Source organism: Vombatus ursinus, unplaced genomic scaffold (genome assembly GCF_900497805.2).
Source record: "Vombatus ursinus unplaced genomic scaffold, bare-nosed wombat genome assembly UNPS02014779.1, whole genome shotgun sequence".
Classification (NCBI taxonomy): domain Eukaryota; kingdom Metazoa; phylum Chordata; class Mammalia; order Diprotodontia; family Vombatidae; genus Vombatus; species Vombatus ursinus.
In genome coordinates, this window is record NW_020954557.1 from 42,588,131 (window position 1) to 42,660,219 (window position 72,089).

The window sequence follows — 72,089 nt, forward strand, 5'->3', positions numbered from 1 at the left end:
CTCAACTAAATTTCATAAAATTTACAAAAAAGGATCATCTTATTCACTTTGAACATATGTAGTATTTTTTATTACTGGACTTTTCAATGCATACATTGTGCATATGTAGACAAATTAATATTGGCATTGTAGCTTAAGCTTTTCTGAATACTGCACTGAATGCGTACATTCTCTGTCCTAGAATAATATTAACATTTTTTTCAGGACCAGGGGTTAACTTTTATGGATTTGAGTCTTATCTGGTCATAGATTCTCCCAGTCTTAATTACTGATTTGTCTCTAACACTTCCCAGGATGTATCTCTGTTTAAGGATTCCTTATAATTCACATAACTCTTTCTTTCTTATCCATGATTACTTTTTACTGTTTCTTGTTCATTCAGATTGGCCTTTTTTCATGCATATACTTTTAGCATATATTAACTTACCTTTAAGGGATTTGCATTTCTCTCCAATTTTTATTGTGGCTTTATGAACTTACCTTCTTATAAAGTAAGGCTTATTAAGCCTTTCTTCACATACTTCCACTTCCTCATTACAATTATTACCCTCATTAAATACTATTTGTTAAACACTATCACATAGGCGACAATACTAACCCCAATCCTGAATTTTTTTTTATTCTTTCTCTTGGTGATTTCTTTTACACTTAAATTGATTTTAGTTATTGTTATTCAAATGTTTTCTTATTTCAAGATTCTTAAGAAATGCTTGAGTCTATTAGGTAAAGCTATAGAAGACCCCAATTGTTTCCTCTCTCTTGCTTATATTGGCTATGTGAAGTAAGGAGTTGAATCATTATATACTTGGAATTTGGAATATGTACATAATCATTATAAAATATTCAGGATAAAATGTTCCCTTTCTCTCAAAAACAAGTTTATTTTTGTCAGAATTTCCCAGGTTATTGTTTAATTGTCTCTTTAACATATGCCTCGGGAGGGGGCAGTAGATAGCACACCGGCCCTGGATTTAGGAGGACCTGAGTTCAAATCCTGTCTCAGACACATAACACTTACTAGTTGTGTGACCTTGGGCAAGTCACTTAATCCCATTGCCTAGCCAAATTAAAAAAAACAAAAAACATATGCCTTGGCAAACAAATATCACAAAAAAGTAGTAATTCATCATGGTCCTATTGGATCTTATAATTTTCTGAGTTTTCCTTACCAAAATGGATTTGTTATTATTATTCCAAACATAGTATTTTTCTAGACTGAAAGGGAAAAAAGGAGAAATATATTTCAATAAAAAACTTCAGTTGATTGTTATTTTGTCTACTGTTTCTTTCATCTATGGAAGAAATGATTCATAATTATTAAGCTTGACTCCCGCTAAAGACAAAGCAAAGGTAGTATTTGTCAAGAATTGGCCATGGGATGAAAGTTGTGGTTTAGCTAAAAGAATTCATAATTGATATTACCTCCCAAGGAAGAAATAGCTTTTTGACCTAATAACAAAGAATGGCTGAGGGAAGACATGGGATAAAGCACCATAAACAGAATGCCACGGGAAGAATTAATTTACGAGTCAGTGAGTAAGATACAGGGATGAACTGCTAAAGTGCATTAAAAATTGACTTTGATATCAAGTAGTGAAACAGTTTGGGACAGGTGGATTAGAAAGCTCCAGGGATCAATATTAGGACCAGTTTTATTCATTTTATATGTCAATGACTTGCGAGGAAAAACGTGCAGTAAGCTTGTAATACAACACTGGAGGGAGGGACAGTCAATACAAAGAAGGAATGAAATGACTTGGATAGTCTAGGAACATGAGCAGGTAAGTGGCTTATACAATTCAATGTAGAGGAAATAAAAAGTAACAAGGCTGGTTAGTGAAAAATAACATGAAATAGAAATATCCTCAACAAAGGCTGAACAGAGGAAATAAAGTATGAGGGATATAAATAGAAGTATTACAGGTAAAAAAAATGTAGATTATTCAGGCACCAAGATTATTTTAAGATACTGACAGTAAAAATATAAAATATTTCTGAGAGAATAGATTATTTTATAATTAATGCAATATCAGGGACATGAGCTATCACATATGTGAGCAACAGATACAACTTTAGATATTGGAGAGTTATACACATGAGAAAACTAGGAAATTATGAATTTTTAAATGGGACTCTGATATATTTTTTAACGGAATCAATTAAAGTCATATATAAGGGCTGTGGGATATAACCACTATAAGAAGATGAAATAACTGGGCTGTTTGGTATTTTCCATCCACAAAGTTGAATAACACCTAGCAAGCTTAATACTAGTAATTAAAGGGTAATTATTTGACACACCCCTTATACAGATTTAAATGGGTTGATCAAATGGTGAATACCATTATTTTAGCTTCTTCACAACCAGAGGTAGTCGGGCCACATTTTTCTTATTAATAGTTTCACCATTTTTAAGGTTTGAAACCTATTTTAGGCCAAATAGGCTCAATATTTATGTCTTATCTAGAACCACTATTTTAGTGAATATTGAAACTGGAAAAAAATAATGCATACTGTACTTTCTATTAGATACCATGAGGAACAAAGAAGCATGTAACATGATCTCTGTTCTCAAAGAATTTACAATATTGTTGGGAAGAAAAAAAAGCACAATATACTATACATGAAATATCAAACAATAATAAAAATGACAGCAAATCATTATTAAATTGTGTAGTACAGATTATAAGCAATGTATGAATTCAGAGCAAGGGAGATCAGTAAAGTCTGTAATAAGTCAGGGAAGCCTTCATAGAGGTAGCAGTATTTGGAAGACTGAGTAGGATTTGAATAGATGGAGGGGGAAAGGGAGAATATATTAGGAGAGAAAAAAGGTACAGAGGCTCAAATTATTATAACATTTTTGTAGGAAAGTGAGGAGACCAGTCTTATAAGATGGGAGGGAGCCTGGTTTTTGGAGGTGGAGTTGAATTATAGAAGGCTGTTAAAGTCAGGTAGGGGCCTAGAGTAAGGTAAAAGAACCATGTTCGAACATGAAAGAACTACTTCTGGGCCCACAGAGGCTAGGGTACTGCTCCCACTCCCGACTCGGTACCTAAGCACATGGTTTGGATCAAGTTCAAGCCACTGAAACCTGGTCTCTAATGGGTGTGGGGTGGAGTTGGTTCCCTATTTTCAAACTGGTTGGCTCATTAAATCATTACTCTAGCGCCAATTTTATTTATAACCTACATTAAGGTTAATGTCTAGGGATTCCCCCAAAGGGGGGAATAAAGAAGTGGTACTCAATGCATATTATGAATTAGGTATGGAACAGATAATTTATTCCTACATACAATGCGAAACATGAAAGACCCACTGTACACATTAATAGAACAACTTAAAATAGTACTCAGTAAATTAACTTATAACTTACCCCTCAAGCTTCTGCGAGGCTTGATACTTAAATCTTATCAGTTTTCAGGACTGCCAATAAGGCATTTTACATTTCACTTTGGTTCTGTAGTACCCAAACAACTCTCAGTTTATGTCTGCTGGTAAAATGGCCAGGCTTGGAATCTCATGAGCTCCCATGGGTTCAATGAGTTTTTAATGCAAATGATTTCCATACCTGTATCTCTATCTTTCTTTTGAGCTTTAGATCACCAATGACTTCTTGGACATCTCAAAGTGAATGTCCTGTGGGCATCTCAAAATTCAACATGCCCTCAAAAGAACTCATTATTATCTGCCCCCCCGCCAAGTCCTTCCCTGTTCCCAATTTTCCCCTTTATCAAAGGCACAACCATTTCCTCTTTATCAAAGGCAGTCACCCAGCCTCAGTAACTCCTTACTCAAACTCACCCTACACATTCAATCTGTTGCCATCTTATCCTTTCAACCTTTATAACCTCTTCGGTACATTTCCTCCGTACTCACACAGTTGCCACCTGGCTTCCAGGTCTTATCACCTCATGCCTAGACATTTGAAAGTGTCCTTGCCTTAAGTTTCTCCCTACTCGAATCTATCCTCCATCTAGCTCCCAAAGAGATTTTTACCTCAGTCAGTAGTCATGAAACATTTATTAAGTGCTGTCTATGAATCAGACACTGGGCTAAACATTAAGGATACAAAAAGAGGCAAAAGACAGTCCCAGCCCTCAAGGAACTCACAATCTAATGAAAGAGACAATAAGCAAACAAATATATACAAACTGCATACAAGATAAACAGGAAATAATTAAAAGAGGGAAGGCACTAGAATTAAGAGGGATTGGGAAAGGCTTCCTGTAGGAGATGGGATTTTTTTTTTTCGTTGTTAGGCAATTGGGGTTAAGTGACTTGCTCAGAGTCACACAGCATATTATCTGTCTGAGATCACATTTGAACTCAGATCTTCCTGACTCCAGGACCAATCCTCTACCCACTGGGCCACCTAGTTGCCCCGAGGAGATGGGATTTTTGTTGGGACTTAAAGCCAATAGGTGGCAATGAAGAGAACATTCCAGCCATAGAGAACAGCCAGAGAAAATGCCTAGAGTGGAGATGGGAGTGTCTGTTCAAGAAACCTCCAGGAGGCCAGTGTTACCCCATTGAAGAATATGTGGCAAGGAGTAAGGTGTAAGAAGACAGGAAAGGTAGGAGAGACGGGCTAGATTATGAAGGGCTTTGAATGTCAAAGAGGATAGGTAGGAGTGGAAAGAAACTTTGGGCAGGCAGACCTACCAGCAAGATATTGTAACAGTCCAGTTGAGAGGTGATGAGGACCTGCACCACAGTAGTGGCAGTATCAAAGGAGAAAAGGGGGTTGTATTTGTTGCAAAGTTGAAATCAACAGGATTTAGCAACAGATATAAGGGTTGGGGGTGGGGTGGGGGCGTTGAGATAGTGAAGAATTAGGGGTGATACCTAGATAGTGAGCCTGAAGAATGGTGGGGAGGATGGTGGTACACTTGATAATAATATGGAAGTTTGGAAGGGTGAGGGGTTTAATGGCAAAGATGAGTTCTATTTTGGACATGTTGAATTAAAGATGTCTATTGGACATCTAGTTCGAGATGTCTGAAAGGCAGTTGGAGTTGTAGGTACTTACTTAATAAATGCTTCTTTATTTCCTCCCCCACTACTCAATAAACTTAAGTGGCTCCCTCTCACTTCCAGGATAGAATATAACGTGCTATTTGGCATATAAACTCTTCACAACCTGGCCCCCTTTCTACTTTTCCACTCATTAGCCTTTACTAACCTCCACATATTCTATGATCCCCCAACACTGGTCTATTTGCAGTTCCTTGTACACAACACCATTGTCTTTTAACAGGCTGTCCCCCCATTTCTGGAATGCTCTCCTGCCTTACATGAGGCTTCCCTGGCCTCCTTTAAGACTTAGTTCAAATCTCATCTTATGCTAGATGCCTTTTCCTGTCTCTTTTCCCCCACCCATTGCTAATGTAGATTCTGACCACCCATTTACACTGAATACATCTTGTATGTGCATAGTTATTTGCATGCTGTCCCTTCATTTGAATATAATCTCTGAAGGCAGGGACATAGCTGCACACGGTTTCTGACACATAGTAAGTGCATAATAACTGTTAACCTATTGATGGGGTGGCTGGTCATTGCGGGAGGTGTAGGGAGACATGGAAGGAGAAAAGGCAAAGGAAGTGCAGCCTTCTTCAGCATGGAAGTAAGATATTTTCGGGTGGTGGCAAGATTAATGGTAGTTGAGGTAGACTGAAGGAGGTCATGGAAGTTGAGTAGACTGAGGAACCTGGAAGTTAGGCTATTTGAGGGAATATGTACATTGATGTCCCCTGGAATAAGAGCTAGAGTTGGTTTGAAGAACACTGTGAGCCAGGCACTGAACTCAATAGGAAAGAAAGGAGAATATATTCTTTTCTTAGAAAACGCTTAGTCTACTCACTTGATGTCAGTAGACACCAGCTAACAGAGTTGAGTCTAGCCTGTGCAAGAAGAGATGAAAGCTTGAATGATACTGATTATGCTGACACCTTACAGAAAGTGTAGATGCAAGAGATGTTGTTGAAATATAATTAACAACCCTTGACAATAAATTAGATGTTTAGGATGGGGGTAGAATAAAGATGACCCCCAAGGGTTAAGAGCTTCTGTGACTGGGAAGATGGTGATGCCATGAAGAAAAATAATTTGGGGAGGAAGCTGATTTTGGGGGAGACAATTTGTTTTGGACAAGTTAGATTTAAGGTACTGGCGGGCCACCCAGGCAGATATCCAAGAAGTAGATGGAAATATGTAATTGAAGCTCTGAGCAGCCTTGGTGGGTAGAGATAGGGACTTCAAAGTCATATGAACTGAGGTGGTAACTGAGGTCATGGGAGTAGATGAGGTAAACGAGTCTAAAAAGACAACCAAGACTTTAAGCTATTAGCACATAGAGAAAAAGGGTTGATCTTGGATAGTTTGTTGAAGGAGCACCATCACTTTGTGACTAATTCTGTTTCAGAAGAGCAAAGGAAGATGAAAATTATGTTAACATTCCAAGTCAGGAGGACTAGAAGAGGGCAAGCATGGCTCTGATCTCTGCAATTCTAACAGTAACTAGCACAGAGCATCCCTTAATGCTAAATAACTGCAATTCTTACTTTTTGTATATTGTAGCAATTGTTATTGAAAAGTTGACACTAAGAAAACAAAGCAGTTTTGTTTTAAACCACTTGCTAAGATTTGACTAGGGTTCTGGAATACTTAAGACCATTTTCCCTCTCTAGATAATAATTATCTTGATTTCCTAGAAAAATAAAGATATTCTATTTCACTGATTTTCAAAACATGCCACAAGACCAGATGACGACATGAAAGTAGAGGGATCAGAGTGTTGCAGTTTCATGATGTGGCAGAAAAATCTCAAAGAATTCAGTCAGACCACCTCTAATCCAAGTATAGGCATTTATTGAGATTGATACCTCTCATGAAGTGGGCTAAGTTCCAAGAGGAACCAACAACTTTAGTGAAAGCAAGACAGATCTTTATGGGGTTAAGATGCAATTACAAAACATAAAATATGAATATTAAAAAGGCAGGAGGGGTTTGTTAAGGGATTAGCTAATAGAGGAGGGGGTCCCAGTCTCAGTGAAACTGTGTATGCAATTTCCCACAATGCATACAGCAAAACCTGTTTGGGGGGGTAATGTATGATGATATAATAAACCTCTCTACATCATAAGTTCACCTAAAGGGCAGCTTTTGCTATTACTGCACAGGTGCCTGCTTAGGTCCCTTCTATTGTTTCGGGGTCCACATCCTGCTTGGACACCCTGGTGGTGCTGCTTTCTGATTGGCTGTGTATTGTGGTCCTGAGACTAGATGGATGTTGCTGTGGTCAAATGCACGGACACACCTGCTATTTCTGTGGGAAATATGAGAAATGGGTCTGGGGGCAGTGGCTGGGTTCCCATCATGTGGACATGCCTGCTGTTTCTGTTAGAAATATGAGTTCATGGACACATCTGTGTGAGCAGTGAGGCATATATGAATAAGTTAGGATATTGTGTAGTGGGAAGGGCAGTGGCTAGGTAGGGGCAGTGGGCCTGCTATTCAGTGAGGCCTACAAGTTAGGATATTGGGGCTGGGGGCAGTTTGTTAGGATTCCATCAACAGACTTAAGAGTTGGAAGAGACCATGGAGACACTCAAATTCAACACCCTCATTTTTAGATTAGGAAACTGAGGCTGGGAGAGGTTAAGTAATTTGCCCCAGACTGTACAGTTAATAAATGTATTTGAGTATTTGAAGGTAGTATTTTAAGTCTGGTCTTCCTGACACCAGGCCCAGGCACTATACTATCTATCTTAGCTAGCCATACCCATTGAGTCAGTACGTCAATGTAAATACCCTGGACACTCAGTGCAGAAGAACACTGAGCTCAGCCTGGAGGTCAGCTGTTTGGGCTGCACTGGAGAAACTGCAAGGATATGTTAAATTCAGTGGAATAAGCATTTGTTGTCAAATGCTAGGCACCTGGGCTACAAAAAAAAAGTCTGTCTTCAAGTTTACATTCTACTTCGTGGGGGAAGAAACGGACAGCTTGTATAAAGATATGTAAATACAAAATAATTTCTGGGGACGGCACCAAATAATTGAAGGAATCAGTCTTTACGTACATATTGTACATTTACTGTACCACTTCTGTTCAAATCATAAATATCTCTAGCTCCCACTACATGAAAATGAAACTAAAGGAGATAACCATTTGTGCAAAGATCAACTCCACCCAGGGAACTCGAATTTCAAGTTATCATTTCTGTATGTTCATTGTTTTTAGGTATGTGAATCAACTTCCTGTCAGTTCCAGGTTTAATGCAACCAAAACCCAAAAAGTTAAAAAGGGCTCCGTTGGTGATTACAAGACAGGTGACTTAGCAGTGAGATGCAAATTCAGGAAGGCCCAGAACCATTAGCACTGGATGCAGTATAGCAAAAATCTCTTCTTTGCCTGATGAAAGAGCCTTCCTGAATTTGCATCTCACTGCTAACTCACCTGCTTAGCTGGAGCAAGAAAGCTTTAGTGCTTTTAAAGAAAAAATACATAGCTGTGGGGTGTTATGGATAGCATTTTCACCTCTTGCTCTTAACTGCCTTTTTGGCAAGCAAATCTGGAAGGCGTAAGCAGAGACATTTCTTCCAATTGGCAAACAAATCCAGTACTTTTTCTTCTCCGGTGATTGAATAAGATACAATGAATCCAAGTACTCTAAAGCTCGCCCAATACATGAAATAAGAATTTAAATTAAGATGTAAAATTTAAAATGCTCCAAGAAAGAAAACCCTCTACTACCACCTTAAAAACTTCTACTGTTGGAAGATCAGCTTATTTTTAAAAAGTATTTGGCTCAGCACCAAGGGGGATTAAGAAGCTTGGAAAAATGCAAGTTCATGGAAAATAATAAAAATATGCTTCGACTCTAGAATTCTACCACAACTTGTGACATTGTATATATGGACAGGCACACGTGGATACAAACATGCATATAGATATTTACATTAAGTAGCCCCTAGGGTTTTTGGTGCCTTAGGCGAGCTGTAACTCTTCGCCCAGTGTTGGGTGGGAAGATGGAGAATTCTTTGTGTTTCCACCCCAGCCTGGCGAGAGGCAGCAAAGCCTGAAAAGGATGAGAAACCCTGGGCTTTCACAGAAAAGGAGAGTACGAGCGAGTGAGGGCGAGGAGAGCAAGGAAATCCTCCTCCAGCCTCGGAGGGGGTGTCTCCCCCAATACCAGCGCCCTCCCCCCGGGCTCGTGGGGCGGGTCTGGTTTGCTCAGCAGCAGCAGCGGCGGCGGCGAAGACGAAGGCGGCGGCGGCAGCAGCAGCCCCGGGGCTCAGCCACGGCCTCTTGGCAGAGGAGCAGCGGAGTCTCGGGCTAAGCGAGGCCCAGGGGAGGTTCGGCAGCCGCCAGGATGGAGGAATCGCCGAGCGGGAGCCCAAGCCACAGGGGACGGATTTCCTCTTCGAGCCCACTCCTCCTTCCTAACGCTGGCGCCTGGCGGGGCCTGCACGGCGGCTCCCGAGCGCCAGAGAGGCGGGAGAGGCCTGGACCTCGGACTGGGGAGCGGCAGCCGGCAAGCGAGGCAGGCACAGCGGGATAACGGGCGAGCAGAAACCGCGCTCGGGAACCTACACCGCCGCGGCCGCTCATTGTCTCTCCCCTTCCACTCGGGGGGGCAAACAGGAAGCAAGGCGCCTGGGCGAGCGAGCGACGGGCTTCCCAACCAATGAGAGCGTCCGGCGGGGAGCGTAACGGCGAATGAACGGGGAGAAGAGGGGCGGAACTTCCGGGCGGGCTGTCACCCTCTTCCCCCCTTTCGGGCTAGAGGCTCCACCTTTTGTGTTTCCCGCACAGTCAATCAAAATAGGAAAAAAAATCCCCCGGACCGCTCCGGCCGTGTCCGCCGCCGCTTCCCGCATCCTCTCCCGCTGCCGCCGCCTCCGCTCCTCACCATGTGTAAGGCGGCGGGGAGTCCCGCCTGAGGTGCCCTAAACACACTATGACCGGTACGTAAAGCAGAGTGAGAGAGCACTCCCCGCAGCCAGTCCCAACCACCCCGGGGACGCCTCCACCGCCGCCGCCGCCGCCGCCTCCGAGTGTGTGTGTGTGAGGCTGGAAGAGTGAGTGTGTGCGGGGCGGGGAAGGGGCACAGCCTCCCTCCCTGCTTTCCCCTTCCCCCGGCCACCGTTCGCTGCTAGGAATCCCGTGCCCCCCCAACCCTCGAAGCGCCGTCCCAAGCCTGGGCCCCGAGTCCCGCTGGGAGCGCATCCCTCCGGTGTGCGTGTGGGTGACCGACCGTGCGAGAGGAGAGAGCGCGAGTGAGAGCGGCGAGGAGGGAAAGGGGAGGAGAGGAGAGGGGGCAGGGGCAGCGCAGGGAGGAGGAGGAAAAGAGGAGGAGGAGGAGGAGGGTTACAGGCAGCCGTGGCGGGCGGGGGAAAGAGGAGGAGGGAGCGAGCGAGCGAGCCACCAGCCGGGGGGGTGGGGGAGAAGGAGAGAGGAGGGGGAGGGGAAAGATTTTCAGCCTGGGCTTTCTATAGTAATTTCTAGCTCTCACGGCCCGGCCCCTCCCTCCTTCCCCTCCCCCTCGGCCCCCCCGCGGCGCCTACAGCTCCCGAAAAGCCTGTGAAACAAGAGGAAATGGCTGCCTTAGACGTGGACAGCGGCGGCGGCGGCCACGGCGAGTATCTGCAGCACGGAAACGGCGCGGCGGCGGCGGCGGCAGCAGCGGCGGCGGCAGCAGCGGCGGCGGCCCAGGTAAGGAAGGAGCTCCTCCGGCCCATACCCAAACTCCCCCTCGCACTCTTTCTCCTCCCCTCGCCTCTCCCCTCCTCTCCCCTCCTCTCCCCTCCTCTCTCCCTCCCTCCTTTCTTCTCCTCCTCCCTCCCTCCCCTCCCCTCCCGTGCCCCCGCCCCCGCCCCTGAGGAGCTGGCCCGCCCGAGGCGTCGACGCGCCCAGGCCCCCTCCCCCCGCGCCCTCGCTCGCGCTCCCCTCCCCCTCTCCCTCCCCGCGGTGCCCTCCCGGGGGGTTCCGGGCGGGCGGAAGGTAGAGGCCGGGGCGCGCAGCTCGCAGCTGGTGGGGTGTGTGCGCGCCGAGAGCGAGAGCGAGAGCGAGAGGGCGGGCGGCCGCTGGAGGGAAGGAGTCGCACTTCCTGTGTGAGCAGCGCTCGGCTGTAACCGCCACCCCCTCCCCTCCTTTCTCCTTTCTGAACCCGCCCATTGGGGGTAGGACACTCAGCCGTCACCGCTCGCTCTGCTGGCCGCTACCTGCAGCAAGATAGGGCCGCCATTGCCCGACGACGAGGAGGAGCCGGCCGCCGCCGGGAATCACCCCGCCGGGGCGGTAAGTCGGGCGCGCTCGGCCCTGCCCCTCCCCCTCCCCAGCCCGCCCCCCCGGGCCTGCCCAGGGACCCCCCCGCCCCCCGCCCGGCCTGCCCGCCGTCCCCGCGTTTTCGTGCAGAAACAGGGAGCTGGGCAAGGCAGGGGAGGGAGCCGTTTTGTTTCCTTTCCTCCCCCTCTCTCTGCTTAAATTAGGAGCCAGCCTAGGCTTCCCCCTCCATTGTCACTGCAGCACCTCGCTGAGAATGCTCCACAAAATGAAGCCGGGAAAGGCGGGTGGGGAAGAGCACTCGCTCCAAAATGGATGTTGGAGCGGTTCCTCGCAGTGCTGCAAACTCCACCGCCGAACGCGTTTTCTGATGCATTTGTCGGCCCGAGCCCAGGCTTTGTTGTGCACTAGTATTTTGCGTTTAGAGCTTTTCCTGCTGGAGGTGGAGGTTTGGTCGATTTCACAGTCTTAATTTAGAAATCATAGAGAAAGTTAAGGCTTCCTCTTTGTGAGCGTTTAGACGTGTTTTGCTCTGTAGACATAATGCAGATTGCTATTTGGTGATCAAGCACATTGTTCAATTCTACCATTTGCATAACTGCCACATAAATGGATATTCACGTGTGAAGGAATGATGAAATTTAAACATCAACTTACTAAGAGGATTTGTCTTTAGAGATTTAATGTAAATACCAACAATAAAAGCCAAGTATTATATTTGAGAATTTTTACTTCTGTGCATGTTAACGTATGCCTATTATTTTATCTGCCAAAACAAATCACACGTCCAAACCTGGTCTTGCATTGATCATTGTTTAGGATAATTAGGACTGCCAGTTTGACAGACTTGGTTGTACTATTGTAGTGGTTTTATAGTATTTTGGGAGTGTTTGGGGGGGAAATGTGAAAACTGGTAAGTTTAAAATGAAGGTCCTTTGCAAATTACCTGGAAGTAATTTTGGGAGCCCTTTAGTTTTGAACTTCAGGCATGTAGTATTTGAGATACAGCCCTAGGATCAATGTTGCTACTTTAGTAACTTTTCAGCATATTCCACTTACTAAAATACTAGTCTCATCCAAAATCATCTTTGGTTATAGTAAGTGTGGCAGTGAGCTTATTCCTATTTTCAAGATATTTTGATTATCCATTTTGTCAATAAATACTTATTTTTCTTCCATGTTTATACTTAAATGACCTTTGTATATTTTCAAGTTGAGCTTACGACTTCTGATTGTTAAATAGTTTTTATGGTATAAATGTGAATACACCAGAGAGGTTTAAAATACTTTGCCAAAGTGAAACAAAGGATTCCATTATTCTTTAAAAAAAAAACCAAAACACAACTTCATTTTAATTCGATAAAAGTGTAATTTAAGGGTTTTTTTTTTGTGGCGAGCAATATTAGATAAATTCTAGCTAAAAATGATGTGGAAGACATAGCTGGTGTACATAGTAAGTTAAATATTGATAGTCTTTCTTGATCAATTTCTAAGTATTAATAACTTCGTTCTATTTTATCATCCCTCTTCAAATGGCACAAAAATGGGTCCAATGGCTAACAAGAAATGAAATTGTGGAGTAGATTCTTCTTTTATTCACTTAATTTTTATCTGTTTAAAGTAGAACACAAATCTTTTTTTGACTGAAACGTAGCAAGTTTAGTATCAGTTCTCAATGGGGGGTTGGGAGGAATAGGAGGAAGTATGTGTAAATATAGATGTATGTCAGCCATATCAGTGGAAGGGTGCCTGCCAGCCAGTTGTGGCAGGGAAGAAGCTGAGTTACTACCTCTCTCCTTTAAGTCTTTTAGCTCCTCCCTTGGGCTCCTTGATAGCACTAAACAAAACTTCCCTCCAGGTGTACCTAAGACAGAGGGAAAGAAAGAAGTAAAGAAGTAAGAGTAGTTTTTGGCACATGTGCATAAAAGTTTTTGAGTAAAATTTGAGACTAGTTTGAATATTAGCTTTAGGAAAATACTTTTCTAGTTCAGAAATGGATTTCAGACTTTTTGTCATAGAAAATAAGAGGCTTTGGTCCCATGGACATATATTTTTCATTGAACACTTTTATTGTCCAAGTACTTTAAAAGTTAATTTCTATTAGTATGAAAGGTCCATAGCTTATTTTAATATACATTATATACCCATGTGCATAATTTAATTTTATGCTAGGTTTACTATTTAAAATTTTGAAGAAAAAAAGGCAATTGAAAAGCTAGATGGCTAAAGTGGAGCTGTGCTTCTGCAGTTTTGTGAAGTTCAATATAACTTGGGTCTTTGAATCTCCTCCACAAGGGCTTAATTACTCATAAATTCTGTACAGGAAAATATTGATAGGATCATAGATGTAGAAATAAAAAGGACCTTGGAAATTCTCTAGTCTTTTCCCCCATTTTCTAGAGGATGATGAAACTGAGACTCAGGGAGGGGGTAAGTAATTACCCAAAGTCACAAGGTGCTAAGTGGTAGAGCTGGGATAAGAACTCAGGTTGTCTCACTGAGAATCCATTGCTTCTTGTAAAAGTGACCTGACCATGGGGTGGACAAGTCTCAAAGACACTGTTATAGCAAGAATCTGGTGCACTTTTGTCTTTACTTAGGTACTTCATTTGAAACCTTTATTAAAGGGTAGAAATCTGGAAGTTAAAAAGATACCCTATTCATAGCAGTGTTAATTTACACAAATTGCATAAATGTGAAATTTGGGGTTATTAGTTTGTTTAACATTACCTGTACTCCATAAACATACAGCACTATGAACAAGTAAATATTATGAAAGATTGTCTGATATGTAAGTAAAAGTTTCTAATATAATGTTGCATTGTTAGCACAGAATTTAATGAGTGGTTCTTTGAGTAAAGTTGACTAGAGGTACTTTTTTAGATTAGCTCTTATAAGAGGAGAACTCAAGCACTATCCTGTTAAAGAGTGATGATTTTATTATCTAATCATTATAAGTTGTAGTAAACTAAGCATTTGCATGCTGTAATCATTAATAATCCGGTCACTCAGAATCCAGTAAATCAACAAACATTTATTAAGTGCTTATTATTCTGTGCCAGGCACTGTGCTTAGGGTTTGACTGCAAAGATGCAGAAACACCAAAATAGTCACTGACCCCAAGGAGTTTACATTCTGATGGAGACAACGTTTAAATTAATATCACATATGAGATATATACAGAGTAAAGAAGGTAATCTTTCTGGTAGAACTGGGAAGGCTTCCTATACAAGGTGGCATTTGTCTTGAAAGAAGCCAGAGAATTGTTGAAAGAATTTCTGAGATTTGTAGTTGAATGGGATATATGAAAAAATATCTCTCCTCCATCACATACTGCTGACCTAACATAGGTTTTCACATCCAATTCAACTCCTTTTTTCCTGTTCTTAGCAACTTATCTTAAACAGTTTGAATGGACAGAGAAGTTAAAACTGATTCCGTAATAGATATTGTAAATATCCCAGGAGTATTGTGAATGCTTACTTATTTACAGGTAGTCTATGAATTCTCCTGTCTGCAAGGAGAAAATCCATCCCCCATCCCATATTTTAATGCCTGGTTGCTCTGGAGAATGCAGCTGCAATGAATTGCCATAGCAACCAACCTAACGTTGGTGCCACCTCTGGGCTATCCTAAGCAATGGGTGGCTGACTGAGTATTTATGTATTATGGAAAGATGGATTCCTCGTTTAGGGTGTTATGAATTGATGGTATTTCAGAAGAACTAGTTTTGAGAAATGACATCTTCCAATATAGATTTCATTGAAAATTTCTTACATCATTAACACAAAACTAGCTGGGGGAACACGTGACAACTTTTCCCTTTCAGGCCTTAAAATTGGTGGTTTGGTTGACCAGCAAGTACTTTTTGTGCTTGTGGAGTACAAAATGCTTCCTTTAAAAAGCAAACTGAAAAACTATGATCCCTTTTGCCTGTGCATTTTTGAACCTTCCTCCATTTCTTTTTAGTTTGCTTGTTTCTTATGATATTTATGTCATTTTATAAAGGATTACACACAAGAATTTTTGTAACTTCTTTTGCTCCTCAGATGCGATTGGGTTGTCTTCAATATCCACAACAGAAAGGAATTCTTGGAGCAGTAACACTCCCTTTACCTAGGCTATGACTTAAGTGAATTCCTAGGGCTTGAGGTATATAGAGGTTAAGTGATCTGTACATAGCTAAGGTACTAGCAGTATATTATTACCTTTTAGAGGTATGCTTCTAATAAGATAACTTTTTAAAATGCTTTGGATAACAAAACTATACAGTTGCTTTGAAATGCCAAGAAAACTCATTGTGAAGGAAACTTGACAGTGTTTCATTTTTACAGCTCTGAGATGAATACCCTAACTCCATTTTGTAGGTAAAGAAATCGAAGCTTAGAGATATAAGCTATTGATCAGGGTTGCATAGGCTAGTAAGTGTTTGAGGAGATTAGAACCCAGGTATTACTGACTCCAAGTCTATTCTATTCGCTACACTGAATTGATTTAGAATTTTTTTCTTTTAGTCTGAGTCTAAAATTAGCTGAATTTAACAGAAATGTAAAATTATATATTTGGGTTCAGAAAAATCAGCTTCACTAGATTGAGAAGGCATGGTTAGACAGTATTTCCTCTGAGGCTTTTAGTGAAGTGCTAAGTATGAGTAAATAATATAGAAGCTGAGACAGCTTCACTAGGAAATGCGTAGTGTGAAGATGTGGGGAGTGTGGTCTGCCTTTATGAAATTTTTAAATGTGACAATTGATTTTGTTTTTAAGAAACCTCTTTTTTATCAAAAGGTTGTAGGTTGTTAGTTGTCTAAGTTGGCATGGGGTAGGATTGGATTATTTGTGTTTATAAGAAGGTGGTAAATCTGTAAAAACGAGTACATTCCTCCTTATGTCTACTTTTAAATATCTTTCCTCACAGAAAAAGAAGAAAAGGGAAGATTTCATAATCAGTATTTAAAATCATCTTGCTTTTAATGGAAATATTGACACCCATAATAAATTCTTAAAATTGTAAATAAATTTCTTTTAACAATAGGCTAGGGTAAACTTTGAACATTTGGATTGAAATTTAACATTCTATAAGGATATTTCATTAAAGATTTAAATACCTTTCAGTATATTTAAAACATAAAGATAATGAAATGTAAACTTGGATTGCTACTGTAGCATTTGGTGAAGGGGAAAGGTAAGTCAGAATTGCCATTTAGATATCAGATAGAAGGTATGGTCCCTGATGCTTATTTTAATTGTTGTCTAAAGGTTTATATTTTTTGTTTACATCTCATTTAAATATTTGATAGACTTGTGGTTTTTTTTTATTACATAATATTCATGTGTCATAACCCTCACTAGACTATGAGAGCCATGCAAGCAAGGATGCCATATCTTAATCTGAGCTTGGTACTCCTCCAGTACTTAGATAATGTTTTAAGTAGAGTGTTTAATAAATGTTTGTTTGAATTGAATTTAAAAGAAAAATTGAAAAACAGGTATGATGAAATAGAAAATTTTGGACCCCCTTATCCCAACTATAAAGATACTCAGATTGATTGTAAGAAATGTGCTAAACATGGTTTCTGTGACCTTTTTGCTAAAAGTCATCAGGTAGTTTGTGTTGGGAAAACTGAATGGATGCAAATTCAGTTCCCTTATTTTAATTTTATGAGAAGCTGTGGAACACATGTGGCTGTTCTAACAACTAGGATATGGGGAGTGAGGACACAATTGTGGATGGGTGGCAGTTTAGCTAAGTATCAATCTGTATATACGCTCTCAAGCAATACTCTTTCTCAAGGACTTGACTATCTAGTTTTCAGGACAAGGAGGTGTCTTCCTTTGTGGTATTTTGGCCTTGTTTGCATTTTTGTCACCTACCCTGCTTTTTAAACTCTTGACATTCTTTGGGAAGAAATATGGAGGCAAGAGCTCAGATTTTTGTAATGTTGCAGATCACTGGTTTTATCGTGTGTTGTTGGTAATCTGCTATGGTCTACTTTTTATTTTGTCTATTTTTTTTTTTTGGTGAGGCAATTGGGGTTAAGTGACTTGCCCACGGTCACACAGATAGTGAGATAGTGAGTGTTATGTGTCTGAGGCTGGATTTGAACTCAGGTCCTCCGGACTTCAGGGCCAGTGCTTTATAAGTACTGTGCTGCCTCGCTGCCCCAGCCTGCTTTTTATTTTGAAGAACAGGTTATTTATAAAGCAGTAGCCGTGTTCCCCATATTCCCTCAGCTTCTATGTCACAGCTCCCCTTTGGGGGAGATGTGACAACTATGCAGTAACCTTTGTTATTAATTAAATGGAGTAGTTGTAGGTCACTTATACTCCTTTATTTGAAAACTCAGTGGAAAAGAGAGCATTTTAATGAATTACTAGTAGAGAAGTTAAGTATGAATTTACTCTAGAATAGCATAACACAAATTCTCTTATAGAACTTCTTGAATCACACAGTATAATTTGGGGACCTGTGAGAGAATTTTGATGCCATTGATACTATTCCCTCATTCAGTATGAAATTTTATACTGCACATTGCAAGGGTGTGTGTGTATGTTTTGTGTCATGAAAATAGGTTTAATTTTCTTATTTTCCTCCAAAATTTCCCCAACCTTTCTCTCCTGGGTTTATTTTAGGTCCTCCCCCCATGATTCATGGACTTGTTCAGTATATTTCAAAACCTAAGGTGTCTGGCCAGTTAGTTTGGGAAATGCTACTCTAGAAGTGTGGTAATGTAAAATGAACTTTTATCTTTGAATTTGAAATTAATAGCATTAGTGTGCAGATTTTATTTATAATTTAAACAACTGATAGCCTTGAAGGTAAAATTGCAATAGTACTTTTAATGTATTACATTTTCAAAGAAAAAGTCAAGTCAGTGAGCATTTATTAAAGGCCTACTATGTTCTAGGCGCTGTGCTAAGTTTGGGCATACAAAGAAAGGCAAAAGACAGTCCCTGACCATCAGGAGCTCAATCTAATAGGGGAGACAACATATAAATTATAGTCAAACAACCTATATACAGTATAAATGGGAAATAATCAATAGAGGAAAGGTAATACTACTGATGTTATTAGTGAGATTTGTATTATGAATTTTTTTTTCGATAGTGATGATAGGTTTGTGTTGAATTATCTTTCCAACCCCTTTTGATCAGTGGCATGTGATAACGTAGACTGGGGGTGGGAGACCAGTTTGTGGGACAATTTTTTTTCCATGTTGTTCTATTTGTGAGAATTAAGCCCATGACCTTGGCTTTATTAACATCTCTGGTAGTGGCAGTTAATATAGTTAACACATTACTGCAATTGATTGTAGGTTCTATTGTGATAATGGTATAATAATTTTTAATTTCAAGTAGTAAAATTACTACAAATGTTTTATAGAGTATTGTGTAGGTTATTTGATTATATATGTCAAATAACTTTTTTCTTTTTTTCTGGGTCCAGACAGGTGACTTGACTTCTGTACAACTAGGAGAAGCTCCAAACAGATGGGAGGTTTTGCCTGCAACATCCACCAATATAAAGGATGAAGCTGGTAATATAGTACAAATTCCAGGTACTACTACAGTAACTTCAAGTGGGCAATATGTCCTTCCCCTTCAGAGTTTGCAGAACCAGCAAATATTTTCAGTTGCATCAGGATCAGATTCATCTAATGGTACAGTGTCCAGCATTCAGTATCAAGTCATACCTCAGATTCAAACAACAGATGGTCAGCAGGTCCAAATTGGTTTCACAGGCTCATCAGATAATGGGAGTATAAATCAAGAAAGTGGTCAAATTCAGATCATTCCTGGCTCTAATCAAACATTACTTGCTTCTGGAACACCATCTTCTAATATTCAGAATATTTTATCACAGACTGGACAAGTCCAGGTTCAGGGAGTTACAATTGGTGGTTCATCTTTTCCTGGACAAACCCAAGTAGTTGCTAATGTGCCTCTTGGTTTGCCAGGAAATATTACCTTTGTACCGATCAATAGCGTTGATCTAGATTCTTTGGGACTTTCCAGCAGTTCTCAGACAATGACTGCAGGCATTAATGCTGATGGACATTTGATAAACACCGGACAAGCTATGGATAGTTCAGATAATTCAGAAAGGACTGGAGATCGAGTTTCTCCTGAAATTAGTGAAACTAATACTGATACAGATTTATTTGTGCCAACATCCTCTTCATCACAGTTGCCTGTTACTATCGATAGTTCAGGTATATTACCACAGAACACCAATAGCTTGACCACTTCTGGTAGTCAGGTGCACTCTTCTGATCTTCAGGGAAATTATATCCAGTCATCTGTCTCTGATGAGACACAGACTCACAACATTCAGGTCTCTACAGCACAGCCTATTGTACAACATCTACAACTCCAAGAGTCTCAGCAGCCAACTAGTCAAGCTCAGATTGTGCAAGGCCTTACACCCCAGACAATCCATGGTGTGCAAGCGGGTGGCCAGAGTATATCCCAGCAGGCCTTGCAAAATCTTCAGTTGCAGTTGAATCCTGGAACCTTTTTAATTCAGGCACAGACAGTGACCCCTTCTGGACAGATAACCTGGCAGACATTTCAAGTGCAAGGGGTCCAGAACTTGCAAAACTTGCAAAACTTACAAATACAGAATACTTCTGCCCAACAAATAACTTTGACACCTGTTCAGACTCTCACCCTTGGTCAAGTTGCAGCAGGTGGAGCCTTGACTTCAACTCCGGTTAGTCTAAGCACTGGTCAGTTGCCAAATCTACAGACAGTTACAGTAAATTCTATAGATTCTACTGGCATACAGCTACACTCAGGAGAGAATGCTGATAGCCCGGCAGGTATGTATAATTTAACACTAGCAAAATAATTTTAAAATGTAACTACAGTATTTGAATTAATAGACTTGTTATGTCTATGTTATGCCTTAGATGAGGCAAGTGATTTGTAATTTATATAAAAATTGTTTTTGATTTAATACTATTAGACTTTTTAAAAGTGAATATATTTAATTTTTTGTAAATTTGTAGGAAAATTGATAATTTCTAGATTTGTTTTCTGCTTTTTAAAGATGTAAATTTTTCTACCTGCAGAAATTTTCTAATGCTGTTAACTAGTGACATTTGCAGTTTTCAGCTTTATATCTATCTCCGTAATTTAATCTGGACTGACAAGCATTCACTGTTTTCCGTTGTACTTCTATTGGATACCTTGGAATTGGGTTAGGTATTTTTATGAATTACTCTGTTTTTCATAGAGATAACTGTGGAACCAGTGTGGTATTGGGGAAAGAACACAGGAATGATTGTCAAGAGACACCTGGGTTCTGACCCTATCCCAGTCACTACATAGCAAGCTGTTCACTTCTCATTTGCGCCTCTTTCTTCTAAATTCAGCAAGGTAAAATTAATAGGGATAAATGTCATGCATTTAGGCTAAAAAGACAATTGTAGAAGTATTATTTTGGGGACACATGGCTAGAGAGCAGTTTATGTGTTAGGATTTTAGTAATAACCACAAGTTTGGTATAAATCAAAAATAAATACATGACTGCTCAAAAAGCTAATGAAATCTTATATTAATGGAAGTCTAATGCCCTGAGCAGGGAGGATTTGATATACCCATTGTACTCTATGTTGATCACATTATGTGTTTAGGATTATATTCATTTCTGGATCACATTTTAAGAAAAATGATATTGATAAATTGAAATGTGTCAGCAATTGGGATGGTAAGCAAATCAAAATCCTATCACCTGAGAAACTGCTGAAGAAATGAGATGTTTCTAGCCTGAAGAAGAGATTTAAGAGGGACATCCAGTTCAATACTTTAATTCAGTAAACATTTATTAAGTGCCTACTGTGTGTCAGGCATTGTGCTAAATGCTGGGGATATAAAAAGAAGCAAAAGACAGTTTCTGCTGTGTTGAGATTGGCTTTATTTTTTGGGGGGGCTTCAGAAGATAAAACCAAAGATCATTGTGTGGGACATGGATTTATGAATAACAATTAGAACTATGTGAAAATAAAATTAACTACATTATTAGGTTTCAAGTCCTCTGTTCCTAGAGGTGTTCAACAGAGATTGATCATTTTCTCAGGGATGATATAGATGAGATTCATGTGTTGGACAGGTTATTGGAGTGGATGAGTAAGAAGGACCCTTCTGACTCTAAGATTACAGACAGTTCTTGCTTTACATAAATGCATTGTTCTACAGAACTCTACTTCAAGTGAATTTGCCCATGAAAGTGGGGAAGGGAGGAATGAGGGGGCAGGAAGGGAACCATGTGTCTGAGAAGGGAGGAGGCTGGCGAGTTTCAAGGACCTGGGGCCTGGACGTGGACACAGATAGGAGAGGACTAACAACACCTGGGGGCTAGGGACAGACATACAGTATCTAAGCCCAAAGGAAGACAGACACCCATGATCAGGTGGGTGGATTGGGCAAAGGTCTCCTTTTTTGGTCTACTGGGGGGTCTCAAGCTAAACTCCCTATCCTCCTTCTGCTTTCACTGGGAGGTTTTAGAATTTTTTTTTTTTCCAGGGAGCCGGGTGGGTAGTGGGAGGCCTCGGAGCTCTAAGCTGAGAGTCAGGAGTAGAGGGAGGGAAAGAGCACAGTATTGTACGGTAAAGTTAACCGTGTTTTTTTTGGAGTATAGATTTCTTTCAGAATTCTGAATTTAAAATCAAGTTTGCATAAAATGAGAACCGTACATATTAAGTTCTGTGATTTAGTACTAAGCTGAGCTTTAGTTTTCTCAGCTGTAAAATGAAGGAGCTGGATTATATTATCTCTAAGATCTGTCCTACCTCTAACATTTTATGATCTGTAATTTCTTATGAACTTGCATTGTGGGCATCATATCAGGATAAATCTGTTAGACACATGTTGTTCAGTCTTAGTTGTAATATTAGAAGTAAAATTCTCTTTCAATAAGAAGTCTCAAAACAAAGTTAGATATTAGCAATGTTACTCTGTCATTTGGACAAACAGTTCTTTTGCCAAGTGCTTTTGAACACTAAAGCATTACTGCCTAGTTCTATGTTTATACTAGCCTTCATTGCTTCCACTATTCCACTTGGTATTTAAGTCTTTATAATAATTGTAATATGATACCCTACTTGTACAGATCAGTGATGATTTTCAGTCATTATTGGAATTAGGGTGACATTAATTCGATTTAATGGTGCTGCTGTACCATTAGAGTGCTGGGTGACTCTTTTAAATTTTAAATTAATTTTGTTTTGGGAAATAGACTCTTGATAATCAGGCACCCTATGGTGTCATAAGAACTGGGACTTGGATTCATTATTCTACACAGAACACCTTTACTTCATTTCAACTGTACCTGGTTAAAAGAGGGCTTTTAAAGAAATAACAGATAACTTCAAATACATATTCTTTAAACATCTTATATAAAGCGAGTTCTTTAAGCCTGTCACAGGAAGTTAATCAGTTGTGATCATCTCAGGAGAATTTATTTATGACTTTATGGATTTATGTTGGTTCTCTAATTAGGTTGATACAAAGAACCAAAGGCTTTCAGTAAAGTCAGATAATACACTGGAAGTGCTTTCAGAGTAGAAGTACTGTATGAATTGAGTGAAAGGTAGAATTATTTTAGAGTGGTAATTCAATAGCTTGAAGAAAAATGGCAATGAAGGGTAAAGAACCTTTCTAGCATAACATTAAAAGAGTTTGCACTGGAGTTTGTTTCTGTTTCAAAGGAATGTTGAAAGGATAAAGTGAAAAATAAGCTAGTAAAATACAGATAAAAAAGAGTAGGGACTGGGCCTGTGTTGTCACTGATAGAGGGAATTTTCCTGAATGATGAAACTCAAGCTAAGGACATAATGGGTTAAAATACTGCACGTGGATTCAGGATGACCTGAGTTTACACTTAATCCTGCCTCTGACACCTACTAGCAGGTAACCCTGGGCAAGTTACTTAATCTGTCTTCTTCAGTTTCTTTATCAGTAAAATGAGGGGTAGAAATTGATGGCTTCTATTTTAACAGATCTAAATCTCGGTGACCTTATGATACCAGTGTGTAAATGGGAAATTTTTCAGAAATTTAGAGTCACGTAGAATACTGAGGGATTAAGAGCTTAGAGTTGAAGAGCTACCTGGTGGTTTTTTTTTTTTTCCAGAGTAATCATAAGTTTCCTCAAAAGCCTTAGTACCTTCATCTAAACTTTTTGGGGAATTTTATTTTATGATATATGAGGATTTTGTGATATATTATGTGATATATGATATGATGATATCATATGTGATGTGGTTTATTATATAAGATGAATTTTAATTATGATTTTATTTCTAATTTTAATTAGGATTTTATTATTTAGATCCTTTGTTTCCCTACGTTATGAACTAATACATTTGCATACATTCAGTTGTAGGTTGGTAAATTTTAAGTGATCACTATTAATTATTTTCACAAAAATGCATTCTAAGGATTCAGATAAGAGGACTGCAAATTCCTTTTCATTCATCTCAGCTTTTAGCACAGTGCCTGGCCCATAGTGGGCAGCTAGGTTGCATAGTGGGTAGGGCACCCAGCCTGGAGTCAGGAAGATCTGAGTTCAAATGTGGCTTTAGGCACTTATTAGCTGTGTGACCCTGCTTATCTAAGGAATTCATTTCTATTATTTATTGGTGGTACTTCCTCCACTATGCCCTTTTCAAAAAGGAAGAAGAGGGGAGAAGGGAAAAAAAGTTTTTGTGTTTAACTTTATTCTAAAATGAAATGGCTTTATTTTTGCAGAATCCTCGAAGGCTAATGATTCTTAAGATTTTTAAAGAGTATAACTCATTACCAGAAGAACTGAGTGTTATAGGTTGATACAGAGGTGTTTTTCCCCGCCCTGTTTTTTTGCTATAGCTTTAAATTGGCTGAGGAGAGATTGAAAATTAAGTGGTACTTAGTGTTTTGTTAGTGCTCAAATATTTATCTTGTGGGTGGATAAAAATCAACTCTTCTTAAAAAAAAAAATTCATTTGAACTGATAAAACATTTACAAATAAATTGAAACCCTACCAGTAAGATGTCAATTTTAGATAAGCCTTCAGAAATAAATGAATATGAATTTTTCCTAATATCTTTTTTGGTAACTCTTTTATGTTCTTTTTGCGAAATCTTTATAAATAGCACATAGCAAATCATGAATTATTAGAAGTTTAGTCTAATTGGGAAAGACAACGAGGATATGGAAATGCAGGGAACCTTCTGAATTTATTATTTAGAAAGATCCTAGAAAATCTACCCCAACCTATTGGCAATTGTTGAATCTAGTAGACTAAGTTAAGCATAATAGGATAATATGATGTATGCTCATTGACCTAATAATATGGAGATGGGTAAAAACAGACCTGGTTAGCCAATTAAATTAAATTTTGTTTTAAAAAAGTTAATAAGCCGATAGGATTGTGTGTTGTTGCGGTGAGGAGGGCAAATTGGATAAATGCAAGGAGAGAGGATGAACAAAAATGAAAAGTTTTTTGAGCATGTCAAAAATGTGATCAGAGGTTTAATTTTTGTCTCATTTCCATTGATTTGTAGTCTAGTGAAGGCAAATGTCATGGCAAGGACTATAAAAGCAGCTTTTTTTTTAATGAAAGAAATTTTCACTGAAGTTTCTCAACTTGTGTGTGAAAAAATAGCCATAAAACATAAACTTCCTCATTTATTTAAATGGAATAGTTGAATGTTTTTTCAGGTGATAGTGGTTATTCTGCTATTATATTTTGGAAAAACGTATCTGAAATATGTTTTTACTTGTTGAGTTGAAAGAATTTACTCCCCAGTGACTTAGCAAGTAAAAAAGAAAAAGTACTGGTTCCGGAATCAGGATTTGGAGTCAGATACCACCTCTGAAACTGATGTTACTTTGGGCAAGTCATTTAATGCCCCTGGGGCCTCCATTTCCTCCTCTGTAAAATGAAGGGGTCAGACATGGCCTCTGAGAGATCTTCTAGCGCTCGGTCCTGTGATCCTATGAAATTCAGTAAATAAAAAGATCAAATCAGCATTAGTTTTATTGCAGACACACAAATAATCTAAAATCATAATAAAGCACTGATGCTAAATGTATAATGTGTAATTTCTGAAAATGAAGTCTGTAGCTGGGTTGTGAAGGCATATAATTTTACCAAAACAATAATAATGCTGCTAAAAAGTCATTGAATCATTTGCACTATTAGCTTATAACACTTGACTAAAATAAAGCTCACTTTATATAGTAAAATAGTAATAATGATGATGTAGTTTAAAAATGGCAGAAATGATAGGAAGTTACCATATCTACATTTTCTTTATTGTAATCTCTACCTCTTTTTGTTAGTGAAGTGTGTGCACTAGTAGAAAGAGCACTGACTTCAGCATTACAAAGGCCCAGGTCTATAGATGAGCTTACCACTTAGTAGCAGCTGTATGATATAGATAAGTTATGCTAACATTTGGAACCTCAGTATGCTCATCTGAAAGGTAAAAAAGAGTGGTACCATATGGTCTCCAAAGTCTCTTCATAGCACTGTGTGAATCCGTGTTAGAAATTTAGTGTAGCTTCATTTCTCTAAGTTACTTAGTAACCTACTTGATCTTTCCATTCTGTTCCTTGAATTTATCAATTCATGCAGCAAACAAATCCATTGGTCTCTTTGTAATGCAGGACACTTTATCACTCTAGAAAATACAGGAAATTTAGATAAAAAACATGTTCCCTTTGCCCTCATAATTTGTCATATCTAAATTTTATATCTTCTCAGCATAAAGCATTGTTTTTTGTATTCAGTAAATATTTAATGTTGTTTGAATTTGCTTTTGAATGTTGGTTACCATTGGAGTTCTTGGATTGTCTTATTCTTTTCATTCTTGCTCCTGGACTCTCCCATTACTTCTTTATATTGGTCTTTGATAATGTCTCTTCCTCATGACTTCTTGTGCTCAACTGATCTTTGGTAACATGCCTCAGCTTATACACATCATACATCTTTACAGTTCCCTTTGGTCTTAACATGATTTAAAACATAGCAGTCCTGGGAAAGTATTGATGAACTCTTGTGAAAACAAAGTTTGGGATCATCAGGGTGCTGAAAAGATTTGCTTCTAGGCCTTTATCTAACCTAGTGAACTGATTAACTTTTTTATTTTCATCTATTACCAGAATTTTCTAAATACCGCTTTACAATAAAGATTTGGTAATGCCAAATCCTTTTCATTATGTCTCTTGGTATATGCTTAGTCTTTTCCTTTCTTTCTTGTTTTATTTCTGTGTACTTACTTGTATATTCTTAGTACCACATTAAAAAGTAATGGAGGTGGTGGGCATCTTTGCTTTACCTCTGTCTTTAATGAGAAAACTTTAAGTGTTTTTCTATTAGAAATAATGCTAGCTAGCTTTTTAAATCATAAGTTCTTTTATTCTTTTAAGTTTGGTTTTTTTTTTTTAAACATAAGTGAGTGCTGTATTTTGTTGAAGGCTTTTTCTGTATCTGTAATATAATGTGATTTTTATTGTTCTTATTATTAAATTGTGCTTATTATTAATATAAATTGTGCTAATCTTCCTGATGTTGGGCTCCCATATATAGCCCAAATTTCTTGTATAAATACGACTTGGCCATAATGAGTAATTTTTTTATCTATTATTTTATCCTCTTTGCCACGTTTTTATTTAGTGTTTTTGCATCTGTATTCATTAATAATATTAGCATATAATTCCTCTTCTTGTTTTAGTCCTCCCTAGTTTGAGTATCAAGGTTTGTCTTATAGAAGGAGTAGTAAAGTCTTTCTTTGTTTTTGAGAAGTTTATGTACTCTGGTTATTTATTTTTTGCATATTTGATATTATTCACATACCTTTTTTTGGATCAGATTTTTTTGGGAATTAATTTATAGTGCTTTCTTTTTCCCTTTTTTTCTATTCATAGTACAACTGTCCTAGTCCAGGTGGTCCTCATCTCTAGTCACAGTTATTGTAAATAGTTTCATAATAGATCTCTGTTTAGTTGAGTCTTTTCTCTCCAATCCATCCTACATACAAATGCCTAAAGTACATGTCTGTCCATGTTATTCTTCTCAGGTTTATAGGATAAGCTATAAACTCTTCAGTTTGTCATTTAAAGCCCTTTGCCACCTAGCTCCAGCCTACATTTCCAGATGTACCTGCTCTTTTTAGTTGGGTGAAGCATAATTTATTTCACCTCTCATTTTAGCTGTTTTTATTTTCTAAGTATTTTTTTTTTTTTGGCAGTTGGGGTTAAGTGACTTGCCCAGGGTCACACAGCTAGTAAGTGTCAGGGTCACACAACTAGTAAGTGTAGGTTATTTTCTAAGTGCCGCTAAACATTGGGTTATAATTTCACATCCATTTTGTATCTGATTTTTTTGAGTAATTTTAGCCTATTTACGTTCAAGGTTATAATCATTTAAGTTTCTTTATCTTTTATCATGTCCTAATAAGTTATTAAATTATTTAGCTTATTTTGCTTGAAATAATTAGTTTTCAGTGTTTTATCTCAGACATAGATCCCTTCCTCAATCTTTATCATTGTGCCCAGACTGCTTGGTTCTAATATTTACTGATAGAATCTGTTTAAAACTTGCTTTGCTCAGTTCAGACAGGACTTGATTTACTTCTGAAACACTTCTCTCCCTGCTCTTCATGCCCCACCCCCACCTTCAATTTATCTCTTTGTTTGAATGACTTTTACCTTTGGTGGTTGGATTTCAAGAAAAAGTCACTATATTACTTTCTTCTTTTTTCTGCTCTAGGATATTTCTGTTAGTTTACCATTCCTGGGATTAGCCCATCCATAGCTGTCTTTTATTGTTGTTGTTGATGTTGTTCCTTCAGAGACCATTAGACAAGATGAGGGGATGATATAATCTTTTCTTTTAAAAAAAAAACTATGAATTTTAGTCATTACTCATATTTTTCATGTTATATGAATTTGAGAACCTTTATTGAGTTTTTTTCCTGCTAAATTTGCATTTCAAAGACCCTACTCATCTTTGACTTTCTTGAATGATTGAAAGCTAGCAATCATGTTGAAGATCCATCATTTTTAATAAATGTAAGTAAGACTAGACTCAGCCTTTCAGAATATGTTATCCTTGGGTACTAGTCATTATACTTTTCAACATATCACATTATAGCCTTTTTAAACATTGATTTTTAATGTTTAATCCCACCCATTTAGAAGCAGTGTTGTTGGTGGGAGTGGTCATGGTAGTAATAATAATAGTTGACTTTTAGATTTTGCTTTAAGTTTTTTGCAAAGTATTTTGCATATTCCATCTCGTTTGAATCTCACAACAGCCCTGTCAGGTAAGTACTAAATATATTATTAACCACATTTTGCAGATAAGGAAACTGAATTGCCCATAACACTACAACTAGTCAGTATTGGAGGCAGAATTTTAATCATTGCCTTTTCTGCTTCCAGATCTGACATTCTGTCCGCTACCTATATAGTAATAATAATAACAGCAGCAACAATAAAGAGCTAGCATCTATGCAACTCCTACTATGTACCAGTTCTGTGCTAATCACTTTATAGGTATCATCTCTTCTGATAACATTTACTTCCCTTAAGTGAACTGTTTCTTCTTGGCATCTTATGATACTTTGATTGACAGTGAAGATAAAGATTCACTCACTATTCTGTTTTTGGGTGCATTAAAACTTGGGGTTCTTCTGACAGTATTTCCTGTAGATTCTTTTCATCTGCATTTTGCTCTCTAATTCTAATGTTTTTAAGTAGTTTTTTTGGGGGGGAGGGACGACACATGATTTTCTAAATGAAAATCTGGTATTCAGACTTACTGTTTCATCTTCTTGTGCTGGGACATTAATAATTCTCAGATTTTATTAAGTTCTGTCCTCAAGGTCTGTTATTTTGCTTAGTAGAATATTCTTCCAGTTTTGCTGTTTAAAATTTTTTCCCAGATAGTTTGTGCATCTTTGCATTTTATATCTGCCATTTTCAGTGTCCAGGGATTTATTGTTATTTTTAAAAAACCATATTACCTATTTAAAATATTAATTCTTATTTATTGTTTGATTTAAAAAAAAACACTTGTTCATTGATTCAGTTCCTTTTAAAAATTTTATTTGAAATTTAAAACCACCAAATAAAATAAACAGTTCTATATACAAAATAGAATAGAAAAAGAGGGGGGTTGTACTTGAAATTATGAATTTCTGTTACATATAATTTACTTTTCAAGTTTATAATTAATTCAACATGTAGCTTTAAAAGATGGCTTATCTTTCTTTCTGATGTCATTCTGATCTTCTATCTGTTCTCTTCTGAGCATTTTAAAAATGCTTCATTGCCCCTGTTCTCTTTTTGAGGGTTGGGGTTGAATACAACTGCTAGTACCCTTTTCTCTCCTGCCTTCTCCCCACTTAGGGGAAGTGACATAGACAAAGTTAAGTTTAAAAAAATATATACCTTATTTTAATTAGCCGTGGCTAGAAATTGACTATAGTTGATTGTAAACGATTATAGTCTGGTTGACTTAAACTAAAAATGTTTATTTCATTCCCCACCTTACGTCTGTCCCTGTTCTGTCAGGAGAAAGGAAGCATGTTTGGTGATTGTTCAGTTTTTATGAAGTCTTTCAGAGTTGTTTCAGTATAATATTGATGTCATTGTTTAGGTTGCTCCCAGATTCTGCATCAGTTTGAAATTTTGTAATTTGTTACTGTGTAATAATATTCCATTACATTTATATGCCATAATTTGTTCAGTCATCTATCAGTTGATGGATACTCCTTGGTTTCAAGTTCTTTGGTACTGCAAAGAAAGAGGTACTATAAATTTTTTTTTGCATAGGGGCTCTTTTCTTCTTTCTTTGATCTCTCTGGGCTATAGGTATAGGCCTGCCAGTAGTATCTATCACTGGGTAAAAAGTTATATATAGTTTAGTGACTTTTGAGGCATAGTTCCAAATTGCTCTTTTAGTATAGTGATAGGTTGGGCCAATTCGCAGTTCCACAAGACAGTACATTAGTTTGCCTTTCCTTCTGCGTAGCTAGATAGAGCATTTATTAAGTACTTATTATATGCCAAGTACTGTATTAGACACTGAGTATATAAATATAAGCAAACAAGACAGTACCTGCTCTCATGGAGCTTTTTTTCTAATTGGGGAAGACAGTATATAAAGAGGAGGTGGAAGAAGGGGCGGGTGGAAGGACTAGGTTCTGGAAACATGAAGCAAAAGCTTACCTCTCAGAGATGGGGAATCTGATGGCTGGAGTGAAGGCAACATGATGAGATGGCTGAGAAAAAGCATGGAGGCTTGGTTCTAGACAAGATGAGGTGAAGGCTTACTTAACAGAGCTAAGAGTCTCAGGTGGAGTCCAGGTTTGTGGTATCGTAGAGATGAGGATAATGACCACAATTGTCTTTTTCCTTTTTTGTCATCTTTGTCAGTTTTATGAGTATAAGGTGGAACCTTTAATTTATAGTTCTGTAATTATTAGTTATTTGGAGCATTTTAATATGATTGTCAATAAAATGTATTTCTTTTAAGAACTGCTTCTTATAAATTTGAAATAGTTCCATATATATTTTGGATATTAGACCTTTATCAGAGAAAGTTTCTGTAAAGATTTTTTCACCAAATCCTGTTTCCGTTCTGATTTTTAAAGGCATTTTTTTAATTTTTGAAAAAAGTTTTAAATTTTAGGCAATCAGTTGTCCATTTTATTTTCTGTGATTCTTATATCTCTTGTTTGGACATGAACTTTACCTTATCCATAGTTATGAAAGGTTATTTCCTTTATTGCTACTCCATTTTGTTTATGATGTGACCTTTTATAGTAAAGTCTTGAATCTATCAGACACTTGTGGTATATGGTATTAGATGGTGGTGTTCACCTAATTTCTGCCCATTAACTTTCCTGTTTTCACAGTGTATTGCATTCTTAACCAAGTAGTGGGGGTCTTTGGGTTTATTAAACACTGGATGTTATGTTACCTAATCATTTCTAATAATCAACTTCTCTATTTTTTAACCAGTACCAAATGGTTTCAATTATTACTGTTCTACTCAGAGTCCCTTCAGGTTTCTGAAGTCATCTTATGCAGTTCTCAATTGGATGGAGGAGAATATAGCTCTTTCTCTTTAATTGGAACTTATTTTTTGTTTCCTTATTTCTGAGTTCTTTCTGTTGTCTTTTTGTTAGAATTTTGTAAAGTTCCCCCCCCCCCCCCTTTTTGGTTCATTTGGTGTATTTCTTACTCTTTTGAAATGATACAAGGCAGCTGGGTTTTGATACAGCCATTAGCCTTCCTTGCTAGAAGTTGCTTCTTTTATGACTTACTGTTTGTGTGCAAGTTAACCAAACTTCTGCAATGTCTTACTTTGTCCTGTTAAGTCAAATAGCTTTTTAAAATCTAGGTGACCCAGTGGATAGAGTTCTGTTAGATTCTGTGGGGTACAAAGATAGAAATAGTTTCTGCTTTCAAGAATCCCTAATTCTGTTGGCATGAGGTGGTGGGACAAAGATGAAATACAGTCTATACATAAAAATTAAATACAGAGTAACTTAATGAGCAAGAAATCACCAATAACTTGAGAGGTGAGAGGATGGTTAGGGTAGGACTTGATTTGAGACTTGAATGACCATCAAGATTCTGAAAAGTAGAGGTGAGGAGGAATTGTGTGCTAGACAAGTGAAGGCAAAGAGACAGATGAAATACTGAGTTTGGGGATCAACAGTTACAGGTTTGGTTGGAATAGAGAATATATAAAGGAGAGTAATGTGAAATAATCCTGGAAAGGTATGATGGAGCCACATTGTAAAGTCTTTTTTAAAATTTTAAGCTATTTTATTTTTTCCATTTGCATATATAACAACTTTTAACATTAAAAAAATTTTTTTGAGTTCCAAATTATCTTTCTCCCTCCCTTCTCTCCCCTCTTTGAGAAAACAAGCAATTTGATAAAGGTTATGCATGTGCAGTCATGCAGAACTTATTTCCATATCAGTCATGTTGTGAAAGAAAACAGACTGAAAAAAAAAACCCCTCAAGAAAAATAAAATTATAAAAAGTATGCTTCAATTTTCATTCTCCATCAGTTGCAGACAGCATCAGTTCTTTCTCTGGAGGTGGATAACATTTTATCACAAGTCTTGGAACTGTCTTAAATCATTGTTTCACTGAGAGTAGCTAAGTCTATCTCAGTTGATCATTGTACAGTATTGCTGTTACTATGTACAGTCTTCTCCTGGTTCTGCTCACTTCACTTTATATCAGTTTGTGTAAATCTTTTTAGATTTTTTTGGAAAGCTTCCTGCTCATCATTTCTTATAGCACAATAGTATTTCATTACAGTCAGGTACGACAACTTGTTCAGCCATTACCTAATTAATGGACATCTCCTCAATTTCCAGTTCTTTGCCACCAGAAAAGAGCTTCTATAAATATTTTTGCCCATATAGATCCTTTTTTTTCTTTCTTTTTAAAATCTCTTTGGGATACAGACCTAGTAGTAGTATCACTGGGTCAAGGATATATACAGTTTTATAGCTGTTTGGACCTGGTTCCAAATTGCTCTCCAGAATAATTGGATCAGTTTGAAACTCTACCAATGGTGCATTAGTGTCCCACTTTGCCCACATCCCTTCCAGCATTTGTCATTTTCCTTTTCTGTTATATTAGCCAATCTGATATGTGTGAGCTGGTACCTTAGAGTTCTTTTAATTTGCATTTCTCTAATCAATAGTGATTTAGAGCAGTTTTTCGTATAACTATAGATAGCTTTGATTTCTTCATCTGGAAACTGCATTTTTTTTGACCACTTATCAATTGGAGAATGACTTGTATTCTTAGAAATTTGACTCAGTACTCTATATATTTGAGAAAAAGGCCATTATCAGAGAAACTTCCTATAAAAAAATTTCCCCAGTTTTCTGCTTTTCTTCTACAGATTGTAAAGTCTTTATGTGAGAGGAGAGGGATAGAGAAATGGTCAAGACCTATGCCCTAGGAAAATTATTTTGGTAGCTCCTTGAGGGAGGGGATTGTCACCTTTTTTTGTATCCCCAGTGCTTTGCACACTGTCTGGTATAAAGTAGATACTTAATAAACTCTTATTGACTGACTGGCACATGTGTTGGCTGCATTGGAAAGGAGAGAGACTAGAAACCATTAGCAATTAAGAGGCCCCTATAGTAATCTGGTTGAGAAATGGTGTGAGGCCCTGAACTAGGATAGTGTCTGTATGAGTGGGGAGAAGGGAATAGATGCAAAAGATTGATCCAATCCAATAAACATTTATTGAGTGCCTGCTATGTGACAGTTATGGTGCCCAAGGCACTGGTGATACAAAGACCAAAAAACAGAATCCAAATAGCCCCCTTCCTTAAGGAAACATTTACATTGTGGATGGAGAGGGGCAGGGCAGGGAAAAGACATACAAAAAATGATGCATACCTAAAATATATACAAAATAAACACTAAGTAATTTAAAGTCAGGTGACTAAGAGCAGTAACATTTTTGTGGCATCAGGAAAGGCCTTTGTTAGAGGTGGCCCCTGAGCTGTGTTTTAAAGGAAGCTAGGGGATTCTGTGAACCTGAGGTGAGTCAGACTTAGGATATTTTTATCTAAAGGCAATAGGGAGTGACCAAGGTTGCTTGAGCAGGGAAGTGACATGGGCCAACTTGTGCTTTAGGAATCTCAACTTGGCAGCTGTGTGAGCTTTAGATAATGGGGGAAGAGCAAGATTAGAGGCTGAGAAACCACATAGGAGGCTATTATAGCACCCTAGGATAAAGGTGGTCAAGGCCTGAACAATGGTGGTAGCTGTTTGAGGGAAAAGGAATGGAAAGCTACGAGATAATCAGGGAGCTAAGTCTAGGAGGAAGTTACAGTCAACAGTCAAAAGTTGCTGAGTTATTATGAAGTCTGAACAGCAAGAAAAAGGGCCATTTACCAAATGGCCTTAATAATTGGGAGATCATTGGTAACGTTAGAAAATCCAATTTCGATTGAGTTGTGATTTTAGAAGCTGAAGTTGAATTAACAAAGAATTTAGAAACGAATCAGTCAGTAAACATTCAAGTGCCTGCTCTGTGTCAGGCAAGGTACTAAACTCTTGGGGTTATAAATATAAAAAACAGCCCCTGCCCTCAAGGATCTTACAGTCAAATGGGGGAAAACAGCACACAAAAAGAAGCTGAAAGAGGTGAGAGGGAAGTGCCAGGGTGAGGAGGAGATGGTGTAAAGTTCCAGAGAAATCCAGAAGCAGTGTAGCTGGTGGGAAATGGGGAAAAAAACTGTGGTGCTTCTCTTCTTTCAGTGGAGGTCCTGCCCTCCAGTCAGAGGGGCAGACTACTGATGCAATGTGAGGAGTGGGTAGATTCAGGCTTGGAGCATGATGAATTTTCTGGGGAAGGAAGGCAGGATGAAGAGATCCAGAGAAGTCCCAAAGCAGTGTAGCTGGCGGTGATTGGGGAAAATAATAGCACCGACCTCCCAGGGTTGTTGTGAGGATAAAATGAAATACAATTTTTAAAGTTTGCTTTGCAAACCTTAAAGTACAATATAAATGTTAGCTGCTATCATTACTATTGTTACAATAATAATAGTTATTATTGTTATTGGTTCCTTAAACAGTGTTTTATAGTTGTATTCATATAGCTCCTGTGTATGTATTGGTAGGTAGACTTTTAAGTATACATGGCAGACATTTTAAATGGAATTTCTTTCTGCCTCTTCTGCTGAACTTTGTTGATAATATATAGAAATACTGATGATATATTTGGATTTATTTTATATCTTGCTACTTTGTTGAAGTTACTGTTTTGATTAATTTTTAGTTGATTCTTTAGGGTTCTCTAAATACATCATTATACAGTTTGTAAAAAGTGAAAAATTTGTTTCTTTGCCTATTTCTTCAATTTCTCACAAAGTACACTGAGTACTTAGGTGTGGTATTCTAACGTGGCGGTTCTGGTGATAATAATAAAACACCTACTATGTACCAAACACAGTGCTAAGTGTTTTACAACTGTTTCAGTTGATCCTGACAACTACCTTGGGAAGTGCATGCTGTTATTACCCCCATTTTACAAATGAAGAAACTGTGAAGCAAACAGGTTAAGTGACTTGCCCACAGTCATGCAGGTAGTAGTGTCTGAGACAGGTTTTGAACTCAAGTCTTCCAGACTCCAGGCCCACTAGTTGATCCTCTGCATCACCTCAGTGGTGTTATCACTGATGTATGATATCTACTCTGTATGTATTTTCTAGTTATCTTATATGGGTCTTTTACATGTTATTTATTTATTAGCATAAGTTTCCTGAGGGCAGGGCTGTTTTTGCTTTTCTGTCTCCACAGCATAGCACTGTGCCTGGCACATAGTTAGCACTCACTATATAAATGCCAGATGATCAGTACCATTCTGCAGCTGTTTTTTTCCTCCCAGTTCCAATCTAAAATTTTTGTTGGGATGATCTGGCTTGTTGAGATACCACATGAAAAGATTGAGGGCCACATTGTGGTTAGAGAGCAGGGCCTCAAGAGTACCAGACTTCAAATTCAGCTTCAGATGCTTTCTTGCTGTGTGAGTGTGGGCAAGTCACTTAGCCTCCGCCTTCCTCCTTTTCCCCATCTGCAAAATAGGTGAGAATAAAATGAGATAATATTTATAAAGCACTTTGCAATCCTTAAAGCACTACCTAGATGCTAGCTGCTATCATCATCATCATCAAGTTTTTTGTAAGCTTGTCTTATTCGCCACTGCTTTGCATTGTTTTGTTTCTAAGGTTATACTTGTCTAGTCTTTACATTTTAAACCTCTAAAATGTTTTCAAATTAATGTGTTAGTTGGTGATACAAATGCTGTTTTTCTCTATTTGGAAAGATACTTTTGCTGGTGAAGCTATTTTGGGACTTTTCATTGTAGCTGTTATTTTGAGTCCTTTCAACTTTACTAAGGTAATCACCATCTTTACATTTTGTTCTAGTTAGTCAGTCTGAGGGTACTATAGATATATCAATAACCAATATTTCTTGGTATCAAAACCAAGTCAGTTTAATATTTTATTATTTTTGCCTTCTCCTTATCAATTACCTTTTAAACAAGATGTATTATAAGCTAGTGATGTACTTCTTGATCTTCAACTGTTTTTCAATAGGGTTGTTATTCCTTGTACTTATTCTTAAAGTCACCCAAGGTATTTTTTTTTAATTATGGAGAATTTTGTCATAATTTTAATAGAATTTCTTTACTTCTTTACTTCCCCTTCAACATATATTAGCATATAAACTGCAATTACTATCATTGTGTTGTGTAGGTATCTTATATTTGTGAGCACTGTGAAGTAACATAATCAAATCTCTCATGGTTTGTTCCTGCCATTGGGCATTATGTAAACCCCAATTCCACTAGCTCCTTTAATTGCTTCTTAGAATAGAACCTCTGAGCCATCTATCCATTTAGCTATAAATTTTTATCTGTACTACTTTCATTCATATTGAGAATATAAAATTGGATGAGGTTTGGTCCTTCTAGTAGAGTCAGTTTGTTGGGGAAAATATTTTGCATGTTCTACTCAGACATTGAAGAAGTTGGAGGCCACATAGGATTGTTAGCTATTTTTTTCTGTTTCCTGGGATTCCATGGTCAAAAAAATTCATTACCTTTGTGGCCAACCTTGTCATGATGATGAGCCTCTCATTATTTAGCAACCTGGCTTGTCCTTGGAGAGATTCCAGTCACCAGGCTGTACTCTGTAAAATATTGCATGCTACTTAGTAAATTTATTTATTTATTCTTTATGTATAGGTTATAAAGATTAAGAATATATTACTGAATTGGGATTATTAAAAACTTGTAATTGCTGCATCCTTTTTGGGGGGGTAATGATTCGAAATAAAAAAAAACTTTTTAAGTAGTTGCTATTTATGACCTTTCATTATTTTCTGGATTCCCTTAATTACTGCCTATGCATCCTTACATTGGACTAGATAATCTCCAAGGTCTCTTTCAGCTCCAGATTTTACAATGAGATAGAGCTCTTAAAGCTGTGGTTTTTTTTTGTTTGTTTTTGTTTTTGTTTTTCTTTTTTTGATGAGGCAGTCAGGGTTGACTGACTTGGTCACACAGCTAGTATGTGTCAAGTATCTGGGGCTGGATTTGAACTCATGGATTTTTTTAATGTAACTCTGCTATGGGTTTTTCTTTTAAATGTTACTCTGATTTTAACAGATATGAAAACAACTTTTCCATATACAGAGTAGAACAGAAAAAGATTATATGTGAAACCATGAATCTCTGCAGCTTCTTTAAAAAAAATATATAATGTCTTCATGTTACCTGCCTTCGTCCATTGTCTTCTCTTCCTTGGATTTTAAGTGCTGTTTCAGTGGTCCTCTTTTTTTGGGGGGGGGGCAATCATTTTATAATATCTTTTACCCCTAAAATTAGGTACCTCTCCCCAGTAAAAAATGACAACCCTTGTAAGAAATACGCATTATGAAGCAAAACTAACGGACATATTTTTCAAAAATGTAAGTCTGCCCCCTGAATTCATTCTCTGCCAGGATGTAGATACATGCTTCAGTGATCTTTTTACCTGTGATTGGTCATTGCAGTATTCAGAGTTTAAAGGTTTTTTTTCCCCTAACAATATTGTTATATACATTTTTTTTCCTGGCTTCACTCACTTCATTCTGTATCAGTTCATAAAAATTTTCCTAGGTTTTTTTGAAAGTGTCTCTTTTAAAATTTCTTATGGTTTAATACCAAACCAGTGTTTTTATATATATTTATGCCATGGAAAATTATTTTGTTTCATAGCTTAATAGCTTTTCATATATTCTAATTAGAAGATTTGACTGTGGGGTCCTAAGCGTGGTGAATGGAAAGGATGTAGGAATTTCATCTAAAATGATTGGATTATTTAGCTAAAGGTAAAAACAGAGATCTTAATCACAGCACTATGGAGATGGCTTTTACCTGTAACTTTCCAATGTGAATAGGTCAGACAAGAATAGAGTTAAAATACATGAAGAAGTATTTAGGTTAGACTTCTCTATTATGAAGTTTCTGAAGGAGAACATGCTTGAAGAACTTGAAAATATTATGGCTGATCACATTGTTAGTGATTTTTGTGGAAACAGTGGTAAACAGAAGTGTGGCACAGCATGGGATAGTTAACTTTAGACTATAGAAGAGCAAGCTTGATTTTCATTTTTGGTAAAATTCTAGAATGAGTTATTAAAAGGGATGGTTTTTGAAAATTGAGGAAGAAGGAAATCATCTTTAAGATGGGATTTGTGATTTAAATAGGGATTGTACTAGATGACTTTTTGGGGTATTTTTTTTTTTAATGGAAACTCACTTATTAGGAATATACCATATGTAACTGGGCTAAGAGCAGGGTATACAAATAGAGCAAGACAGTTGCTGCTCTTAGGAGCCCACATTTCTTTTTTATTCTGAACTTAATACACTGAATACACTTGAACTTAAATACAAAATAAAATGTACATACTAGAATGAAGAAAGGATCATCCATGAAATTTAAATTATAAACCTTTTCTTTTCAAATATATAATAAGTTCAGCATAAAACTTTCAAAATGTCTTCTTTGTTTCTGATATATTCTGGTCTTATTTCTGTTCTGAAGTATCTTCTCAAGCTAGATGCTATGAATCTATTAAGAGAAAATGGATCCCTATCACTCCCACCCCTGGAGATTTTTAATGAGAGCAAGAATAGTGGTCTTTTTTGAGTTGTTTAATAAGTTGTTATTCTGCATGTACAAAGAATGGCCTAGATGATTCTTTGGTATTCCTGCCAATTGTATACTTTCTACACAATTCAAGACTTAAAATCAGCCAATAAGTTTCAGAGAAAATCTAATGACTAAGTAGTAATGAATTGCGTGTGTGCACGCATGTGCATAAATGTGGAGAGAATAAATAAGTTGTGACTTTGACAAGTCTTCCTTAAACTAACTCTGGTACTCTGGCTCAAAACTGAATGAAAGAACACTAAATCTAACTGTCCTGACACAATAAATGAAATCCCCTAACTTTACCTAGGTGTAGTGAAAGTCAAGTTAGCATTCTGTATGAATGAGTATTTCTATATTTACCACTTCAGCTGTGTGATAGCTTACATTTAAATTTTACCAAGCTCTTTCTTCATATTGACCTCCTGAAGTAGATTATATCATTACCCCCATTTCACAAATGAGTGTGACAGATATAGAAATGTATTGTGTGGTAGAAAGTACAAAACTTAAAAATGAAACAACATATAAATGATCATGTACCTGTTTAGATTTTTTATTTTCTTATGAGATATGTAGTCATAAGATGAGTCATTTTGTCAACAAATAAATCAGAACATATTCATCCATGTAAGTTTTCCCTCTCAAAGTATTTATTGTGCCTTCATGTGGGAGGGTTAAAAATAATATGACGATTGGGGTGGGGCGGGGGGCATAGTATGGATAAATTTGAGTGGAGAAGAGAACCTTGATTGTGGAAGAATTCTGTTTTGCCAGAGTTCTTCATAAATCTTGTTTTCTAGCTGGCACGATAGTACTGTTGGCTAAGAGCAACCAGGAACTCCCAGTTTATTGTGTTGTTTTAATTTGGGAGAAATCTACTTTTTTACTTGCTTGAGATAGTCTGTTTACTTTCATCTAGTGCCTTAAAATTTTTGGGTGAAAGGACACAGGCTTCTGAAGATGGTGTTGTCACATCAAGAAGAGAGGTAATGTCTCGCCTGTAAATTTATAGACCAGCCACTGTTTTTGGCAAAGTCCAGTGGTTCTCAACCATTTCCCCCATGAATTGGTTCATTTTGCAATTGAAGGATTGAAACTAAGGACTTATGTGAGTTATGTGAAAGGTTAAATAGGGAAGACTAGTGACATTAATGTTACTGGAAATTAGGAAGAATACTAGAAATTATAATATAGTGGATAAGCCCATCATACCCAGCCTGAAACTGGAACATAACTTTTAAGCTTTGGCCAGCTGACAGTTTGGGAAACACTATTTTGCCCTTTAGGATTATTTCTTAAGATTTGGTCATGTATAGTTTATTTTCATGTAGACACTATTTTACCATATCTTTCTTAAATGGCAGAATAACAAGAGCAAATGAAGCAGAATAGACAGGAGGAAAAAGTATGGTCTCAGTAGCAAATTATGAACTTCTTTATAGGTTAAGAAAAAAATTAAGTTATCTTGAAAAACAGGCACTCCTCACCATGGCCCTTCCTCAGCACCTGGGGTAAGTAGACTTAAAGTACACAGTTCAGAAACAAAACTTTAAAAAAAAAAATGAAAGTTATAAAATAGAAATGATCCAAATGCAGATGAATTTTGAGTGGAAAGGGGAATTACTTGAATTGATTTTTATTATAGATTTCTGTGGTAGTAAGTTAATTGGTAAAGAACTAAAGTTTCAGTTTTTGCTGAAGAATTTAATTCCTTCCCAGACCAGTGGAGACAAACTATTAGGAAATAGCTATATTAATAGGAAATTTAGAGCTATCATCTTAAATTAGAAATGACAAACTTTAGGTATTATAAAAATATTCATAGGAAGTCCTAATTGAAACAAAAATCATTTACTTACAAAATGAGAATATTAGAGATTTTTTAAATATTGTGTCTAATTCTGTTTGTTTCATGACAGGTGAAACCTGTTAAATGGAAAATATAAATAAAATAAACTTTGACTCAAATGAAGCAAATTCATCAGCATTCTAAAAAAAACTTGAAAGCAGGGAAAATTAGACTTTGACAAGAACAACAAAATCCTAGTGATATGCTATTGATAACAGAGAATGTCTCATTTTATCCAAAGTACCTTAATTCATATTTATCTAGTATTATCCAAATTAAATATGAATGCTCGATTTAGTTAATAAATCAGTTAATTATAGTATACTATTAGCTTTCTTGATATGTTAGTAATAAGAAGATACCGAACTTTTATTTTAGTGGCATACTAATCTTTTTAATAGTAAAGGCATGGTTTGAATTACTACTGACTTGTGGACTTCTTTTGCCTACGAACAAGATTGCATAAAGCTTCTCCTGAGCAATCAGGCTTATCCTAAGGATAAGAACTTTGGCAGTTATGTGTCTTTTCCATACCCACTTCCTTTCTTTGCTCTCAGGATTTATACATTGAACATGCCCTCCATTTTCAAACTTTTTTTCTCATTATGTGACCCATCTGAAAACAACAAAACTCATATTGATACCTAGTATTGATAGTGGGTAGTTTGTGAATGTTAAAAATTACATGCATGCATTCCTCTTTTATTCTTTGTCTTCTTTCCCTCTGTTTTCCAAATCTGCATTTCAGAAAGGTTTCATTTTTCTGTCCTCTCATCTCCCATTTTTTCCCTTTCAACATTCCATTTGTAAACTCTTGACCCTAATCATGGATCCAAAAGTAATAAACTTGTATTAAGGAAAAGGAAAGTCTTAAATTCTGAGATGAAATTAGATAGAACATCTAGGGAGCTTTTGAAAGTGCCCAGAAATATAGATAATCTACCCAAGTTTCCATCTGCCTACTCATAATTAAATCTTTTTTTCTTGAGCTCAAGTACTTAGCATTAAGTGTCCACTGTATGTCCCGCACTATGCCAGGTGCCAGGGACACAGACAAAAAGCAAAATAGTTCTTGCCTTTGAAGAGCTTTCAAGTTTTTTTTTTTTTGGTGGTGTTTGGGGGCCTGCAGAAGTCAAAGCTAGGGAGGGATAATGCTCCATATACACAAAAATAATTAAACACAAGGTAGTTAAAGGAAGATAACACTATTAACAACCAGAAAGATCTGGGAAGACCTCTCAGACCAGGTGGCACCTGGGCTGATCTTTGAAAGAAGACAAAAGATTCTGAAAGACACAGGGATGAGGAAGGAGTATATCCCAGACATGGGGATCAGTACGTTAATATAATCCTTATTTTTTGTTTTCTTTTTTGTTTAGTGTTAGCAATGGTATTATTGACCATGTGTTTGATTGCGGAATGTTTCAGCTACATTGGCTTTTATGGATTACATGGGAAATGCAAGAATCCTTCACTACTTTGCTTCTGTTGGGAAAAATCATTCCAGGGCCCAAACAACTGACATGAAATAATAATATATTTCTACTTTTGGAATACACAGGGGAAAGCTAAAGTGTGGGAATTGAAGAGATGCAGCTCTAGTTATAAAGATAAGTAGACAGTTTTTAGTCAGATACCCAAATTTTGAGAGAGATTCTTTATGAATAGTAATATATTTTGTGAAAGTCGTGTTGTTAAAGGAAATAGAAAATTGAAGCTGTGATTGAACTTCATGTCATCCAATATGTACTCAATTGTTTCTTTACCTTCTTTCTTTTCTCGCCTTTGTCTTATCCCTTATTCATTTACCGTAACTGATGTAAAAATAATGAGAAAAGGAAAGTAATAAAAATTATGTAAAACAGCAAAATGAATACTTGAAAAAATCATTTGACAAAATTATTTTCTTTATACATCTACGTTTTATAGTCTTTTTTAAATAAGGCCTTTTCAGTTTTTTGATGGTAGTGAATGACTTTTTTGTTTAAATTTAGTATGATGCCATGTATGCAGTTACTTAGAGTTTTTTTGATTTTGGATAATAAAACATAAAGGTTGTACTCTGTAAGGTAAAAGTAAATAATGAACACAATCTTCTTTTACACTACCTCTGTCAAAGTTGCTTCCATATTTGACTATCACACAAGGTAATTTTTCAAACCCTCATATCCAGCTTGTGGGTAGTGTACCTGCAAGAAGCAGGAAAGTATGGGTTTATCTTTTAAAGCCCGAGGTTTAAAAAGCTTATTTTAACTATGCTAATTCTTCTTGGAAAGATGAGAGGGAGACAAACAACTGTTTACATTATTTTGTATCTAACGGTAAGAATGAAGAGAGATCCAAAAGAATCCTTTAGAAATTGGTCTTTGAGTTAATTAATACATAGTTCAACTTTAGTTTATCTTGCTTGTGATATCTTGTCCTGTAAAGCATTTCAAAGTGACAATATTTTCTGATTTAGACCTGTAATTCTTTTCTTTCGTAAGTTGTATTAATGCTTTTTAAAAATATCACTATCATTTCTTAGTATTAATTGAGCTAGCTGGTAGAGACTACTTTTCCTCTTCGTGTAACTAAGAAAAACATTTAAGCAAAACATACCACTGCTTCAGTGGGTCTGATAGGCAACATTTCCTCCAGCCCTCCAACTGAGGGAAGAGGAGAATATGTTTCATCATTTTGTCTTTTAGGACCCAGATTGGTCATTAAGTTAAATCTGAGTTGAGCTTTCTTAACATTGTTCTCGCTTGTATAAAGTTATTGTGCATGATATTCTTAGGATTTTGTTTTTTTTCATTGTTTCAGTTCATACAAACCATCCCATGTTTATCTGAATTCCTTATATTCATTATTTCTTAAGGGAGAATAATATTGCGGTACATTGATATACCATAATCTGTTCCCATTTCCAAATCCATGGGTACTCACTTTGTTTCCAGTTTTATTGTTACCACAAAAAGTGCTGTAATGAATGTATCTGTATATGAGACCTTTGTTTATTTCTTTTCTCTTCTTGGAGTTCTGACAGTGGGATCACTTGGTTAAAGAGTATGAAGAATTTAGGAATTTATATTACTCTAAGTTGTTTTCTTTTCTTTTCTTTTTTTTCACACAGCTAGTACACGTCAAGTGTTTGGTCTGAGGTCGAATTTGAACTCAGGTCCTCCTAACTTCAGGGCCGGTGCTCTATCCACTGTGCCACCTTGCTGCCCCTCTAAGTTGTTTTCTAAAACAAACCAATTCAGTTTTCACCAACAGTATGTTTACTACTGGGCTTGACTTCCCACAACCAACATCAGCTAACGATTTTTTAAAACATTTCCCAATTTGTTAGATGTGAGGTGAAACCTTAGGAGTTGTTTTAATTTGCATTTCTTTTTAGTGATTTGGGGCATTTTTTTCCATGTGGTTGTTGATAGTTTACATTTCTTCTTTTGACAATTACCAGTTCATATACTTTGACCATTCATACATACTATAGTTATATTTTTTCTGTGGTAATGTGGTGTTTAATAAATACGTAAATAATATAGGTTAATTTCTAAAGCCAAGCAAGTTTATTTTTTAAGAAAATTATGAATAAGTTTAAAACTTTTTTGTTTTTACATCATCTATCTTTCCTACTGTATCCTCTCCTCCATTCTCTTATCTCCCCCTTCACCAAGTTATCCCTTTTAAAAAAGGAAAAAAATGTTATGCAAAACTAACATTATATATAGGGGAACATATGGTCCCTTACCTGCAAAGAAGCAGGGAGGAGGTTTTTTCCCTCATATCTCTTCTTTGGGGGCAAGCATAAAATAAAAATAGAATTATAAGATAAATCAATTATATGAAATTAATATTTATCAAGATATTTAAAAAATTAAATGAATAGATCCCAGATTAAGAGCCTCTACTTTACGGGTTTTTTTTTTTGCAGTGCTTTTTTTTACTGCTTCTAGCCCCATTACCTACTGCAGTGGTTTCCCCATTTCCTAAATCTACCAACTTAGAATAAGTAGCACACAGTTTGGTACTCAATTAATTGAGCAAATTTTTGCTTGCCACTTAAATTGTAAGGCCCTTGATGATAGGGACTGTGTCTTAAAATTTTGTGGCTTCTTCCCATGTGAAAATGCTATTTACATCATAATTGATAGATTTTTACACTTACATTTACAATTAGCACCCATTAAAATTTGAAACTTTCCTTATTTCCCTGTAGCACTTAGAAATAGGAGGTTTTAGAAGAGAAGTTAATGCATTAGAATTTGACTTAGATTTATTTGTATTAGCTGTTTAAACCATCTGTTTGAAAGTTCGTGGGTAGGCCAAGCTAATATCAGTTGCTCATATCACTTGAAAGTTATAATAAGGTAGATTTTTATAGCTAGATAAGGACTTCAGGGTCAATGGCTATATATTCTAAAAACTGTTATTTTTTATTACATATAGTGTTTTTGCTAATATAGATACAGCAATTGGCATGCTATCCTACTTTCTGTGGAATGAAATACTTCTGATTCCCATTTATTCTTTTCTTCAGATATTAGGATCAAGGAAGAAGAGCCTGATCCAGAAGAGTGGCAGCTCAGTGGTGATTCTACATTGAATACCAGTGATTTAACACATTTGAGAGTACAGGTGGTAGATGAAGAAGGGGACCAATCGCATCAAGAAAGAAAAAGACTTCGACGTGTAGCCTGCACCTGTCCTAACTGTAAAGAAGGTGGTGGGAGGTATGCAGGTGTAAAAATCCCCATACTAACATATATAGAAAAATGTTTTTTAAAAAATGAGAAATTTTTATAAATGTCTCATCTACATTTGCAAAGCTCAAATATTAATTCACGTTTTGTTTAAAAAAGACAAATGTAGATGATTTTTAATGACTAGTCATCCAGATACTTGAGGTGTTTTTTTGTTTTTTTAAACCCTTCCTGAATTATCTTTTAAGTATTTAATAACTCCACTGTCATTTATTATGTCAGAAACTTAATGTTTCTTTTAAACATTTTGACTGTAGCCAATTCAAAGACGTTGTGTAAATTGATGCTATTATTAAGTCCTATATCAAAAACTGGCTCGTATGTAAAGAGAAATTTTTTTTTCAAGATTTGGTCATTGTTTAGGCCATGATTGGCTCAGAGTGAATGTAAATAGCAGTTTCTATTTTGGCCAGAAACCCTGATGGTCTTCCTCCCCAGATTGATTTTTTTTGGCTAGGTAAAAGAGGCCATTCTGTGCCTCATTTTTTACCTAGCCTTACACACTGATTGGACATGGCTTCAGTCATACTGAGACCTGGGAAAGACATTAGCTTAGAAAGGCCAAGGTCTCCCATTGTATCCAGGGCCATTTCCAGTTGTCCTGATCTACATTTTGCCTTTGGGACCAGATGGCTCTGGAGGAGAAAGTGAGACTGGTAACTTTGCACAACCCTCCCTCACTTAAATCCAATTCACTTGCGTGTCATGGTTTCACCTCCCTGATGTCATGGTCCTCTTTGAGGAAGAAGGAGAACAGCAACAATGATAGTTCTGTGCTCTTCTCTGTTCAGACCACCTCTGTAGTATAGTGTGTCAGTGCTGGGCACTGTATTTTAGAAAAGATACAGACAAGTTGGAGCATGCCAGAAAATAATGAGGATGGTGAAAAGACTGAAGAACATGCCATATATGAGGATTGGTTGAAGGAACTGGGTAGGATGCGTAGCCTGAAAAGATAAGGGTCATCTGTGTGTTGGACATGATTACGGTCTTTTGAAGTATCAGAAGGATTATTGTGTGGTAGAGGGTTTAGATTAGATTTTTTTTTTGCCTGACTATAGAAAGGCAAAACTAGCAGCTTAGATGGAAGTTGCAGATATACATTTAGGAGAAACTTAATAGCAAATTAAGTCCACGTTTCTTGCCCATTCCAAGCATACCTCCAATTCAGAGTAAGTATGTTCTGAACATGGGCACGTAATTCAATAATTATGTTTTCAGGTAACTAATTACTCATTAGACAATCTTATGGTCTATAAAAATTAAACAAAAGCTTTGTAGGCTGAAAATGACCTGTATAAAAAATTGTTAAAAGTCACAATGACTCCAATAGCTACTAACTTAATTGTGCTATTATAGACAAAAGACCTGAATTTAAAAGTATTCAAATTAATTTGAAATTAAACTTATGTTGAAAAATCATTTATAATCTTTTAAAAAATTCTAAGTAACCTTTAAAAACCAATGGAAGGTATCTTGAATTTTTTAGATGGTAGTCATATTTATTATTGAGTATAATTTTTATTCCTATATTTTATATGATGAAATTGGATTTTTTTTAAATGTGGAATTGATGAAATGCCAATTTCTGATTTATTTCATAGCTTTCAGTTTTGCAGGAAATTGAACATGATAATTGTTAATAAATCTCATTAGGCCTTGTTTTGAATTTTTGTCTATAACTACGTACATGTGTGTGTTTTATCTTTTTTTTTTTCCTTTAGAGGTGCCAATCTTGGGAAAAAGAAACAACATATTTGTCACATACCAGGATGTGGTAAAGTTTATGGGAAGACATCACACTTAAGAGCTCACCTTCGTTGGCATTCTGGGGAACGTCCTTTTATTTGTAACTGGATGTTCTGTGGGAAAAGATTTACTCGAAGCGATGAGTTACAACGACACAGAAGAACACATACAGGTTACTAACATTTATTTTTAATGAATTAAAATATAGAGTATAAGTCTACTTAATCTACTTATCTTTAAGAATTGTGGTCTTTTAAAAGGCAATAAACGTAAATTTTTTTTTGTTTCTGATGGAACTTAAGTGTAAGCTAGTGATAATAAAATATATTATTTAATATATAACATAATAGTAAAACATATATATTTTCAGTGGCACCAGTTTAAAAGACTTCCATTGAATTGATTATTGAACACTAAATAGTAAAGAATTTTACTAATTTTATTTATACTTATTCGTTTATGGTTAGGATCTGTTAAAATCGTTGAAAAATTAGTCCCATTCTTTTGCTGATATCATCGTTCCTTCTGTTAGCTCTCACAATTAGTTTTCTTCATTTACTCATGATACTCTTTACTGAATAGAAAATGTTCACCTTTTTTGTTTACCTTCCATGTCTTCGTCATGCTGGATAAGTCATGGGTAACATATCCATTTTATTGATGGTAGGAAGGGAAGAGACAAAAATTACACAGTGGTACTCAGTGATTAGTACTAAGATTTTACTGCCTTGGTCTCAGCAATTTTTCTATCGTTATGTTATGCATGATGATAAAACTGACCTAGGGCTTCCCAACTTACTGCTACTAAGGTAAAAGAATTTTTATTTTTTCATTTGCCAGTGACTTAACTAAATGCTTGCAGTTTACTTGTGCTAGGGAACAGTGTGGTCATAAGAAAAAAATAGGATACTGTTCTCACTTTCATAGCTTACAGTTACCATTAGTTTAAGGATTAGGGATTTATCTGTTAGTAGTGAGTATGAAAAAGCATGAACAGTACTTGCTGTAAAGTTTTGATAGTAGTTAGAGTGGTATGGGCACACATGAAACAATAGTGAAATAGGGAAGACAGCAGTCAGTTGAGTGCTTCAGGAATGGGAATTATTTAGATATATGGGAAAGAGAAATCAGATTGTTTTGTGTGAAGGGGAGCATACATGAGCCAAGACCAGAAGTGGGAATGAACCCATGGGACCATAAGAGACTGGTCTCAATAAAACACTGAGTCTCTGGGGAAGTGGTAGGATCAGAATGGTGAAATCGAATTATGGACAGACTTGAAAGTTAGGTAGAAGAATCCTAATCTAAATTGTAGGGCTGGTTATTTTCTCTCACTGTGCTGCTACTTCAAAACAAAACCCATCTAAGATAGCATTAAGATTTTTTTTTGGAAAGGTACTAACAAAGTGCTGTATTTAAGGAAGTTTCATCTGGCATTAATTTTTAGAATGAATGAGAGGAAAACTTAAAATTTTTGTAGTAATAGCTGTTGGAATAAAGTTGGGATATAAGGTGATAAAATTCTACATTAAAAGGTGATTAATAATGTTTAGAAGGGACATGTTTTTCCATAGAAAAAGAAACAGGATTTGATGACTTGACTGGATTCTCTTTAGGCCCTTTGCAACTCTCTTAAGCCTTTTGTCTTTGTTTATACTATACCAAGCCAGTGAATTTTTCACATGACACAGGCTCAGTTATCTAGTTGTGTACAGAAATATGCTTTGTGAAGAAAATACAAATCCCATACTGGTAGACAAGTTACAAGTTCACAGTCTTGCTACTATTACCTTGACCCATGTGTTGGGATCCTAAAAGTTGAAGTCTGGATACTGCTCAGGCTAGCCAACTCTCCTGTAGATCTTTGTTGTTCTTCCTTTTAGTGCCCAGTAAAGCTCCAGTTCAAAACTTTTTTCCGTAATTACCTGAACTTTGACTTAGTAGTTTTTTCCTTCTCTGGAGTTGCCAGGCACTTCCTTATTGGGTTTCACTTTCTCTTTTCTGCTTGGCAGAAAAGAAAGAGGGAGCCAGTGGCACAGATGACAGAGTGTTCACTCTGGGGTCGGGAAGACTTGGGTTCGTATCTAGCCTCAGACACTTACTTGCTGTGTCACCCTGGGCAAGTCGTTTAACCTTTGTCTGCCTCAGTTTCCTTTAACTGCAAAATGGGAATGGTAATAATAACAGCACCTACCCCACAATTTTGTTTTGAGAATCATATATTAGGCCAGTGCCTAATATATGACACATAGTAATTGCTATATAAATGCTTATTCCCTTTCCTCCACCCAGCCCCCAGCAAATATTTGTCACAGTTTCTTGGCAGTCCAGCACCTTGTGGTGTTACTCTTTTCAAAGTTCTCTGTGAATACATTTCATATTCCTCCTTTGTGAACTTGGTTTTCTTAAAAACCTCATATTTAAAAAAATCCCTCTGAGGTTTTCACTTAGTTCACTTACTAAATTTTATTATGTCATGTTACTTCTTAGAAGTTGACCAAATCCTGTAATTACATTTAATGTACACCTTGACTTCAGATATAAGTACACTTAAAATTTAAGAATATAGAACATAGTAAAACATGTTTTTACAGTATAATTGTTCATAAATATAAAATTTCAGAAGCATCTCAGAGGTAGCCAAAAAAACACTTGGATTCAAATCCTATTCTAACAACACTCATTTTATCATCAAGAAGCAAGATTGTGAAGGGTCATCTGGCAATAGGATTCACAACTCTGGAGCCTAAAGCAAATTATTACTTTCCTTTAGATCTGCTTGAGGGAGGAGATAGCATTCCATTGGCACAATAGATTTGCTTATTGCATGAGAAGTTTCTAGTAATAGCCTGTTTATTTGAATAAGGGATATTTACCCTAGGCTTACTTTCTTTCACAGAATGATTAACAGAAAATAGTATTAATTTCATTCATCTTAGTTTGCATTAAGACAATGTTTTCAGAGAAATAACTTTTTTTTTTCCGGCAGGTGAAAAGAAGTTTGTTTGTCCAGAATGTTCAAAACGCTTTATGAGAAGTGACCACCTTGCCAAACACATTAAAACACATCAGAATAAAAAAGGTATTCACTCTAGTAGTACAGTGCTGGCATCAGTAGAAGCTTCACGAGATGATACTTTGATTACTGCAGGAGGAACGACACTTATCCTTGCAAATATTCAACAAGGTTCTGTTTCAGGGATAGGAACTGTTAATACTTCTGCCACCAGCAATCAAGATATCCTTACCAACACTGAAATACCTTTACAGCTTGTCACAGTTTCTGGAAATGAGACAATGGAGTAAATATTACACAAATACTTATTCATTGTGGTTATTTTTATACAGTAGTGAGAAGAATATTGTTCCTAAGTTCTTAGATATCTTTTTATTGATGTGCAAAAATTTTTGGATTGACAGTAACTTGGTTATACATGACACTGAAATGCCTTACTTTGTATGATATTCCATAGTATATTAAAATGGTAAAATTGCATGGGTTTTGTAGGTACTTTTGGAATCTAGAAGAGATGAAATTTTACCAAGTTATATAAAGAGAAAAATGAATTTAACAATGGGAATGGTAGTCTAACCAAATGCATCAATCCTGTGTGGTTTAGTGTAAAAATGAGAACATGTTGGTATTTATCTATTGTAAGATAAAGAAGTTGGTGGATGAAAGAAATCATGTTATGATAAAAGAAATTTTGTAATTTTCTTGATGACTGGAATTTTTATTATGCATAACTGACAAATCAAGTTTCCAAGCAAATGTTACCTAGTGTAGGCTTTACTTAGCTCATCAATTTGTCATTTTGAAGCTAATTATTTTAATTAGGTTAACTATGTACAATATTTTAAGCATTACTCTTGTAAGATTTTGAAAACTACATTTTAACATGGAACTCTAGGGATAGTCACCTTTTAAATCCTGTTGAAAAGCCATGTTTAAGATTTAATTTGCCAAAATGACGTCTTGTTAATATTATTCTTTCAATAACGAAGTTGGGCAATATAACCAATGTTTAAAAAAACCTTAAAATGTATAGGTTGAGGCATTTGGGTGGTAAGAACAATGTTGTGAATTATCCCTTTTCTTGAACATTGGAGGACCAAAAAATAAGGTGTATTGCGTCTTAGCAGTGATTTTTTTTTTTTAAATCAAATCTTGTTTCCAAAAACCATCTGTCTGCCAGGGCCTTAAAAGCCATCATGTAAGTTACCAGTAAAGTATAACATATGCAAACATAACAGAAAATCACTTCCAGAGTGACAATACTCCAACCACATGGATATTAGTCATAGAAAGCTAGAGGTTTTTTGAGGTTTTTTTTTTTTAAGATTTTTTTTTTTTGGCTAGGTAGTCAGTCTGCACTTAAAATATCAATCATTTTCCTTTTTTTTTTTTTTTTTTGCTTTTTCCCTTAAAATTTATATGTATCCAGTACACTTAACTGAAAAACATATATGTTTTTTTATTACGCTGTATTTTCTTTTTATAATTATTGTTTATATTTTCAATTATAGAAAAAATGTACAAAATAAAGTTACATTGCTGGTCTGTAAGCGCTATACCATTTTCCTAAAATGTACACCAATAACTGCAGCAGTTCACCTATTTACAAAAATTTGAAATTCTGTTCATTTGTTATTCTGAAGACCACCTCAGATTTAAAGGCTACCTTATTGTACGTTTAAAGTGTATTATAACAGTGTGGTAGTTAATAAAACACTATTTTTTTTCTTTTGAGTTGCTGTATTCCTATGCCTTTAAAGTACTGCAGTGGTAAGATTGTGAAAATTTTGTGGCTTTGGTTTTCTTTCAACATAGTTTATAATGAGTTCGTAGTTTATAATGAACTCATTTATTTTTAGATTCCAGATAGACTGTAATAGATGCTGAGATTATTATGTTGGAAGTGTATTTATTTGGGAAATCTGTAGAGGCATTTTCTAGACATTTGACAATTTGTTTTTGCTTGCTAGTAGTTTTTTCACAATGGGCAGATAAGTTGGGTTTGTTTGTGTGTTGAAGAAGTGGGGGGAGGTCTGCCAGCCCACCCACCAGCCCTGCACCAGGTTGATCAATGCCAATTTGTAACCTTTACTGCTGTGATCTCTGTTACTAGGTTAAGGGAGCACAAGCACCTTGAGAGTTCACTGACAATCATGAATTTGTGTGAAGGTCCAATAAAAAGGTAATAATGCCTTTAACACCTACCTCACAGGGTTGTTGTGAGGGTCCAATGAGCTGATGTATGTAAAGCATTTTGCAAACCTTAAAGCACTATATAAAAGACAACTATTTCTATAAAAAGGATGTTTCAAAGAGATATACTTCAGCAATGTTGAAAGAGAAGATAGGAAAGGAATGCAAAAAGTTAAGGTTAATCTGATTTTAAGTTCTTATGGGAAATCATATTTCTTCCATGTATAGGCAATGTAGAAGGAACTCTTGGTTTTACATTAGGTACATACATATAAATAAACACTGTTCTTATAGGACAATATTCCCTGCAGAGAGGCACCACCCCATTAAAATAATACCTTGTATATAAAGCTTGAGTTCATAAAAAGTAAAAAAGCTGTTTGAACCTGGGTTTATGGGGCTTAACCACTAGTCAACAGTCATTTAGAAATGTCTATTTCAGAGAAGTATCATTGTGGTCACAAATAATTAACCTTGTGAGAATAGTCACTGGAGCAGAATTTTTAAAAATCGGTTAAATGTGACTTTAATGCTGTGTGAATTATTTCCTAAGTAAAATGGAAACTTTGTTGTCATCATGTCTCTTTTTAACTATGCATCTATACTGTCACCATAGCATGAGTACTTCAAGGAAGGTAAGTAGTTAGGAATCTTAATGTGGTGTTCATCAGATATCTGATGTTTGAGGGCCCTTTGCAGTGCATAGACCTGATGAACTATAGACCCTTCAACTAACTTAAGATATCAAAACAAGTATTTAAAAACTAGAAATTATTCAACCACAAGCCAGATGCTACATGTTCCCTAGCTCTTGATTATTAACAAGATAAAGGGTTTTGTTTTTTTTTCCCACCCCACTAAAACACACTGGTCTGAATTTAGGCAGTCACCAAATACAGGTCACATTCCTAAAACAGACTCCTTTTGCAAAGAAGTACATGGACGAGGTCACATGGAGAAGAGATTGATTTAAGTGTATTTATTTGGTTTGGACTTCTTAATTTCATTGGTGTAAGGGATCTGCTGGAGGAAGTTCATAACAATGCAATTAAACTCATACCATTTGCAACTGTTGACCAACTGACGATTTGAGAGTTGCCTGGGGCATTAGAAGGGGTGATGTGCCCAGTGTCCCTTGGGTATTGGGTGTGGGTGTCAGAGGCAGGGTTTGAACCAGATCTTCTTGACTTCAAGGCTGACCTGCATTAACTAGGTCACTTTGCCTTTAACAGATCTGTGTCAGATTTTGGAGAAAAACAACAACCTATATTTGCACACATAAATTATTCTTTTAAGAAACACTTTAGGATCCTTGAATCTTGTTCTGAGAGCAAGTTGTAGTTCAGATGTTTCAAGTACAAAAATTTTGTTTATAGAGTTGTCCATGTATATTTTCCCAAGATTTTTTGATGAAATAACTTGTTTCTGAACCTTTTTTGCCTTTTTTAATTGCTGGATTCATTGTTTTCCCTTCCCATTGTTTATTTGCTTTTTATTAACTTAAGATTTATCAGAAGTAACTTTATTAATTGACTAGGTAGCTATCCTTTCTAACCATAGGAAAACAGTAAAGAATTACAAGTGTGCCTCAGTTTAAGTAAACACTAAGAACATCCATTTTTACCTAAAAGAGAAATCAAAGGGACGTTACTCATTTCCAATGAAATTTCTTTACAAGTGAATTTTAGCAACTCCCTTTTTAAAAAAAAGATTCTATTTATAAAACATATAAATACAGTTCTTCAGGTATACATCTATTGGATAAAGTAAGGTAAGTAGCTTTAGTCCTTGTGAAATACACTAACATTTGAGATTTTTGAAAAAGTACCTATGACCTCAAGTGAAGTCTGTAAGCATTAAAAAGTGTGCAGTCATTGTATAAAGGAACAAGTGATCAACTGAGATCTAAGAGATCCAGGATTCTGGGCCCTGATCTCTTGACTACTTTGGTTTGTGACCAAATCAAAATAGTTTTTTTTCATTTGTAAAATGGAGTGTTGTACTAGGTGATCTCTACAGTCCCCTCTAACTCTGATAACCTATCGATCCTTCCACAGTAGTCTGGCAACATAGCTACGGGCCAAATTTCATAACTTCAGATATAATTGTGATGGCATTGCTTTCATAAATATCCCGTCAAATCTGTGAGTTGAAAGCTTTGCAGATGTCTTTAATAACCACTCTAAATGATGTCCATGTGGAACAGAAGTTCAAACACTATTGAATTAATTTTTTGTTGTATATTATTTGAAATAAATAGACCACTGGCCAGGCCTTAGAGATCTTTTTACTACAGAAATAATTTTAAGCATTTGACCTATAGTATTTGTTACTGTGCAAGTATACTTAGGAAGAATTTATAGAAGATGCTTTGATTTTCAGTTTTTGGCTGCATGAAGTTGGAAAGACTCATTTTTAGTGTGCAGTTGTTTTCCTAAATAATACATTTAGGTCTTAATCATGAGTGATTAATAGCACCTATCGTCAGTCAATGAAAAAAACTAAAATGAAATAGAAACGTTATTTTGGGACTGATTTTACTAAAATGTCAATTTATCTTGTATAAAAAGTAAACATACCATTTATATTGGTTAATAGATATGAATCTGATTTGTGTTAATACCGCGTGTTGATACAATATGTGTTTTGGTCTTATCTATGAAGTCTTTTAAAATATAATTGTTCAATGAGTAATTTTGAACTAATGGCTCCAAGGAGAGAGACTTAGGGCAATTCCATATTAGGTTAAAAAGCTAAGTAGATTCTGACCTTGCTTCAGTTAAAGCACTTAATTGGTTGTTCTAAGTCTCTTAAAATGGTTTATTATAAAATTGAACATCAATACAATCAAACTTATTTTGCAACTGTTTACATTTAAATAAATGAGATTTATCCCCATAATATGTCAACTTTTCATTCACTCAAACCTTCATCAGGATTCTTTTCATTGTCATTCATTTTTCTTACATGGGCATAGCTAGTGTGCTCTTCCGATAATGCTTTTTTGCTCTGCATGATTTCATAAAGGTTTTTGCCATATTTCCTTATATGCCTTCTAATCGTCAGCGTCAATCTAATTTTAATTGTTGAGAAATTTAAGAACTATTCTTAACACACCTAATTCTGTACAATTCTTTCCCCTACTCCCCATCACTTATTTTCCCTGACTAAGCAGGAAAGTAAGAATTTAACATGTTTGTTAAGTACCTACTATGTACATTGTACTTTTAGGTTCTGGGGATACCAAGAAGAAACAGCGCTAATATCCTCTTTCTGTGATGTCGAAGAAACCTAAAATCTAATGGGGAGGGTGGTGTAAGACAAACAGAGGCAGCCTCAGTCATGAAGGTCTGGGATCAAGTTCTATCTCTGATATTGCCTCTGTGACCTCTTATGAGTATGACCTTTTAATCCCTGCCTCCTTCCCCCAACCCAGGCAAGTCTCTTAAGACTAAGTTGTGAAACAATTTGTAGGTCAGTATTCATAAAGGATTTCTAGCCCAAATGCATACCAATGAAATTAGGCACGGACACTTCCACCTCCAAAAAAAGTGGTGGGGGAGGAGGAGATCTAAAGGAAAGAAAACGTGGAGGGTGACATCTGAGCTTGGTCTTAACAACTGGGAAAAGGTTGGGGCAGAATTAGTTTAATTTTGGCATGCTGAGTTTAAAATGACATGACAACCCGATAAAGGTAACCAGCAAGCAGTTGGAAAGATGAGTTTTGTGGCTGAAGATATATTTAAAAACCATCTTCATAGCAGTAATAACTGCAGCAATTGTAGATACGGCTTTCAAGTGAGAGAAGAGCTGAAGGTAGTAGGAGAAAGCAGTTTCTGTGGAAAGAATCAGGAAAAGGGAGTATTTGGTTATTAGATACAAAGGAAAAAAGACTTAGTAAAGAAAGAATGGTTAATAGGACCAAATGCAGCAGAGAAGTCAAGGAAAATGAAGTGGTTAACAAATAAAGGCTTCAAGTTAAAGTTTAGTGCCAAAGGACAGGTAAAGGATTGGTCATGTGAAGTCAAGTAGAGGTTTTTTGTGTTTTTAATATGCAAGGGACATCTGAACATGTTTGTAGAAAGAAGGGAAGGGGCCTGTAGAAGGGGAAAGAAAGTTTGATGGTAAATGGAAAGGATGAATGAATGAAGCAGGGAGAAGAGACAGAACAGATAAAGGTGCAAAAAGGGTTACCTCTGAAAACAAGGAAGGCCAATTCCATAGAAGAGAGAAAAAGATCATTGAAGAAAAAGTTACCAAGATGTATTAAGAGGTAACTTGCTTTGGATGGCATTAATCTTTGAAGCAAAGTAGCTGGGGTCTTCTGTAGAACACAATGGGTGGAAATTGGTTTGAAGAGAAGGGAGAAAGTTTATGGTGAATGCCATGTTTTCAATGAGATGAATAAAGTGAATTCCCTGTAACACGGAGAGCACAGTTGCGTGTAGAAAGCATAAATATGTTTTGAACCCACCCAGCAGTTTATGAATTTCCTTCAGCATCATTTGGCCACATAGGACTAGGAGCAGAGGAAGATTAGCAGGTGCAAAGGTGAAAGTTGAGATGGTTAACTTTGGTCAAGACTAAGTAGGGAGGGGAGTGACAGAACAGTAGTAAACAGTAGTAATGGACTGGGAGAGCAGAGAAGGATCAAGAAATGGAATCGTGAAGATCAGGTTCAGAACAAGTTAGGTAGTAGATGGCAACAAGAGCTGAATCAGAGAAGTAAATTTGGGTTAAAGATCTTGGACATTGCTATTTCAAATGATGGTAAGTTTTTAAGTGTGGCTACCCCTTGAGAGTGAGTGCAGTAGAGTGGGAGGTGAAGGAAGTGAAGAGACTGGGGCAAGAATGTTAGGCTGTCCATGTGAATACTGAAGACTGAGTCCATTACTAAATTACGGAAGATAGCGTGTTCTGGAAATCAGCAAATGAGAAGGACAATGATGAAGAGGGTGGCATAATAACTTTTTTTTTGAGTGAATTTATCAGAAAAAGAATCTGAAAGGGGCAGAAATAAGAATAATGGTGCCTACCCTTCAGTGCTGTTTGAGGATCTATTGAAATAATGTGTGCAATGTAATTTGCAAACTAAAAGTGGTATATAAATGCCAAGTATAATACCAGCCACTCCTCCTGACCCTGCCACTCAGAGACTTTAGAAGTGATTCCCCAGTGGAGAACATTTTGATGGATTATCAAATATAGGCCCCTAAATTAAGAAGGATCAGAGATCCTAGATCATCTAGGTCAACCTCCCTCTTTTACAGATGAAAAAATTGAAGCACAGAGACTTTCCTATGTTCATGTAGGTAGCTGCAGAGCTGGGATCCAAACCTAGATCGTCTGGCTCCAAAAACATCCCTCTTGCCATTTCACAGTATCTCATCTAGATTACGGGGCTACAAAGTTTGAATTTTATGTGATAGGCAATAAGAAATATTACAGTGTTTCAAGCAGAGGAGTGATATAATCAGATGTAAGCATAATAGAGATTAATCTTAGGGCACCATGAAGGATGACCTAGAGGGAGGGGAAAAATATTAGGAAGTCATTGCTGTTGTCAAAAGGCTGTGATGATGAGGGCCTGTACTGCAAGGGGAATTAAAATAGAGGAATGATAGATATTACAGAGATAGGATCAGTAGAGTTTGGTAATCGAATAAATTTGAGAGATGAAGGTGAAGAGGAGAATCAGATTTTGTTAGGCGAGACTGAGTGAACACTGGTGCCACAGACAGAAAGAATGAAGTCAGAAGGAGGAATGGTCAGGGGAGGGAGGAGGGAAAGTGTCTGGGGGAGCATCCAAGATACTGTCTTTGTGACCCTGGGTGAGTCACTTAACCTCTACTTGCCTAAGTTACCTTAACTGTCAAGTGAGGATAACGGCAGCATCTACCTTGCAAGGTTGTGAATATCAAATGGGATAGTATTTGTAAAGCACTTGGCACAATGCCTGGTACATAGCAGGCATTCTATAAATGCTTATTCCCTTTCTTTCCCTTATATTGAGTGGATTTTAGATGGGGGATACTCGTATTTTATCAAAATAATTCCTTGAGGTATTTGGAGATGCTGTTCAGGAGCCTGAAAAAGTTTGGGACTGGAGATCTAGCTTTGGGAGTTGTTTTTGTGAGACGTGGGAGTTGCAGATGTGGATGCGAATGAAAGGGAGGCTGGAGCCAAACTAAAAGGCTTTAAATGCCAGCCTGATGATTTTGCATTTTATCCCAGAGGCATTAGGGAGCCCCTGAAGCTTCTTGAATAGGGGAGGGACAGGATCATGCCTTTAGGAAGATTATTTTTGCAGCATTGTATAGGAATAGATTAGAGACGGGAGAGATTGTAAACAGAGAGGCCAATTAGGAGACTATTAGTCCACATGAAGGAAAGAAGGAAATAATTTATTAAGCACCTACTATGTGCCAGGCACAGTGCTAACCCCTTTACAAACATCTCATTTGATCCTCACAAAAGCCCTGGGACTTATTTGTCCTTCATTCTTGAAGAGGACCAATGACATCAGGAAGGTAATTATCCCATTTTTCAATTGAGGAAACTGAGGCAGATAGCAGTTAAGTGACTTGCCCAGGGTCACAGAGCTAAGTAAGTGCCTGAGGTGGGATTTGAACTCGGGTCTTCCTGACCCCACTCCAGCACTGTATGCACTGCACCACGTACCTCCCTAGGTGAGGTGATAAGGGCCTGAATTAGGGTGGCGGTCAGATGAGTGAAGAGAAGGGAACAGATATGAGAGTTGTTTCTTGGAGATGAATTAATTAGACTTAGAAACTGATTGGAGATGGGAGGTGAGGGCGAGGTTAACTTGGAAGCTACAGTCCTAGGTAACCAGGATGACAGTAATGCCCTCAACAGAAACAGGGAAGTTTAAAGAAGGGAAGAAAGATAATGAGTTCCATTTTGGGCTTCTTGATTTTGGAAAACCTACAGGACATCCAGATGAAAATGCTGACCAGGCAGTTGTTAATATAGAACTGAAACTCGGGAGATTAGAGGTGGAAATACAAATCTACTTAGTGAGGTTAGTTTGAGTCAGTAGGAACTAGAAAGATTATTACTCAGAGAGTTTGTAGACAGGAGAGAAGAGACTCCATGACAGAACTTTTAGGGATCCCTCAGCTTAGGAAGCAGGGTGTTACTGACTGATGAATGATTTAGCCAAAGGGACTGAGGAGCACTCAGGTTGGAGTAATTTTCCTGGAGAACCAGGAAAGGACAATGTCTAATCTGAATATTAGAAAGGTGTGAGTGTGAAAATTATGAAGAAATTTGGAGAGTGACCTGGAGTTTAGTTGTTGACACCAATAAGAATAGGGAAAAGATGCTATAAATGGATTTTGAAAGAGAAAGTATTTTATTGAAGGACTGGTGGTAAGAGATTGGTCTGGAAGATATAGTGGTCAGAAGGAGCAAGGAACATAAAATCCCCACCTTCTTAATTTATACATTTGCTCTTTCATTGTATTCATTTATAAATATACCCCTTCACCCTCTCCTATCCACTTCAATCTTCCCTTTTAATAGATAAAAAACTAAGCAAAAAACGGTTCAGCAAAATGAGTCAGCACAATGATGATGTCTGAAAGCATGTGTAACATTCCATACCCAAAGTCCCTCACCTTTTTATGAAAGGAAGGGGGTATACATGCTTTTTAAATCTTGTCATCGTAATTATCCAGTGTTTATTTTTTTTTATTATTTTTTACATTTTTTGCCTATATATTTTTGGTATATGTAATTTTGTATCATTTTCATGGTTATACTACCCTCTGCATCAATACATATAAGTCTTTCCATATTACTTTGAATTCTTCATGATTATTTCTTTCTGTATAATATTATTCCATTATACAGTTAAGCCTTTTGCATCATGGGAGTTAGGAATGCAGTGCCCCCTTGATCTGGAAGATCCATGTAAAATTGTTTGGCTCTCCTTTGTACCAGAGATGAAGTCTTAATTATTATGGTATTAAAAGATAAAATATGTTGATATTATACAATACTGTACACATATTTTATGCATTTCTGAGTTTCTAAACTTTCTGTTGTCTGCAGGCCTTCATGTGTCATCTGCAGCTTCCACAAAACTCCCCCCAAATTCCCATATTTCTTAAGCTGACATGTGATATTTGATTTTTAAAATATTTTTTCCTTTTGAAAAATTGCTTTCTTTAGCTCTTCTCGGAAAGCTTGTTCGGTTTGTGTCCAATTTGTATTTTTTCTTCGAGGCTTTGCTTGTAGATCTTTTCAACTCAGGGTCTTCTGAGTTTATATATCATGAGCTTCCCTATCATCATAATAGATTTTTATGGTCAGGTTCCTTTTTTTTGTTTTCTTCCTCCTTCTTCCAGCCTTTTCTTTCTTTTTTTTTTTTTTGTTAGGCAATTGGGGTTAAGTTACTTGCCCAGGGTCACACAGCTAGTAAGTGACAAGTATTTGGTTTGAGGCCAGATTTGAACTCAGGTCCTCCTGACTTCAGGGCCGGTGCTCTATTCACTGTACCACATAGCTGCCCCCAGCCTATTTCTTGACTTTGGATTTTATGTTAGAGTCGGCTTCCACTCATATCTGGGGTTGGGTAGATGTCTGGCCTGAATTTTTATCTGTTATGTCCTCTGCTATTTTCACAGCCCAGTGAGTGCCTATAGTTTTTAGGAACTTCCAATATGGTGTGATTTGAAAAGAGGTCTGATCATTGTCCTGGTCTGTTCTCTAGTCCTTACACAAGTAGGGCTTCTTTCCCCTCATGAATGTGACCTCTTCTCTTTGCCCTGTAATTGCAACTTGGAACTGGACACTAGGTGACACAACAGCCAAATGGTGCCTGAACTGCACCCAATGCTAGTACAGGAATCCCCTGGAATCTCTGACCAAGTGTTTATTCCCCCTACAGTCCCTTGGAACTGCTGCCCTTCTTCCACAGACCACAGCTAGTGCTGCTTCCACAATGTCACACTCCCAGCCAGTCGTCACCCTAAAACCAGTAGACTTCTTTTTCCATCTTCCTAGGATGCCATGGGCTAGAAGAAATGACTCACTATGACTTTTTTCTTGCTTGTCCTGCTCAGAATTTGGTTTGGAGTGTGTGTGTTTTTATAAGTTGTTAGTAGAGGGGGGTATATTGGGAGAGCTCAGCAAAACTGCTGGCTTCACTCCACCATCTTGGCTTTACTTCATCCAAATGAGTATTTGGGGAAGACAAGATAGGATAAGAACACATGGATCTAATTAACTAAAATGGTTAGATTGACCGGAATTGGAGAACCAGTTTTAATAGAACTTAGAGGGTATATTGGCAACATAGAAGGGGGTAGGCTTTGATTGGCAGAAATTAGACAAGGGAAAAACCCTCAAATCCTAAAGTTATGTGGAATGATGGTATTTTGGAGAATGCCTTGAAAGGATCTCATGATTAAATGTCTTGCCTTTGACATTAATGATGGCTACAGAGCTACATGTAATATGTCTCTAAGACTCTTCACTGTCCAGGTCACCATCATCTGGATGATCTTCAATTTTTCAGTATCTTCCTTAAAATATGTTATTTGAATATAATTGTCCAGGTGTTCAATTAGCACAAAATAGTACAGTGGGACTTTTACCTTCCTTGTTCTGGACACCATTTCTATTATTGTGATCGAATATTACATTAGGTTTTTTGTTTTTTACTACTTCATGGTGTTGATTCCTGTTGAATTTTCAATTAGCTATAAAATGTCTAAATTATTTCCCTTTCTCTACTCCTGCTTTTGATTTTTTTTTAACCCAAGGCTGATTTGTAATTGTACTAGCAAGGTTGTGGAGTTGGTTTTGTTTTGTTTTTTTTTTGTGGAGAGTTCAATTATTCCAGTTCAATCATTTTCCTTATTGTATAGTCCCTGACCATTATATTAAAGCTATTTTTTTCTAAATTCTCTGAAATGTGCTTTCCTAAAGTACATTTGGCTATGCTCACCATTACCCTTCTTGATTCTCACAAATTCTAAAATCATAGGGTCATTGCCTCCCAAAGTTCCTGTCTGTTTCGCTTTATCAACCAGTCTTCCTTGTTGGTCAAAATTAATTGCAGAGTAACAGTTTCTCATATTGTTTTTTTTTTTATCTACCTTCTGAGCGATCAAATTGTTCAATACTCAAACATTTCTCCTATTGTTCTGCTTTTAGCCCAGTGAAACTTCTAGGAGATGCTATCTTAAAAAGTAGAAGACAATCTCTACCTTCAATAACCTTACAATCTATTTGGAGAGAAGACATGCTCAAATACGAGGAGAACTAAAAATATGAAGCATAATACACTAAGTGTCATGAATTTGGAGAAAAAAAGTCAGCCTAGTCTCTGGTAATTTGGGAAAGATTTATGAGAGTAGAGGTGATCCTTCAAAGACCAGTAATAATTCAGATAGGTGAAGAGGAGTGTCAGAATGGAAGGCAACCCAGGCAAAGGGAGCAGCAAAGTGGGGAATGTGGGAGGTGTGTCTGATCAACAGAATAGACCAGTCTTGGCTCCCATGGCAAGCCCATCAAGCAATAGCAGGAATTGTTTGGATGAATGTACTGTGGTCATAGTAACAACCTGAATATGAGGAAAACTTGAAAACTTCAGGGCCCCAAACTTCTTCCAGCAATGAAGGACCAATTTTTAATTCCAATATTCTGCCAGTATTGTTGTATGATTCTAGTCATTGAACTCGAAAAGTGTCCAAAGACTTAAAATTGAATGACTTGCTCTGAGGGCAATGAAGAGGCAAATGGCATGAGCATTAACAAAGCATTAGGATAGAACTGGAGTGAAGAAAGGTGGACGACAAAGAAGGTATGAGTTGCCACCTATCGAGTGGGTCTTTGTTTAAGAACAGTATTTATTGTTATTTTGTGTCCTTAGAAGCTGCCAATCAGTGAGTAAATATGAATTGATAATATTTCTATCTAATCAAAGTGAACATTTGGTTTTCAATGTAAACATGTCCCCAACTGCCAATGAAGCAACATTTCTTTTGAAATGCCAATGTCCTCTTTCAATTTAAGCTTGATTGGTTTTGACTGAAGTTTTGGGGGTTTGTGTAGTTTGTTATTACCAAGCTTGGTAAATGATGTGATGTAAATAGGGTCTTGAGATTGCTTCTAAAGTCTAGAGATAGGACAATTCCATCTTTTGACTTGTCATTTCTTCTAATACCTTTTCCACATCTTCAAGTTAGTCTGGCAAGATTTTGAGTGAACAAGATCTGAGGACCCAAACACCACAGATCAACCATTAAGTCCTCTCTTTAATCTGAAATTCAAGAGAACAAAGCTTAGATAGGCCCAGATGTCATTTTATAATCTGTGGTTACCCATTTATTTGAGTACTATGTCCATCAGTGCCTCTAAGCTATGTTTACTGATTTTGTCATCCTTACATCATTGAGCAGGGCCATTAAATGGTCTTCCCAGAACTTTGTATGTAAGGCTGGATGATCTAGTGGAGAAAGTTCTAGGCTCAGGAAAACCTGAGTTCAAATCTTGCCTCATTTTTCAGTCATGTCTAACTCTTAGTGCCCCTTAGAGAAAACCTTAGAGGTTTTCTTGGCAAAGATACTGGAGTGGTTTGCCATTTCCTCCTCCAGCTCATTTTACAGATGAGGAAACTGAGATAAACAGGGTTAAGTGACTTACATCTATGGTTCCTGCACCATGAACAATAGCATGAAACCATGTTGACTATTCTACTAGAAATTTGTTACATAATCTGACGGGTTCCTTCCTACAACAAGGTAATTCTTTTATGCCTCACTAATTGACTCACTATCCCACTCACCATAGTGGCTTTTCCAAATTTTGTCATCCTTGTTCAAATTTCTCAGAGCACACCCTTTCCCCAGGCTCTCAGTTGAGAACTTTGCCTTATATCTCACTGAAAAAAATTGAATCCATTCATCCATAACTCTCTCCTCTGTCCAGTCTTCTTTACACCTTCCTTCCTCCCACTCCCCTACTCTGGGATCTGGTTACACTGGTCTCTTTGCTGAAGGTTTTTGAACTAGAAACTCCATCTCCTGACTGTTTAATTTAACTGGCTGTCCTCCATGTCTGGAATTTTCTCCCTCCTCATCTCTGCCTCCTGGCTTCCTTCAAGTCCCAGCTAAAATCCCACTTTCTACAAGAAGCCTTCCAGATCCTTCTTTAATGTTAATGTTTTCCTTCTGTTGATTATCTGCAATTTTTCCTGTGTATGTCTTGTTTGTACATAATTGTATGCATATTGTCCTTCCAATTAGACTTTGAGCTCCTTGAGAGCAAGGACTATCTTGTATTCTTAGTGTTTATCCCATGGAAGTGTCTGGCACGTGGAAAAAGTTTAATAAATCCTTGTTCAATAAATCCAGGCTACCAACTAGCTGTATTTGTAAATGTACCATTTCACCTTAAAGGTACATTGCAGGAATAATCTTGGCTTACCAATGGATCTAGTAAATTTAGTCTTTGCTGTATTGGTTGCTGTGTCATTTGTGCCAAAGACTTGACTTAAGTTATCACTTTGCCTGAATCCTTTGGTTTCTCATACTCAGAGAACAATCTATTCCTTTCATTTAAAAGTTATGGGAGGCCTGAAATAGGATTCTTCCTTCCTCCCCACCATAAAACATGCTTTTGTCAAAGCTGTAGCCCAGTCTTGCTAAATGTCAACAGATGTAACATCTGGAACTATCATTCAAGCCAAAATGCGAGACCCTAGAGTGCAGGACCTGGGACTGCTTGGCTTGGTGTCTTCTACATGAGGGTAAATAATAAACATTTGATGATACTCAGAAAAGAAACATGTGGGCTTCCTTGTTTATCTGCTAGTGTTCAGCTCACTGCCAGTTGGATACACCAAATCCAGGGAAGGGAAAAAAACAAAGAATTTTTAAAAAAAATATTACTAAAGAGAAAACCCTGGTCAGAAACTGGCCTTTGGCAGATACTTTAACAAATTCACCAACGTGTTGGAATCAAAATTGTTTGACATGGATCTGGGAATATACAAAGCTACTGGAGAGGTAGGAGAAGCTGACTGTAGTCACTGGAAGAGGTGAGAATGAACCATACTACAGTGTAGGCCAGGAGTGGGGAACCTGCAGCCTTGAGGCCACATGTGGCCTTCTAGGTCCTTGGGTGCGGCCTTTTGACTGAGTCCACATTTTACAGAACAAACCAATTTATTAAGGGAATTTGTTCTGTGAAGTTTGGATTCAGTCAAAGGGCTGCACTTGAGGACCTAGAGGGCCACATGTGGCCTCAAGGCTGCAGGTTCCCCACCTCTGGTAGGCCTTTCACAGAGAGGAAAAACACTGCCTAATGCATTCAGGGACTCCATCATTCAATTAATATGACAGCCCAGGAGTCATTGTGGCATGTTGGATGAAGTACCAACAATGTCTGAATTGACCAGCAAGACCATCACCAATATATATGGACTCTGAATGTAGGCAAGTTGCTTAGTCTCTCTAAGCCTCAGTTTCCTCATTTGTAAATTGGGCATAAAATACTTGTGGTAAATACCTCAGAGGATTGTTGTAAGGACCAAATAAGTTGATAATTGTAAAGCTCTTTGAAAAGCTGAAAGCAGTATCAAAATGTCAGCTACTATGACTATAAGGGAGTATGGTTTATTGGATAGAGAAGACCTGGGTTCATGTTCTGTCTCTGACGAAACAACTAAGCGTCCATGGGCAAGTCATGACCTCTCAGGGCCACAGGTACCTCTTTAAGACTATAAGGTATAGATGAGTTGCTAATCTACATTGGTGGAGGGAGGGGACTTCTACTCAAGGAGTTCTCTACACATGTGTAATTATGTATGTGTGTATGTATATATTTATGTATATATAAAAGAACACTTTAGGATCCTATAACGACGCTGACTTTCAGAACCCAGTAGATACTTATGCCTAAGAGGAATTTCATGAAGACTATTTAAAGGTAGAAAAGGTAGAAAAAAAGAACTATGCTAAGTTCCTGGCCACATGTGCTAAGTCTGAGCCCACTTTCCTCACAGACCTTGTTTGTATAAGGGGAGAGTCTGACCTCAATATGGGAAGATGTTTCTGTAACAACTGTCCTTGTTATACCTACTTGGTAAATACTCTTTCTAAAAGCTAATCAAGTGGCTGTTAATCCCTGGGAAGCAAACTAGATGGGGCTCCTGAGCAATGGTTCTAGAAAATTCCATTCTCTTCAGGGTTACCCCTAAAATCCTTAAAAGAGAAGGAGAAAGAGCTGGATCTCTCTTGGCACGCATCTCACTAGTTCAACTATGAGTTGAGGAAAGTTCAAAAGGGCCAATGTATAGTTTTGAAAAAAGCACTAAAAATTTGAATAAAAAATACAGGAAAAATAAAGAAACAATGTAATGAAGCAAAAGTCAGTAGAAACAAAAATCCTTTGTAAATGCTGAAAAGCAGAGAACAAGATTTCTTTCCCTATACTTTGGTAAAAGTCTTTTGAAAAAAAAAAAGCTCTGGCCTTTTGGGTGGTTGTGTCTGGTATATACATGAATGATTAAGTTTTAATGATACTGTGAAAGATAATGAGCATGAATGACTTTGTAAATGATATTTTATTTGGATCCTGATAAGTTTTTATAGAATACCAGAACAATGAAAACAATCTAATGCTTCCCCCATCTTTCTTATGAAGGACAATGGAAAAGAGCTTCAGATTTGTTAGAATCTGGAGTTAGAATTTGGAGTTAGAATCATTGCTCTGTTATCTCCTTCCAAAGGGACCTTGGGTAAACCACTTAAGCTCACTGGGTCTAAGTTTTTTTAATGTGAAAAAATTAGAGTACAGGACTAGATCACCTCTAAGGTACTCTCTGGTTCTGTGTGTGTGTGTGTGTGTGTGTGTGTGTGTGTGTGACATGATGAACATGAATGTTGTTACTGTCATTGCAACCTTCCTGAGAGAAGAAAATAGTTTTCAGCCCTGCCAAAACTTTTACTTGCCCATTTTTTTTTTTTGCTAGCCCCTGCTCCTCCATGAGTGAAACCATGGAACTTTGAAGTACTGCTGCTTATTCTACATTTAACATTGACCTAGAGAAAATATCTTTGATGTCAATGATCATTAAAAGCCTAAAGAAGTACGTGCTGCTGGCATGAGTGATATTTGAAATTTTTGTTTAAGTTTTTACTTTTAGGTCTGGCCTAATCTCTTCTAGATCTTGGGCTTGTATGTCTTTGGTCACCGTAAGATTGAAGTACATTTGTTTTGTAATTATGGAAAAAGAAGTTTTGTAATTGCAGGTGGTAACAGGAGGTTAGTGACCTGACCTGTAATTTCATTGGGTTATGGAGCTCTCAGATGAGGACATTCTTTCTACCAATGCAGGGTGCTAGCTTCTCTGCAGTGTGAAGTCTTAGAGCATTAGGTAGGACACTGAGAGGTTCAGTGATTTGCTCAGTCACACAGCTCATATGTGCCAGAGTAAAAGTATAAATTATAGAAGAACATGATGATTTGCCCAACATTCAAATTCTCTAATGTTCTCATAGCAGCCTGACCACCATAGGAGATAGTTGACAGTGACTTCCAGTTCAGCCAGTATTCTATTCTTCTTTTATGAATTTCAGAATTCACGAACAAGGAAGAAGAACATTTATGGGTGATAGATTTGTGGGCATGATCATCTGTGTGTGTAGCTGTGGTAGAATAGAAGAGTAGGTCATGGGAATTAAGTAGATTGAGGAACTGAGAAGTTAGGCTACTTGTATTAATATTCCTCATTATGGGGGCAGGAAACGGAGAGGAGAGAAAGATTCTGAGCCAGGTACTGAACTTGATGATAGAAGGAGAATATCCTGGAGGTTGAATGATAATGACCACCAGGATCTGAATAATATGATAAATTTAGATGGCAGGTAGAGGGAAAGTAGTCTGAAAGTGGCATAGGGAAAGATGGAAGAATAAGAGATTAGGATTAGATGAAAAAGGGAGGGAGAGCAAGGAATGGTTCAACTCCCGCATTGCTACCAGGGAACAAAGAGCTATTTCACTTAATTAATTGAATTAAACAAAGAAATTTCCAGAGTTAGTTCAGTTACCATAAACAAGATTAAGTCTCTTAGTTTCAGGTAATCAAGGTCTTTCCTTTGAATGGGTTAGGTCTTTGATTTAAGTGAGACCAAGAACTTCAGACCAGGATACTAACATAGTATTATTTCTTAGCATCTGTAACACTACTGAGGCCTTAGTGCTGTGTTTCCATCCCACTATTTGACCTGCCTCTAAGATTCAGCTGGCAGAGTATAGAACTGGCCATATTATCCCTCATTTTCATCTTGTTTACATAATTGGCATACACTGGCATGGATAACAAGAGTAGACTGTTGAGAAAAGTTCCCATCCAATTTGATTCTCCAAATCCACATTTTCCAATCTCCCTTTCAATTATGTTTGCTCTGTGGTTTGGTTAAGCAGACCACTTGTTTGTTGTCTAAGTTACTTTCCAACTACCAAATTGCTAAGTCTCTGAAAACCAACTCATCTCTTGCATGTTTTCAGACAATCTGTCTCTTGGTATGTTCATTTATGTTCTTTATTATGATATATAGGTATGTATAATTATAACATTACTGTTTGTAATATATTTGTTTTCAAATACATGCTATTTTTTCCTGTTTCAAGGTTATTAAAGTGGTCCTTAAGCATTAATATGTACTACCAGCAGAACATTTGGTAGAAGCTTTGGGTAGAGGGGAAGAGAATAGTTTAACTTGACAAGTTGGTTCTTAATATTTTTACTCCAGTACTTCAAGATCTATTAGGTGGGTCTGTGATATTTTCAATGTGGGTTGTTGTTGCTGTTGTTGTTGAGTAGATTCGGTTGTGTTTGACTCTTTGTGACCCCATGGACCATACTGTCTGTGAGGTTTTCTTGGCAAACATACTGGTGGGGTTTGCAATTTCCTTCTTTAGTGGATTAAGGCAAACAGAGATTAAGTGATTTAAGTGCCCAGGGTCAAACAGCTAGTGAGTGTCTGAGGCCAGATTTGAACTCAAGTCTTCCTGATTTCAGGCCCAGTGGTCTATCCACTGAGCCACCTATGTGCCTCTTCGGTGTGGATACTCCTTCCCAGATGCAATTCTTCATGCCTGCCTTGCCTGTGTAGCTCTAGTCTGTTTCCTCCTATAAGTTAACTGGCAGGGGTCTTCTTTATCTTTTGAGATGGTCAATAATTTGAGGATGTTCTTAAATTCCTTTGAATTGTTTTATACAACCAAATAGATCATGGTGAAAAACGAAGCCTCCTCCCCCCTTAAAATTTTATTTTGTGTCCTCTCATCAAAATTAGTTGCACTGAAGTGGTGCAGATGATGTATATCACGGTTTAGTGAACGTCTCACTGCACTGCAAAACTGACTCTTTGCTTTTTTTGTTGTTGCATTCAAGTTAATAATAAATACCCTCAGTAACGTGGAGTTGCTGCTAATGAATCACAGCAACCTGAATCCTTAGGCTAGAAGAGATAAGAAAAACAAATACAAGGAATATAAAGAGTCCTGAGGAACCTTTTTACCCTAAGAGTTAGAAGGAAAACCAGACCAAAAGAGTTTCTGCAAAGTACACCTTTATTCCTCTCCCCCTATTAGTTTCATCATTTACTGTGATTTATGAAAGTCCAGACACTGAATGATGTGGTGGAGAGAGGTACCACAAGACTGGAGAAGAGCAGATGTCCCAATTTAGAAAAAAAAGAAAAAGGAACAGAATTGACAACTATAGGCCGGTGATCATGACTGTAATTTCTTGGACAGTTCTAGAATGGATCACTAAAGAGACAATTGGTTGAATGTATGAAAAGGGAAGCAGTGACTATTAAAAAAACCAGCATGGCTTCATCCTGAACAGTTTCATGCCAGACTAACTTCATTTCCTTTTCTGATAGGATTAATAAACTGGTGGCTGAGGACAGTGCTGTAGATATAGTTTACCTAGATTTTAGCAAAGCTTCTGCTGTAAAGCATCTTACTGTTCCTGGGGAGAAGCTAGGGAAATGTGGACTGAACAATTACACAATTAGGTGAACTCGCAACTAGTTAGATGGCCAGACTCAAAGAGTAGTTAAGGGTTTGATTGAAGGGGTATGCTTGAACAGGATCTAGAGGGCCAATTGTTAAATTTTTACTGTGAGCATTTACACCTTGGAAATCTGTAAACAACAAACCAGGGCTTGATTGATTATTTTGTGGATTGTCTAGAGTTAAGAAGGTCGTGGATAAAGTGTTAATAAAGCAGATTAAACTTTAAAAGAGTGTTTTGTGTATATGTTCCCCCACCCCCCAGTTGTTAAACATTTACCAGCCCACCACTGGTTCCATGTCAACATGGTAGGAAGTGTCCAATGGAGTACTCCAAGCATCTGTACTTGGCCCTGAGCTATTTAATGTGTTGTTGTTGTTGTTGTTGTTGTTTTTTAATCAACATCTTTGATAGAGACATAGGATAGGTACGCTCATCAAAGTTTCAGATGTCAAGTATCTAGGAGGGATAGCTGACATACTGGATGACAGAGACATGATCTGAAAAGATCTTGACAGGCTAGCGCATTGGAGCGAATGTAATAAGATGAAATTCAGCAGGGATAAATGTAAAACCTTCCACTGGGGGACAAAATAAATACTTCAAAAATACTCAATGGGAGATTAATAACAGTTTGTCTGAAAAAGATCCAGGGGTTTAAGTGTGATGTGACAGATAAAATCCAAAACCCCCCAAACAATTTAATGCCATCTTGGGTTGAGTTAAGAAAGCCATACTTGACAGACTAGAAATACAAAAGGAGACATCTATTTTCAGACATGGCCAATGTGTTGATTTGTTTTGCTTGACTAGTGCTTATTTGTTATGGGAAAAGGAGAATGGGGTGGGGAGAAGAAGAGTTAGAGGGCATATAGTAACAGTGATGCCAAAAAGAAAAAAGAAAGAGAAAACCAATCCCAAAGTTAATGGGACTTTGAAAAAGATGTGTAGAAGAAAACAGAAGGAAGTTCAAAGAGAGACAAAGACAAGCAGGATAGCTTTGGAACTTAATGGATTGAATTTATTAAGTACTTTTTAAAAAAGGCTGTCCATAATAGAGACTGATGTTTTCATAAATAATCCCTTCTTCTCTCTTCTTTGTATATGGCAATATTCATGTTTATTGGTGTTTGTCAAGGTCAGAAAAATAAAATAAAAAATATATGTGTATATGTATATACATATAAATATGTAATATACATTTTTGTATGTATATACATATACACACATATTTTAAAAGGCCTAGCTTCCATGAATAAGGCAGTTCCATTATACTCTGCCCTCATCAGGCCTTAGCTGGAGTGATGTCCTTGGTTCCGGGTGCCACAATTTAAGAAGGATATTGATAAGCTTCTCTTTTCTTACAAATAAATAAAAGGAATGTAGAGAGCACTGAGGATCCTTCCTAACCTAAGAATGAGAA

The 72,089-nt window shown here is 37.1% G+C and overlaps 1 protein-coding gene across 1 annotated transcript; it reads left to right on the top strand.

The window, feature by feature from the left end:
- Window positions 1-9,881: 9,881 nt before the first annotated feature.
- On the top strand, window positions 9,882-52,143 carry SP3 (Sp3 transcription factor). Its single transcript, XM_027865849.1, has 7 exons — window positions 9,882-9,972; window positions 10,575-10,705; window positions 11,192-11,305; window positions 18,737-20,111; window positions 45,422-45,614; window positions 47,369-47,565; window positions 50,383-52,143. Exons 1-7 carry the CDS (start codon window positions 9,966-9,968, stop codon window positions 50,697-50,699), a joined length of 2,334 nt encoding a protein of 777 aa, XP_027721650.1. The 5' UTR covers window positions 9,882-9,965; the 3' UTR covers window positions 50,700-52,143.
- The last annotated feature ends 19,946 nt before the right edge of the window (window positions 52,144-72,089 follow it).

Coding starts and splice junctions, on each gene's coding strand:
- SP3 (XM_027865849.1), top strand. Junction 20,112..45,421: donor GAATGCTGATAGCCCGGCAG/GTATGTATAATT, acceptor TCTTTTCTTCAG/ATATTAGGATCAAGGAAGAA. Junction 45,615..47,368: donor TGTAAAGAAGGTGGTGGGAG/GTATGCAGGTGT, acceptor TTTTTCCTTTAG/AGGTGCCAATCTTGGGAAAA.